The sequence below is a fragment of the Triticum aestivum genome, chromosome 5A (assembly GCF_018294505.1).
Source record: "Triticum aestivum cultivar Chinese Spring chromosome 5A, IWGSC CS RefSeq v2.1, whole genome shotgun sequence".
Classification (NCBI taxonomy): Eukaryota; Viridiplantae; Streptophyta; class Magnoliopsida; order Poales; family Poaceae; genus Triticum; species Triticum aestivum.
The window spans coordinates 571,521,948-571,594,036 of record NC_057806.1 but is presented as its reverse complement, the minus strand read 5'-3'; the positions used below and the strand labels follow the sequence as shown (position 1 = coordinate 571,594,036).

Here is a 72,089-nt window from a genome sequence, read left to right as displayed (position 1 = left end):
GGTGTCATTGCCGATGTCCAGTACGCCGACATCCCGGACGGGCGATCCTTCACTGGCATCCCGCGCTACTACCGTCACAGCATCGACGTCCTCCAGAGGGCTGTCAGTGCGTGGAACAAGCAAGGTGGTGTCAAGTTCTCCATCAACTTTGGTGACATCGTCGACGGGAAATGCCCAAAGGACAAGTCGTTGTGGGCGGTGCAGAAGGTCCTCGGCGAGTTTGAGAAGTCCGACGGCCCGACCTACCACATGTTTGGCAACCATTGCCTCTACAACCTTCCTCGGACCGAGCTAGTGGCTTTGCTGAAGATGCCAACGGGTTCTGACCGCGCCTACTATGACTTCTCGCCGTGTCCTGAGTACAGATTTGTTGTTCTGGATGCTTATGACTTCAGCACGCTTGGCTGGCCTCGTGATCATCCAGTGACTGCAGCAGCAATGAGCCTCCTTGAAGAAAAGAACCCAAACGCCGACAAGAACAGCCCTGAGGGTCTGGTGGGCGTCGACCAGCGGTACGTGATGTTCAATGGTGCTGTTGGAAAGGAGCAGCTGTCCTGGCTCAGTGATGTCCTACGGGATGCATCGGAGCGTCGGCAGAATGTCGTCTTGTGCAGTCACCTCCCATTGGATCCTGTAGCAGCGTCCCAGGTAGGCCTCATGTGGAACTATGATGAGGTGATGGCTGTTGTTCGACGGTACAACTGTGTTAAGGCCTGCTTCGCCGGGCACGACCACAAGGGTGGCTACTGTGTGGACTCCCACGGCGTGCACCATCGCACCCTCGAGGCTGCGCTGGAGTGTCCTCCCGGCACCACTGCGTTTGGGCACATCGAAGCGTATCCTGACAAGCTATTGCTTGTAGGCTCTGATGGAATGGCGGACACTGAAATGTGTTTTGAGTCCTCGCAGTGAGCTGTTTTGCGAAGTAAAATCCACATGACTTCATTATTTTGACTTTTGGTGTTGTCATTGAGAGAAAATTCATATGGCTTTTGTTGTCTGGCAGTACTGTTAAATGTAAATAACATTGATACTGGTGGATAAAGAAAAATGTAACTGTTGTAACGCTTACTTCCCCATGTGAACTGCTGAATGGAGCATACTGTTGGACTCTAATATATGTATTATCTAAACTATTTATGAGTCTTTGTTGTAAATCTAGCAAATGCAACACTGTTTTGGATTGAAAACACGCCAATGGTTTCAGTGTTTGTACTCCATTCATGACTTCTTCGGTTGTTTGGTGTCTTATAATTATAATGTGACATGTGATTAGCTTGATCTTTTTTGTTTTAACTATATTTACTTCATCTACAAATACAAGTTGTTTCCAATATTTTCTGCACTGTTCAATATACTTCTGACTATGGTCTCATTTAGACTATGCTATAAATCCTAACAAAAAAGATATGTAATGAAAATAATAAGGCACAAAAAAAGCCAATGTGGCGAATCTTCAAACAGTAAAGTCACGTATTTTCACATAGATGAAAAAAGAATATCAGATTTGCTACCGACATAGGCGATGTCATTTGCTACTCCCTGATCTACGGTAAGCAGGGTTCTGATTATCTGCAACAGTTTTTTTTTTGGTGGCAAATATAATCCATATGAGAGGCCCACTCTTCCAACTACATCAGTCTTAATTTTGGTTGTTTTTCCAGATTGTCTTGCTCCTTGGTTGAGGCTTGTGATAAATAGTGCCTCCCTTCGGGTTTAAAAGGCCCATGTGTATCCCTACATAGCTAATTTCATCAATATAATTAAATTGTATACATAAAAGTTATACCATTAGAAAATATAACATTTGAAGTTTCCAATGATATAAAACTCATATTACGTTGGTTTAATCGTGGACCTATTATGTATGTGTCTTCTAAACCGGAAAGGAGGTAGTAGATGGTGGAGATCATAAAATGAACATGACAATGGTTGCCATCGTGTCAGACAAATCATTGCAAGGACGTATACTACCACACCTTACGTGCTTACTTACACTACATCATGGTAGGAAATAGGAGGCATTGAAAAATGCCTTTAAAAGCTCAAATAATGCCTTCAATCGTCTAATGAGGCGCTTTTGAAAAACACTATGGATGGTCACGAAGGGAAAGACATACGCATGCATTTTTGAAAAATGCCTTCGATGGTCAGCCTTTTCAGGCGATCTTTAGGAACGCCCGCGATGTTTTATGGCGATTTTCGGGAATGCCTCAAGCTCCGTCCGGCAAATTGTAAAAAGAGAAACGATGCGGACGTCCACCAAGCCAGCCCAGCCCAACCAACTTCGACTCTGCTAGGCCCGCCCATCCACCACGGTGTTGTAGTTAGGCACGCCTTACTTTCTCAAGTACTTATATATACTAGCACAAATGACCGTGCGTTGCAACGGGACAAATTTTACGGTATATTTTAATTTTAAGCAAATATGCATTTCAGAATCCAATCAATTGCACCATTCAAATAAAAAGTATATATTTGGATTCCATTGCAAATTTATTAATTATTTTAACTAGTGTTGCCTTATTTTCGTGATAGTTGGGTCGGCTAAGTTTGAGCACGGGTTGTGAAAAGGCCCGGGTCGAGGGACACGCGCCACGCGCGGATCTCTTCCTTGGGACAAATTTCCCTACAATACCAACACTCTTATGGTTTGCGGGTTTATCCTCTAAAAAATATGCCTTTATGCTCTATGGATTTAATTTAAAAAACATAAGGATTTTAATAGAGCAAACATTTTTGTGAATGGATGAACTTTATTTGAAATTGCAGAATTATGGCACAGAGAGCTGCGGGAGAGATGGTAAAACAGACCTCCCAGCTGGCGTGTGGGGGAGAAATAGGACGCGAGCAAAATGCCCTCTCTTCATCCCTCCCTCTCCCCTTCATATCTCACCAATGACATCGGTGACATCCAGAGTTGAGGAATATCTTAATTGTCAGCAAATCTTAGTGAGCTCCAATTATCTTCTTCACTAAAAAATTACAATATAGAAAAAAGTAAATAATGAATATAACAGCATATCCAAATTTTTTTCAATCGGTAATACACACAGCAACATCCAGCAACTTCTGGTAGGTGTAACTATTTAACCATTATTAAAAAAGCAAATAGACCAAAAATCCCCATCTAGAGAGCTCCCTTGTCCACACAACGCTGCTCATTCAGAATTTTGATTGCGATCAGTAGCACATAGCAGATCCAGCAGCGGTGCAACCATTAAAAAAGCGAATAGACCAAAAATCACCGAGAGAGCTCCCTTATCCACACATCGCTGCTCGTCATCAACCCACCACCGCCAGCAGAGCTTCTCCGCTCCGCCCCCAGTTCCCTTCGTGCTCTCTCCAGCCACACACGCGCCCGTGCTCCAGGCACACACCCCACGGCGCCGCGTACTCCCCTCTTTATTCCCTCCTTCACTTCACATACAAGCCCCAGGGACCATGGCGCCAGATCGAGCGAGCAAGGATGTGCGCGGCAAGGATCCCCCTCCCGCCCCTGATTCCCCCCTTGGCGACCTCACACCTCTCCGCGCCGATGATACACTACGCCTCCTGGAGTGCGCCGGGTCCGGCGAGGGGCGGGGTCGGGCGGGTGTGGGGAACGGGGGCCACGCGGAGATCTAGCCGCTAGCCGGTGGTGGTATGTCCGTCGAGTGCACGCCGTGCGCTCCCGGCTCTGCTTTGCTCCGACGCCCGGCCTTGTGTCGTCGCTTTGCTTTGGTCCTTACACCTGCAACGACCGTTTGCCGCCACTGACTTGGACGCGCCACGCCGGTGGTGACGGCCTCGTGGCTCTTGGGACGCCAAGGCACGCATGGCCCTCTCCTCCAGCCTTCTCTCGAGCCTGCTAAGCCAGACCTGACCCTCTCGTCCAGCCTCCTCTCGCGCCCGAGTGGATCTCTTGAGCCAATCCCGTCCGCCTCCGGCAAGCAGAGCCGTCTTCCGTGCGCTCCGGCCAACTCAGACCGCCGCCTCCTCAACTTCCACGTCGGTCTTCGCCTCATGCACAAGCCCCCGTCGTCTGTGCGCTCTAGCCAGCTCCCCGTTACGCCCGAGACCGCCTCAAGTCTTCCTGCCGAGGCCTCCCCTGCGACCAGCCTTTAACATGGTCTCCTGCACGCCTTGGCGCGGACGCCCGCGGCAAGCGGCGGCGCGTGCCCGGCGGAGACACGCGGTGGTGAGCCAGTCCAATAAGAGATAAGGGTCGCGGGCATAATTTCTAACAAATGCAGTGGCTTTGACGCAAAAATGAAACGTTTTTCCAGAGTGCCACTTAAACAGGGACTGCGGGTTGAATTCAAAAAAATAGAGGGTTGTTTTCGGAAAAAACCAACAACGTACCACCAGAAACAGTAAATGCTTTATTATTTACTAGCAAAAAAACTCGTGCGTTGCAACGTGAAAGAAAATAACACACGTTCTTAACCCAATAACCATGACTCAAGACCTTAATAGGCCCGCGTCTTTTAGTTTCATATGGCATCACATTTGTATTTCCTCTATACTCACACACACTCGCTCGAAAAAAAAGCCCGTGCATTGCAACGGGAAAGAAAATAACACACACTTAACCCAATAACCATGACTCAAGACATTAATAGGCCCACGTCTTTTAGTTTCACATGGCATCACATTTATGTTGCCGACAGTGACCTTTGTGCTCACACAATGGAAACACATTTGAATGTGGTTAGTCTTAATGTCTCTTTCTTTTGCGTGCGCGCACGTGCGCACACTTGCTTGGAATAAGATAAAAAGTATGTTGTTTTTTTCCTGCAAGGTTTTTCATAGTTGTGTATGCATGGTTCTCGATGTTTTTTTTTCTCTCACTCTGGTTTTAATAGATGTTTATTTGCAATTTAAATCACCGACGGTACAAAAAAAACAGACCGTACACTATATATTAAGTTTGCACCAAAAATTATATTTTAGCAATATTTAACAGCTAAAAATAACTTCATATTTAGATTCTACATATTTTTCTAATCAAGTTTCATATATAACATGTTAAAATTTAAGTTACAGTTTAAAAGATATGATTTTTCTAATCAAGTTTCATATATAACATGTTAAAATTTAAGTTACGGTTTAAAAGATATGAATAATCTTATTTTACATAAACTGTAGATTGATTAACCAAAACGTCAAGGGGTTTTCTGTTAAAACTAAAAAACGTTTCGGCTGACTTAAATATGAACGGCGGGTTGATTGTCTAAAACGTCAGGGGGTTTTCTGAGAAAATAAGAAAAAACGGTCCGGTTATAACTTAAACGTGTACTATGGGTTGATTTACAGAAAACTGAGGGGTTTATTTGTAAAATGGCATGACGGACGACCAGAAACAATCCGTGCTTTATTAGTAGGTAAGATATATATATATATATATATATATATATATATATATATATATATATATTATATACTAGTAAAATAATGCCCGTGCGTTGCCATGGGAAACAACAATGAAACATTGGTTTCTAAAATTCTTGCTCATCCATTATTGCGAAAAAAAGAGTCTTTTCTTGTAAAGCTAATATTTGAGCTTAACAAGACTTCATTAGGATTTTCACTTCCGAACTGGCCCTAATTTTTACCAGTAGAAGCTTTGGTGTTAACTTCATCCAAAAATATAATATATGATCCGATATGAGCTTATTTTCACCGGCAATTGTTATGAAGCTACGCTGCTCGCTGAAGTTGGTCTTTTGCAATTGATGGACGGTCTTCGTCGCTCTGGTGACTCTTCAGGCTGAAGTGCAACCTTCTAAGGCGATGGGTCTGTCTGCGCGCCTCTTTCTTCCTTCTAGGGCTATGCTAACAAGGAGGCAGTGTTTCTTCTATGTGGGGGCTATGTATGGCCTCGAGCCATACTGCCATAGCAACCTCGTTGCCCCAAGTGGCTCGTCCCCGACGGCGGCGAGATGCAACCTACACTGACGCAAGGGCCTGATCATGTTTTTGTCTCTCAGTTTGAGGTCCTTTTTTTAAAAGTCCATCGACTTGTTATGTATTTTCTTGTTTCTTTAGGGCCTGGATGTCATATGTGTTGTATCATGTTATTACGATGATAATAAAGCTTCGGGATCCCTCCCTGTTAAAAAAACTCTGGTAATAACGCCTGTAAATAAATAATGTTTTTCACTTGTATACTCTGCATGTATTCTTACGTCAAGCTCCCACATAGATATAAAATTACAGCCATGTGATATTCAATCACCAATTCTTTTATTTGTCTAATGAAATTTTTTATTCTATTTTTCTTCTGGCTCTACGGACAATAGGAAGATCACAACAACCAGATTGTTATACTCCGTACAAATATCATCCTTACTAAAAGAAAAATGTGGTACATTACCACTACATCTACAATCCATATGACAAACAATAGTGGCCCGTAGCTCATACAAGTGCAGTGTCCATGTTAGAAGGTTTAGCACACTTTCCTGCCCCATCCATGTTACAGTTCAGTACTGCAATATGAGTGGCAAAGTACAACCCTACAACCGTATTTCAAATAGGCATAAGAGGGAGAATATATTGCATTACTTCTGACCCTCCAGGAGTGTCTCTTCCTTGATGGTTCCAATAAATTGATATCCTTGTTTGACTACTTCTATAAGAAATATAATGTTCCAATAAATTGGTATCCAGGTTTGACTACTTCTATAAGAAACTTAATTACTTCATGTAGTGTGTAGACACTTGAAGAAACATGTGTTATCTCATTCCAAGAAATACTGGAGGACTAATAGACATAGCCCTAGGCTAGTTGAAGTGGTTTCTGAAAAAGAAAATCGTGATATTACAAATTGAAGTTGTCCACAAGAGAAATATCAGTTTAATTTGACACAGAGTTACAATACTGGAGAAACTGGGATTTACAAAGTAACTTCAAACTAAATAATATAGCAAAATCAGGTTAAAAGGATTCACTTATTTCTGTTCTGAAAAATCTACGCATCATGTAAAATGCTAAATAAGTGCAGAATTTGTATACTTAGAAATAGCAGACTTGCGACACACTAATCAGATTATCGTGATGGAGCTCAGACTTGTAAGGCATTATAGATGGCAACACTGTCCATGTGAGTGACACAACTTAATGTACCTTTGTTCAAACTTATAGTTTTGCGGGACATTATAAATGGCTTTAAAATCCAATTATGCTCTACCCTGCAAGCAGCCCACACTTGTGTTTGAACACAAATATCTCCAGGATGAACCAAGTCACAGGATACACAAGCATCCAGATTATGGACGGATAATATAAAACATCTAGCTTGACAATGCACTTGTTCTTGGAGTAACCTGCAACAAAAACAACCATTCCTTTCCATCTACTATTAAATTTGAGAAAGCGGTTTGCTCTGCTTCAGGTACTGCTACAGTGTAAGGATCGAGATTCTTTATGATTCTTCCTTGTCTACAAATAGAAAGGAATGAGAAAAAAGATATCCTGATCAATGCTATTGACAAAATTATGTGAAGCCCTTCTATCTCAGGCAAACTAACGGCGATGTTTCCCTACCACCATGATAGAGGAAGATAAATTAGGAACGTAAATAATCATCTTGCGTAAGCTGTGACTATAATCAAATATATTACCACAGAACACGAAAAGCCCTGGAGATGTCGTGTAAATTAAAGTGATCAAGAAATAAGCTATAAACTAATTAGGACCATCAACTTTTTATACTGGAAGAGTTCATCTCTTATTACCTCTTTGTCATCGAGCCCACCTGATTTGGTTTCATATATAGATTGGAGTAGCATCTCGATCTCAACTGCTAAAGTAGACCCTTTCTTACATTCTGTCTTTTATGGCAGATTACTGCAAGGGTAAGTTGACCAAGTCAGAAAAAACGCTGATAATTCCTTGACCATGGTAATGAATAAACTATAATGGAAATACGAAAATCAGTTAGTAGAAAATTAGTTTTATGAGGAGCAAAACATTTGTGGGCAAAACTGAGTTGCAGTTTATAAAATTGCAGAATTAGAGAAAGAAAATGCTTTGAAACCGACAGTTGTAATGAAGAAGTACTGAATATAAGCTGCAACTGTGAGATTGTTCACTTTGCATAGGTTTTACTTGTGCGTGCGGAGAATAATTTCAATTCCAGTTTATGGTTCATGTATATGGAACACCTTTAGCCCAGCACCCCACAGGACTTGAGCGACCCACACATCAATCACCTAGTGTACTATCTTTAGAATCACAAGCATATCTGCATGTAAGTGCAGTATCCTAATACAATAGCCAGGAATGACAACACCAAGTTCCCGACTGTCTTAATTGACAGACAACAATAGTTCCACTTCCACATCGTAGTTGAAGTTGATTGACCTAGTAATAGAATCAAACGATGTGCTCATAAGAATGATTTCTGTCAAGTCATGAACAATTCTCTAAACTGGATTTCAAAGTTCACCAGAGCTTTGCTGAAAGACTGCAGTGCAGCGATGAGGATAGAGGAAGCTTCTTCTGTGTCCATGGGATCATCATCTTCAGTTTCTGATTCATCCTGTGACAAAGAGGGATTTCAGTGCGAGAAAGAAATTGAAGTGTATGTACAGACAAAAAAACTGTGCAAGGCTACAGATTCTGATGATACAACATCAATTTACTTAAGCTCTTACACGAGCAGTGAAGGTCAAGGTGAACCTAAGGAAATATCATACTCAGCAAAAAAAAGTTGAAAGAAGACGATCAAATTAAAATCATGTAACTAAATACATAGAAGAATCTTCTTATAAATAAATCAGGCAACCAATATTTTTTCCGATATTCAAAGAGCTGTGTTTGAATGAATCTTCTATATTATACGATGCTCTATGCCAACAGATAAATGAGAGCAAAAAGAGTGTTATTAAAATTGTATGCATGCCTTATATATACCAAGGGTCGTTGTTGAGAAAAATCGTGGCTCATGCCTCATGACATTTAGAATTTTTTTGGATAATATGTAGGTGCTAGCACTTTCCAGAAGGTACAAACCTTACAGGTTCACTCAAGCAAATACCACAAATCATATAATCGCACAACAATGGTTCACAGAATTACAACAAAATTGAGAGAGAGAGAGAAGCAGCAGCAGGTTGGAGTTCAGAGAAGAACTGCATCAACGGATTTGAGAAGAGCTTCAGAAGAGGTGCAGCAGCAGCAGCGCTAGGAGAGACGGGACAGCCACAGGCAGCAAGGAGCAGAGAGGAGAGGTAGCACCGGACAGAGAATCGACAGCAGAGAGATGGAGTTAGAGGAGCAGCAGTAGGGACGTGGGGGAAGAGAGATGCAGCGGCAGAGCGGCACCACCGCCGGCGAGTGCCTCCCTCGCCCTGCGCCCCTTCTCCTTCTCATTTCTTCCTCTCTTTCCTCTCCCCCTCACGCCATGTCTCTCTCTTTCTCTGGGTGAGCAGGACACCGCCGCCATCGGAGCAAGCTGCCGCACCAGCCGCCTGAACCCTCGACGTCGCGCCCGGATCCGCCATCTTCCTCGCGCCGCCCGCCGCCCGCCGCCAGCCTACCCGTTCCGGTGAACTCCAGCGCCGCCTGCCCATTTCGACGGAGTCTGCCGGATGATGAAGAGCGGTGACGGCGAAGGAGGAGGAGAGAGAGGAGTTGGGGGAAGGTGCGGCGTCGGCGTCGAGTGTCGCCGGTGGTGGAAAGCCGCTGGGGCGGTGGCGACGTGCGGCGGAGGGGCGGTGGCGGCGTGCGGCGGAGGTGCGAGGGCCGACTGCGGCGGCGCGCTGGAGGTGGAGACGGGGGAGGTAAGCTTTTTTTTTCTTTTCCATCGCCCGTACTGGTTCGGTTTGACATGTTAGGAGGACTGCGGGTTAATTTCTAAAAGACGAAGGGACTTTTATGCAAAAGCGCCGACGACGTACGACCTGCGTGGTTTATTATTAAAATTAATTAGGATATATAGACTAAAAATTATGCCTAACCAAATAAGTATGACCCAATATCCTGGTATATGAGTGTACTCTATTTTAACACAGTGGCTCATCATGTTGCCATCTTTTTCTCACCCTAGCCGATGATGACCGCGATGTCCACGTGATCACAATATATTCGATGCGGTAAATCCCAAGGCTATGAGTTTGTCAGTGTATGCCATATTTGTCATTATGTTGCGCAAGGAAACATTTAAAACTTTAAAAACAAATCTCATTGACTACGAACTATTCCCAACGCCAAGACATATAAAGACTTTCGAAAAACTAATCAAATCCTAGACATAAAATACTTTTGAATCAGTAAACAGTTTTTCGAACCGACAATTTTTTTTTGAAATTTATGATTTTCTCAAAATAATCATGAACATTACTTTTGTTTACAAAACTATTTAAATGTATGAACCGGTTTCAAATTCATTAAATTTTTTCTTACTCACCAAACATTTTTTGAATCGATGAACATTTCTTTAAAATTGGGAAACAAATTAAAAAAACAAAATATTTATTTTTATTTTTGTGAACATTTTCTAAAATGTATTGTACATTTTTTTCATATTCCAGAATATGTTTTGAATACACGATCATTTTTTCAAAATCATGAATGTTATTTTATTTCCCGACCATTTTTTCAAAATTGTGATTCTTTTAAATTTTGCGAACAGTTTTGCAAAACCACCAACATTTTTTGAATCTGCAATTTTTTATGATTTTCTAAACATTTTTGAATTCACATATATTTTATGATTTCTCAAACATTTTATTTTTGAAAACTCGCAACTTTTAGAATATTAAAATCACGAATTAATTTAAAGAATAAAGAAGAAAGAAAACATAATGAGAAAAGAAAAGACAAAAAAGCAAAACCACCAACATTTTTTGAATCTGTAATTTTTTTATGATTTTCTAAACATTTTTGAATTCTCATATATTTTATGATTTCTCAAACATTTTATTTTTGAAAACTCACAACTTTTAGAATATTAAAATCACAAATTAATTTAAAAAAGAAAGAAGAAAGAAAACATAATGAGAAAAGAAAAGACAAAAAAGCAAAACCACCAACATTTTTTGAATTTGCAATTTTTTTATGATTTTCTAAACATTTTTCAATTCACATATATTTTATGATTTCTCAAACATTTTATTTTTAAAAACTCGCAACTTTTAGAATATTAAAATCACGAATTAATTTAAAGAAGAAAGAAGAAAGAAAACATAATGAGAAAAGAAAAGACAAAAAAGTAAAATAAAAAAACAAGCAAGTAAAGCCCCACAAATGGGCTGGCCCATGAACGCATACATGGGTAGGACATGCGTGAGAAAAGTAAGATAAAAAGTGTGAGAGCTGGGGATCAAACCCTAGTCTCATCGCCAGAAGATCGATCAGCCAACCACTCTGCCACTCGTTTTTCTGTCTATTCTACTCGTCGCTCCCCTATAAAGCAATGAAGAAGGCGGCGATTTTTGGTCCAAAAAATTGAATCGTTTTCTACTTACGGGTGGCATTGGTGGGTAATTTTTATCAACTTGAAGGGTACTTTTAACGACGGATGATCAGAAGCGATAGCCGCTTTATTAGTAGGTAAAGATAAAGATATACACATAAAATGGCCATGCATGTCCAGAACCACAAACAACACAGAGCGCGATTGAAGGCGATATTTTAGGAACGCCGCGATCGATTATCAGGCGTTCTTCAGAATCGCCTCAAAATGTCTACCCATTACAGGCTAATCTAGAAAATGCCTTCAAAGCTACCTAGAATCTGAGGCAATTTGTACAAACGCCTCCGAAGCTGCTTACATTCTAAGGCATTCTATAAAAATGCCTCCAAAGGTGCATACAACCGAAGCACTTTGTAAAAACGCCTCCTTAAGCATGATTTTGAGGCATTTAGAAAAACGCCTTGGCCAAAATGCCTTCTTTTCACACCCGTGTTGTAGTGTTAGCAAATGGCTTGCCTTTTCACTCACTTCCCGGCCTTGTGATCACGTTTTTTTTACAAATATGCAAAACCTTTGTGTATATTACCATTGATATGAAGAGTTCAAGTACATTATAATTGCAAAGTGAAGCCCCCCCGAAGTGAGTTTGCTGGAAGGAACAAGATCCTTACTTGGAGTGGAAAGTCCATTAATCAAAACTAATGACCGCATGCCACCCGCAAAAAAAAAAATGACCGCATGCAATGCTTCCTCGTCCACCCAACCCGATCAAAAAATCCCTGAGACGAATAAATAGATTAACCTTGAAACAACAACGATTAATTATGAAAAAAGAACTGCAAAATCCGATCCAATTTTTTGTAATCGCACTGGGAGCTTATAGACAAAAACTAATCAGTTTTCGAAGGATAGGTTGCACAATAGATCGGAGACCCTTTGAGGAAGACTGTTTCCGAGGGCGAATCCACTTTGAATTTGATAAATGTATAAGCTTCAAACTGTTTTGTGTCATACATGTTTGCAACATCACTATCCATTGTCCACGATAGGATTGTGATGCCGCGACCGTGGAGGTAGCACATGGCACATCACTCGTTGACGGACCATGCTTTGGTGCCTTAAGGCACCTACCTTTGTGTCTTTGACATGTGGACTCAATAGATGGTTGGCCCACATGTCAGTGATCCAAAGATAGGTGCCTTTAAAGCACCGAAGCTGCGTTCCTCGTTGACATACATATGGTTGACCTATCGATGTGTTTTATCGTTCAAATTTGGTGTCGCAATAAGTGCATAAGCAATGATTTTTGTACTCACATAGACGACCGGCATGCGTGATCATAAAATTAAACCAGGTACACTTTAGCTATATGTAAGTCGTCTGATTCGATGCAAGGTGGTTTTTTCTCGAATATGCACGAGTGTGCATATCATATATTAAAGAATGAAAGGCATAGAAAGCCTTCACCGGTCATTTACAAGTGCGGTGATTTCTCACACCCATATGTACAACTCCACTCCACCTAATACAAATTAGACTACTCCTTGCCACTGGTCCACCTTACTAAGTCTGCAAACACAAAATCACCGTTTCCTTTCATAAGTCCAGGCATCGACCAAATCTGTCTTCCACTTTGATTCTCTGCATGAGATGACCAGTCGATGGCAAGGCACCATCAAACACAACTGCATTCCTATAATTCCACAACTCCCACATCGTCAGTAGCAGGAAAGTGTGTAGATCTTTCCTCGTCATGGTACCTACTCCTTGTTTTCCACAGAGCCATGGTTGTAGGGCATCCTACGGAGTTGGCGTCCACTCGGGCTTCCCCAATTCCTTACAGACCTCTGCCCAGATCGTCCTGGAAAAGTCGCATGTTAGTAACACATGATCTATTGTTTCTTCCTCTTGATCACAAAGATGGCACTTGTATTGATGCGGCAACCCCTTCTAGCAAGCCGGTCGGACGCCCAACACCTATTTCGTAGTGCAAGCCACGTAAAGAATTTGCATTGTGATGGAGCTCATGATTTCCAAGTTAACTCTGCTGTGGGTATAACCTCCCTGCCCCAAAACTTTGCTGCGTACGCTGATCTCACTGTGAACTGGCCAGTCGTCTCCCATGACCATGATAACCTTTCCGGGACATTCTCTACTGGTTCCCAAGTCTGGACCCTCTGCCAAATCTGTAAGAACTCCTGTAGTGCGTCGACACTCAAATTGGGGCTGAGGCACGCTGCCCACAATCCGTTGCCCGTCACCTGGCCAAGCAAACTCGTCTGTCTAACACGACGCGGTATCATGTCACAAATGGCCGGGGCAATCTCTTGTATCCGCCTCTCGTCCAGCCACCGATATTCCCAAAAAAGCATGTTCAGTCCATTGTGTGCCGTGCACCTAGTTGCCGCTTGGAAGATTCTCATCGATTCATCTGGCACTTTGATTGTGAATTCACTCCATGGTCTGATGTTGTCTGTCCTTTGTAACCACGGCCATTTGGCCTGCATTGCCACATTCATCCATCTCAGGTTAGGCAGTCCTAGACCTCTGATAACCCACAAGTATAGGGGATCGCAACAGTTTTCGAGGGTAAAGTATTCAACCCAAATTTATTGATTCGACACAAGGGAAGCCAAAGAATATTCTCAAGTATTAGCAGCCGAGTCGTCAATTCAACCAAACCTGGAAACTTAGTATCTGCAGCAAAGTATTTAGTAGCAAAGTAATATGATAGTAGTGGTAACGGTAGCAAAAGGTAACAGTAGTAGAAGTAATGTTTTTGGTATTTTGTAGTGATGATAGCAATATCAACGAGAAAGTAAATAAGCGAAGAACAATATATGGAAAGCTCGTAGGCAATGGATCGGTGATGGAGAATTATGCCGGATGCGGTTCATCATGTAATAGTCATAACCTAGGGTGACACAAAACTAGCTCCAGTTCATCAATGTAATGTAGGCATGTATTCCGAATATAGTCATACGTGCTTATGGAAAAGAACTTGCATGACATCTTTTGTCCTACCCTCCCGTGACAGCGGGGTCCTTACGGAAACTAAGGGATATTAAGGCCTCCTTTTAATAGAGTACCGAAACAAAGCATTAACACATAGTGAATACATGAACTCCTCAAACTACGGTCATCACCGGTAAGTATCCCGATTATTATCACTTCGGGGTTAACGGATCATAACACATAATAGGTGACTATAGACTTGCAAGATAGGATCAAGAACTCTCATATATTGATGAAAACATAATAGGTTCAGATCTGAAATCATGGCACTCGGGCCCTAGTGACAAGCATTAAGCATAGCAAAGTCATAGCAACATCAATCTCAGAACATAGTGGACACTAGGGATCAAACCCTAACAAAACTAACTCGATTACATGATACATCCCATCCAACCCATCACCGTCCAGCAAGCCTATGATGGAATTACTCACGCATGGCGGTGAGCATCATGAAATTGGTGATGGAGGATGGTTGATGATGACGATGGCGACGGATTCCCCTCTCCGGAGCCCCGAACGGACTCCGGATCAGCCCTCCCGAGAGGTTTTAGGGCTTGGCGGCGGCTCCGTATCGTAAAACGCGATGAATTCTTCTCTTTGATTTTTCTCTCCCCGAAACACAATATATAGAGTTGGAGTTGGAGTCGGAGGAGCTCCAGGGGGCCCACTAGGTAGGGGGCGCGCCCTAGGGGGGCAGGCGCGCCCCCACCCTCGTGGATAGGTGGTGGGGCCACTGGCCTTCATAGTTTGTAGGTATTTTTTATACTTTTCCAAAAAGTTGCTCCGTGAAGTTTCAGGTCATTCCAAGAACGTTTGTTTCTGCACATAAATAATACCATGGTAATTCTGCTGAAAACAGTGTCAGTCCGGGTTAGTTCCATTCAAATCATGCAAGTTAGAGTCCAAAACAAAGGCAAAAGTGTTTGGAAAAGTAGATACGACGGAGACGTATCAACTCCCCAAGCTTAAACCTTTGCTTGTCCTCAAGCAATTCAGTTGACAAACTAAAAGTGATAAAGAAAAGCTTTTACAAACTCTGTTTGCTCTTGTTGTTGTAAATATGTAAAGCCAGCATTCAAGTTTTCAGCAAAGATTATAACTAACCACATTCGCAATAACGCTTATGTCTCAAGTTTACTCATATCAATAGCATAATCAACTAGCGAGCAATAATAATAAATCTCGGATGACAACACTTTCTCAAAACAATCATAATATGATATAACAAGATGGTATCTCGCTAGCTCTTTCTGAGACCGCAAAACATAAATGCAGAGCACCTTTAAAGACCAAGGACTGACTAGACATTGTAATTAATGGTAAAAGAGATCCAGTCAAGTCATACTCAATGTAAACTAACAATAATGAATGCAAATGACAGCGGTGCTCTCCAACTGGTGCTTTTTAATAAGAGGATAATGACTCAGCATAAAAGTAAATAGATAGGCCCTTCATAGAGGGAAGCGGGGATTTGTAGAGGTGCCAGAGCTCGGTTTTGAAATAGAGGTGAATAATATTTTGAGCGGTATACTTTCATTGTCAACATAACAACCAAGAGATGGCGGTATCTTCCATGCTACACACATTATAGGCGGTTCCCAAACAGAATGGTAAAGTTTATACTCCCCCTTCCACCAACAAGCATCAATCCATGGCTTGCTCGAAACAACGAGTGCCTCCAACTAACAAGAGTCCTAGGGGGAGTTTTGTTTGCAATTATTTTGATTTAGTTTGCATAAAGCATGGGACTGGGCATCCCGGTGACCAGCCACTTTCTCGTGAGTGAGGAGTGGAGTCCACTCCTCTTGAGAATAACCCGCCTAACATGGAAAATACAGACAACCCTAGTTGAGACATGAGCTATTCGAGCATACAAAACATGATATTTATTTGAAGGTTTAGAGTTTGGCACATACAAATTTACTTGGAATGGCAGGTAGATACCGTATATAGGTAGGTACGGTGGACTCATGTGGAATAACTTTGGGGTTTAAGGGATTGGATGCACAAGCAGTATTCCCCCTTAGTACAGGTGAAGGCTAGCAAAAGACTGGGAAGCGACCAGCTAGAAAGCGACAACAGTTATGAACATGCATTAAAAATTAATTAACACCGAATGCAAGCATTAGTAGGATATAATCCACCATGAACATAAATATCGTGAAGGCTATGTTGATTTTGTTTCAACTACATGCGTGAACATGTGCCAAGTCAAGTCACTTAAATCATTCAGAGGAGGATACCACCCTATCATACCACATCACAACCATTTTAATAGCATGTTGGCACGCAAGGTAAACCATTATAACTCATAGCTAATCAAGCATGGCACAAGAAACTATGATCTCTAGTTTTCATTGCAAACATGTTTATTCATAATAGGCTGAATCAGGAACGATGAACTAATCATATTTACAAAAACAAAAGAGGTCGAGTTCATACCAGCTTTTCTCATCTGAGTCAGTCCATCATATATCATTATAATTTCCTTTCACTTGCACGACCGTACGATGTGAATAATAATAATAGTGCACGTGCATTGGACTAAGCTGGAATCTGCAAGCATTCAATAAACAGGAGAAGACAAGGCAATATGGGCTCTTTTGTCAGATCAACAATAATGCATATAAGAGCCACTTCAACAATTTAATTATGGTCTTCTCCTATCGACCCCCAACGAAAAGAAAAGAAATAAAACTATTTACATGGGAGAGCTCCCAACAAGTAAAAGAAGAACAGGAAATCTTTTTGGGTTTTCCTTTTAATTACTACTACCAGCATTGGAAGTAAACTAATTAGAAGCTACAACTAACTTTTTGGTTTTTTCTTAAGGTTTATTAAACACACAAAAAAGCATAAAAAGAAAATAAACTAGCATGGATGGTACAATGAAAAGGTATGAGCACCGACATCTAGCAACGAGTGTGTGAGCATAAATGTAATGTCGGTGGGAAATACGTACTCCCCCAAGCTTAGGCTTTTGACCTAAGTTGGTCTATGACCACGGCTGGCCTGGCTGATATCCATAATAATAGTTGGGGTCGTACTGCGAAGAAGAAGAAGACTCCGATTGCCACTGGTTGGCAATCATCTCCGGATCCCACTGGTAATTAGACTGTCGTGAAGGATCAACTGGTGGTTCCGGCTCTGGCTCCATAGCTGGTGCAGGGTTCCGGTAGGCGTGAATAGCCTTTAACGAAACAAGGTACTGGCCTGCAGATAAATCAAACAAAGAAGGAGCGGGCAGGGTAATAGTCCCAGGATGATGTTTATCAAAGAACAATTTGTATTTAAGCTCTCCTTCCCTATTCTTAACAATAAAATCATGTGTCACCATACTTTTATAATCTAAATAAACACGAGGCAACACTTTCTTCCTTCTCATAATGCCTAATAGTATGTTAAAATGTGCAGCTAGGCGTGAAGCATAGATGCCTCCAAAGATGGGACCCTTGGTACGGTTCAGACTTAACCGTTTAGCAATAATGTCGCCCATACTAAAAGAGTTATCATCGTATAAACCGTGGAGCAAAATAATAATATCAGGGACATTAAGGTTTCCACAGTTTCCGCGATCAATTAAACAATGACTAGCAAATAATGCAAAATAGCGTAAAACAGGAAAATATATGTTAGTGATTCGTGCATCGAAAACATTCCTTGTTTCCCCTACAGTGATAGTGTCAATAAACCCATCCACATCCTCACGAGGTGGTCCTTTGTCTTGCCCTCGAAAGGGACTAAACAAACCCGACAAAAATCATAAAGTGACATCTCCTTATGCTTATCATATAAATGAAACTCTGCCGTAGGTGGTGAGCTCCTAGAACGGAAATGAAAGTTTTGCACAAAGATATTTGTGAGTAAGAGATACTGATCGCGTTGGTCATGAAGAAAAGTGGTGAGGCCTGCATTCTTAGCCAATTCATAAAAATCTTCATAAATCCCGGCTGCTCTTAAGAAATCATCGGAAGGCCATTCACACGACCGAACCTCCGCGGTGCGAGGCAGATTATACTTAGGCTTCGGTGCCTTTTCCTTCGAGCTTCGGCTCGATGAGCCCCTCAAAAGTCTCTTCATCATTTTCTGAAAAATTCTGAAATTTTTAGTAACTTCAAAATAAAAGTAACCAAACTCAATAATATTGATAGCAACTACTCCTACAAGTGCCTAGGGCCTATATCATGCATCAAAACTACTTTTGACCATAAAAATTTGACATGCAAGCTCAAGAACAGGGTCACCTAAACAGCAAACATTTGCAATGAATAAAGCACTAGAACAAAAACTAATTGGACCAATGGAGGAGTCACATACTAAGGAACAATCTCCCCAAGCAGTTTTGTGAGAGGTGCTTTGACCAAGGAGATCGAAAATGGCAGCAAAATGAGCTTGGACTAGGGTTTGAGCTGGATATTCGTGTTTGTGGGAGGAAGAAGGAGTATGTGGGTGAAAGGATAAGTGGAGGAGGGCCACCGTGGGCCCACGAGGCAGGGGGCGCGCCTAGGGGGGTGATACGTCTCCGTCGTATCTATAATTTTTGATTGTTTCATGCCAATATTATTCAACTTTCATATACTTTTGGCAACTTTTTATACTATTTTTGGGACTAAAATATTGATCTAGTGCCCAGTGCCAGTTCCTGTTTGTTGCATGTCTTTTGTTTCGCAGAATATCCATATCAAACGGAGTCCAAACGGGATAAAAACTGACGAAGATTTTTTTGGAATATATATGATTTTTGGGAAGAAAATCCGAGCGAGACGGTGCCCGAGGTGGCCACGAGGGAGGGGGGCGCGCCCCTGATGTTGGGGAACGTAGCAGAAATTTAAAATTTTCCTACGTGTCACCAAGATCTATCTATGGAGAAACCAGCAACGAGGGGAAGGAGAGTGCATCTACATACCCTTGTAGATCGCTACGCGGAAGCGTTCAAGAGAACGGGGTTGATGGAGTCGTACTCGTTGTGATCCAAATCACCGATGATCCTAGTGCCGAACGGACGACACCTCCGTGTTCAACACATGTACAGCCCGGTGACGTCTCCTACGCCTTGATCCAGCAAGGGGAGAAGGAGAGGTTGGGGAAGACTCCATCCAGCAGCAGCACAACGGCATGGTGGTGGTGGAGGAGCGTGGTACTCCAGCAGGGCTTCGCCAAGCATTGCAAGAGACGAGGAGGGAGAGGGGTAGGGCTACGCCAAGAAGGAGAGGAACTCGTGTGTCTTGGGCAGCCCAAACCTCAAGTATATATAGGGGGAGGGGAGGGGCTGCACCCCCACCTAGGGTTCCCTACCTAGGGGTGGCGGCAGCCCCCCAGATCCCATCTGGGTGGCGGCCACAAGGGGGAGAGGGGGAGGCGCACCTGGGGTGGGCCTTAGGTCCCATCTGCCCTAGGGTTTGCCCCCCTTCCCTCTTGGAGGCGCCTTGGGCCTTGGTGGGGGGGGGGGGCGCACCAGCCCACCTGGGGCTGGTCCCCTCCCACACTTGGCCCATGCAGCCCTCCGGGGCTGGTGGCCCCACTTGGTGGACCCCCGGACCCCTCCGGTGGTCCCGGTACACTACCGGTAAAACCCGAAACTTTTCCGGTGACCAAAACATGACTTCCCATATATAAATCTTTACCTCCGGACTATTCCGGAACTCCTCGTGACGTCCGGGATCTCATCCGGGACTCCGAACAACATTCGGTAACCACGTATATCTATTCCTTATAACCCTAGCGTCATCGAACCTTAAGTGTGTAGACCCTACGGGTTCGGGAACCATGCAGACATGACCGAGACGTTCTCCGGTCAATAACCAACAGCGGGATCTGGATACCCATGTTGGTTCCTACATGTTCCACGATGATCTCATCGGATGAACCACGATGTCGAGGATTCGATCAATCCCGTATACAATTCCCTTTGTCTAGCGGTACGATACTTGCCCGAGATTCGATCGTCGGTATCCCGATACCTTGTTCAATCTCGTTACTGGCAAGTCTCTTTACTCGTTCCGTAACACATCATCTCGTGATCAACTCCTTTGGTTACATTGTGCACATTATGATGATGTCCTACCGAGTGGGCCCAGAGATACCTCTCCGTTTACACGGAGTGACAAATCCCAGTCTTGATTCGTGCCAACCCAACAGACACTTTCGGAGATACCCGTAGTGCACCTTTATAGCCACCCAGTTACGTTGTGACGTTTGGCACACCCAAAGTATTCCTACGGTATCCGGGAGTTGCACAATCTCATGGTCTGAGGAAATGATACTTGACATTAGAAAAGCTTTAGCATGCGAACTACACGATCTTGTGCTATGCTTAGGATTGGGTCTTGTCCATCACATCATTCTCCTAATGATGTGATCCCGTCATCAACGACATCCAATGTCCATGGTCAGGAAACCGTAACCATCTATTGATCAACGAGCTAGTCAACTAGAGGCTTACTAGGGACATGGTGTTGTCTATGTATCCACACATGTATCTGAGTTTCCTATCAATACAATTCTAGCATGGATAATAAACGATTATCATGAACAAGGAAATATAATAATAATCAATTTATTATTGCCTCTAGGGCATATTTCCAACAGTCTCCCACTTGCACTAGAGTCAATAATCTAGTTCAAATCGCCATGTGATTAACACTCACAGGTCACATCGCCATGTGACCAACATCCAAAGAGTTTACTAGTGTCACTAAACTAGTTCACATCATCATGTTATTAAGACTCAATGAGTTCTGGGTTTGATCATGTTTTGCCTGTGAGAGAGGTTTTAGTCAACGGGTCTGCAACATTCAGATCCGTATGTACTTCGCAAATCTCTAGGTCATATTATAAATGCTGCTTCCACGCTCCACTTGGAGCTATTCCAAATGTTTGCTCCACTATACGTATCCGGTTTGCTACTCAGAGTCATTCGGATAGGTGTTAAAGCTTGCATCGATGTAACCCTTTACGCCGAACTCTTTATCACCTCCATAATCGAGAAACATGTCCTTATTACTCCAAGGACAATTTTGACCGCTATCTAGTGATCCACTCCTGGATCACCTTTGTACCCTCTTGCCAGACATGTGGCAAGGCACACATCAGGTGCAGTACTCAGCATGGCATACCATATAGAGCCTATGACAAAAGCATAGGGGACGACATTCGTCCTTTCTCTTTCTTCTGTCGTGGTCGAGCTTTAAGTCTTAACTTCATACCTTACAACTCAGGCAAGAACTCCTTCTTTGACTGATCCATCTTGAACACCTTCAAGATCATGTCAAGGTATGTGCTCATTTGAAAGTACCATTAAGCGTTTTGATCTATCCTTATAGATCTTGATGCTCAACGTTCAAGTAGCTTAATCCAGGCTTTCCATTGAAAAACACTTTTCAAATAACTCTGCATGCTTTCTAGAAATTCTACATCATTTCCGATCAACAACATGTTAACAACACATACTCATCGGAAATTCTATAGTGCTCCCACTCACTTCTTTCGAAATACAAGTTTCTCATAAACTTTGTATACACCCAAAATCTTTGATCATCTCATCAAAGCATACATTCCAACTCCGAGATGCTTACTCCAGTCCTTAGAAGGATTGCTGGAGCTTTGCATACTTATTAGCATCTTTCAGGATTGACAAAACCTTCCGGTTGTATCACATATAACCTTTCCTCAAGAAAATCGTCGAGGAAACAATGTTTTGACATCCTATCTGCAAGATTTCATAAATAATGCAGTAATCGCTAATATAATTCCAACAGACTCTTAGCATCGCTACGAGTGAGAAAGTCTCATCATAGTCAACTCCTTGTACTTGTCGAAAAAAAATCTTGACGACAAGTCGAGCTTTCTTAATGGTGATGCATACCATCATTGTCCGTCTTCCTTTTAAAATCCATCTGTACTCAATAGCCTTACGACCATCGAGCCGTTCTGCCAAAGTCTACACTTTGTTTTCATACATGGACCCTCTCTCGGATTTTATGGCCTCGAGCCATTTATCGGAATCTGGGCCCACCATCGCTTCTCCATAGCTCATAGGTTCATTGTTGTCTAGCAACATGACTTCCAAGACAGGATTACGTACCACTCTGAAGTAGTACGCATCCTTGTCATCCTACGAGGTTTGGGAGTGACTTGATCCGAAGTCTCATGATCAATATCATAAGCTTCCACTTCAATTGGTGTAGGTGCCACAAGAACAACTTCATGTGCCCTGCCACACACTAGTTGAAAAGACGGTTCAATAACCTCATCAAGTCTCCACCATCCTCCCACTCAATTCTTTCGAGAGAAAATTTTCCTCGAGAAAGGACCCGATTCTAGAAACAATCCTTTATTGCTTTCGGATCTGAGACAGGAGGTATACCCAACTATTTTGGGTGTCCTATGAAGATGCATTTATCCGCTTTGGGTTCGAGCTTATCAGCTTGAAACTTTTTCACATAAGCGTCGCAGCCCCAAACTTTTAAGAAATGACAGCTTAGGTTTCTCTAAACCATAGTTCATACGGTGTCATCTCATCGGAATTACATGGTGCCCTATTTAAAGTAAATGTGGTTGTCTCTAATGCCTAACCCATAAACTATCGTGGTAATTCGATAAGAGACATCATGGTATGCATCATATCCAATAGGGTGCAGTTATGATGTTCGGACACACCATCACACTATGGTGTTCCAGACTGTATTAGTTGTGAAACAATTTCCACAATGTCTTAATTCTGTGCCAAACTCGTAATTTAGATATTCATCTCTATGATCATATCATAGATCTTTTATCCTCTTGTCACGACGATCTTTCAACTTCACCCTGAAATTACTTGAACCTTTCAATAATTCAGACTCATGATTCATCAAGTAAATATACTCAACATCTACTCAAATCATCTATGAAGTAAGAACATAACAATATCCACTACATGCCTCAGCACTCATTGGACTGCACACATCAAAATGTATTACTTTCAACAAGTTGCTTTCTAGTTCCATTTTACTGAAAACGAGGCTTTCAGTCATCTTGCCCATGTGGTATGATTTGCATGTCTCAAGTGATTCAAAATCAAGTGAGTCCAAACGGTCCATTTGCATGGAGTTTCTTCATGCATATATACCAATAGACATGGTTCGCATGTCTCAAACTTTTCAAAACGAGTGAGCCCAAAGATCCATCAACATGGAGCTTCTTCATGCGTTTTATACCGATATGACTTACGTGGTAGTGCCACAAGTAGGTGGTACTATCATTACTATCTTATATCTTTTGGCATGAACATGTGTATCACTACGATCGAGATTCAATAAACCATTCATTTGAGGTGCAAGACCATTGAAGATATTATTCAAATAAACAGAGTAACCATTATTCTCCTTAAATGAATAACCGTATTGCGATAGACATAATCCAATCATGTCTATGCTCAACGCAAGCACCAATCTCGATGGTAGAGGGAGCGTACGATATTTGATCAACCTTGGAAATACTTCCAACACATATCGTCATCTCACCTTTTAGCTAGTCTCCGTTTATTCCGCAGCCTTTTGTTTCGAGTTACTAACACTTAGCAACCAAACCGGTATCTAATACCCTGGTGCTACTAGGAGTACTAGTAAAGTACACATTATAATGCATATCCAATATACTTCTGTTGACCTTGCCAGCCTTCTCATCTACCAAGTATCTAGGGTGGTTCTGCTTCAGTGGCTGTTCCCCTTATTACAGAAGCACTTAGTCTCGGGTTTGGGTTAAACCTTGGGTTTCTTCACTAGAGCAGCAGCTCAATTGCCGTTTCATGAAGTATCCCTTTTTGCCCTTGCCCTTCTTGAAACTAGTGGTTTCACCAACCATCAACAATTGATGCTCCTTCTTGATTTCTACTTTTGTGGTGTCAAACATCGCAAATATCTCAAGGATCATCATATATGTCCCTGGTATATTATAGTTCATCACGAAGCTCTAGCAGCTTGGTGGTAATGACTTCAGAGAAACATCACTATCTCATCTGGAAGATCAACTCCCACTCGATTCAAATGATTGTTGTACTCAGACAATCTGAGTACAAGCTCAACAATTGAGCTTTTCTCCCTTAGTTTGTAGGCTAAGAAAATCGTCAGAGGTCTTATACCTCTTGACGTGGGCACGAGCCTGAAATCCCAATTTCAGCCCTCGAAAACATCTCATATGTTTCAAAACGTCTTCGGTGCCTGAACTCTAAACCATTTAACTGAACTATCACGTAGTTATCTAAATGTGTATGTCAGATGTTCGCAACATCCACAGACGACATTCGAGGCTCAGCACACTGAGCGGTGCATTAAGGACATAAGCCTTCTATGAAGCAATGAGGACAATCCTTAGTTTACGGACCTAGTCCGCATAATTGCTACTACCATCTTTCAACTAAATTTTCTCTAGGAACATATCTAAATAGTAGAACTAAAGTGCGAGCCACGACATAATTTGCGAAGACCTTTTGACTATGTTCAGGATAATTAAGTTCATCTTATGAACTCCCACTCAGATAGACATCCCTCTAGTCATCTAAGTGATTACATGATCCGAGTCAACTAGGCCGTGTGCGATCATCACGTGAGACGGGCTAGTCAACATCGGTGAACATCTTCATGTTGATCGTATCTACCATACGACTCATGCTTGACCTTTCGGTCTCTTGTGTTCCGAGGCCATGTCTGTACATGCTAGGCTCGTCAAGTCAACCTAAGTGTTTTGCATGTGTTCCGAGGCCATGTTTGTACATGCTAGGCTCGTCAACACCCGTTGTATTCGAACGTTGGAATCTATCACACCCGATCATCACGTGGTGCTTCGAAACAACGAACTGTCGCAACGGTGCATAGTTAGGGGGAACACTTTCTTGAAATTATTTTGACGGATCATCTTATTTACTACCGTCGTTCTAAGTAAACAAGATGCAAAAACATGATAAACATCACATGCAATCAAATAATAGTGACATGATATGGCCAATATCATATAGCTCCTTTGATCTCCATCTTGGGGCTCCATGATCATCTTGTCACCGGCATGACACCATGATCTCCATCATCATGATCTCCATCATCATGTCTCCATGAAGTTGCTCGCCAACTATTACTTCTACTACTATGGCTACCGGTTAGCAATAAAGTAAAGTAATTACACGGCGTTGTTCAATGACACGCAGGTCATACAATAAATAAAGACAACTCCTATGGCTCCTGCCGGTTGTCATACTCATCGACATGCAAGTCGTGATTCCTATTACAAGAACATGATCAATCTCATACATCACATATCATTCATCACATTCTTCTTGGCCATATCACATCACATAGCATACCCTGCAAAACAAGTTAGACGTCCTCTAATTGTTGTTTGCTTGTTTTACGTGGCTGCTATGGGTTTCTAGCAAGAACGTTTCTTACCTACGCAAAACCACAACGTGATATGCCAATTGCTATTTACCCTTCATAAGGACCCTTTTCATCGAATCCGATCCGACTAAAGTGGGAGAGACAGACACCCGCTAGCCACCTTATGCAACTATGTCAGTCGGTGGAACCAGTCTCATGTAAGCGTATGTGTAAGGTCGGTCCGGGCCGCTTCATCCCACGATGCCGTCGAAACAAGATTGGACTAGTAACGGTAAGCATATTGAACAAAATCAACGCCCATAACTACTTTGTGTTCTACTCGTGCATAGAATCTATGCAATAGACCTAGCTCATGATGCCACTGTTGGTGAACGTAGCAGAAATTCAAAATTTTCCTACGTGTCACCAAGATCTATCTATGGAGAAACCAGCAACGAGGGGAAGGAGAGTGCATCTACATACCCTTGTAGATCGCTACGCGGAAGCGTTCAAGAGAATGGGGTTGATGGAGTCGTACTCGTCGTGATCCAAATCACCGATGATCCTAGTGCCAAACGGACGGCACGTCCGTGTTCAACACACGTACATCCCGGTGACGCCTCCTACGCCTTGATCCAGCAAGGGGAGAAGGAGAGGTTGGGGAAGAATCCATCCAGCAGCAGCACAACGGTGTGGTGGTGGTGGAGGAGCGTGGTACTCCAGCAGGGCTTCGCCAAGCATTGCAAGAGACGAGGAGGGAGAGGGGTAGGGCTGCGCCAAGAAGGAGAGGAACTCGTGTGTCTTGGGCAGCCCAAACCTCAAGTATATATAGGGGGAGGGGAGGGGCTGCACTCCCACCTAGGGTTCCCTCCCTAGGGGTGGCGGCAGCCCCCCAGATCCCATCTGGGTGGTGGCCACAAGGGGGAGAGGGAGAGACGCACCTGGGGTGGGCCTTAGGGCCCATCTGCCCTAGGGTTTGCCCCCCTTCCCTCTTGGAGGCGCCTTGGGCCTTGGTGGTGTGGGGGGGCACCAGCCCACCTGGGGCTGGTCCCCTCCCACACTTGGCCCATGCAGCCCTCCGGGGCTGGTGGCCCCACTTGGTGGACCCCCGGACCCCTCCGGTGGTCCCGGTACACTACCGGTAAAACCCGAAACTTTTCCGGTGACCAAAACAGGACTTCCCATATATAAATCTTTACCTCCGGACTATTCCGGAACTCCTCGTGACGTCCGGGATCTCATCCGGGACTCCGAACAACATTCAGTAACCACGTATATCTATTCCTTATAACCCTAGCGTCATCGAACCTTAAGTGTGTAGACCCTACGGGTTCGGGAACCATGCAGACATGACCGAGACGTTCTCCGGTCAATAACCAACAGCGGGATCTGGATACCCATGTTGGTTCCTACATGTTCCACGATGATCTCATCGGATGAACCACGATGTCGAGGATTCGATCAATCCCGTATACAATTCCCTTTGTCTAGTGGTACGATACTTGCCCGAGGTTCGATCGTCGGTATCCCGATACCTTGTTCAATCTCGTTACTGGCAAGTCTCTTTACTCGTTCCATAACACATCATCTCGTGATCAACTCCTTTGGTCACATTGTGCACATTATGATGATGTCCTACCGAGTGGGCCCAGAGATACCTCTCCGTTTACACGGAGTGACAAATCCCAGTCTTGATTCGTGCCAACCCAACAGACACTTTCGGAGATACCCGTAGTGCACCTTTATAGCCACCCAGTTACGTTGTGACGTTTGGCACACCCAAAGTATTCCTACGGTATCCGGGAGTTGCACAATCTCATGGTCTGAGGAAATGATACTTGACATTAGAAAAGCTTTAGCATGCGAACTACACGATCTTGTGCTATGCTTAGGATTGGGTCTTGTCCATCACATCATTCTCCTAATGATGTGATCCCATCATCAACGACATCCAATGTCCATTGTCAGGAAACCGTAACCATCTATTGATCAACGAGCTAGTCAACTAGAGGCTTACTAGGGACATGGTGTTGTCTATGTATCCACACATGTATCTGAGTTTCCTATCAATACAATTCTAGCATGGATAATAAACGATTATCATGAACAAGGAAATATAATAATAATCAATTTATTATTGCCTCTAGGGCATATTTCCAACACCTGACCCTCGTGGGCCACCCGTAAGGCGGTTGATGCCCTTCTTTCGCCGCGAGAAAGCTAATTTCCGGATAGAGATCGTGTCAAAATTTCAGCCCAATCGGAGTTACGGATCTCCGGGAATATAAGAAACGGTGAAAGGGAAGAATCTGGGAACACAGAAACAGAGAGAGACAGAGAGACAGATCCAATCTCGGAGGGGCTCTCGCCCCTCCCGTGCCATGGAGGCCATGGACCAGAGGGGAAACCCTTCTCCCATCTAGGGAGGAGGTCAAGGAAGAAGAAGAAGGAGGGGGGCTCTCTCCCCCTCGCTTCCGGTGGCACCGGAGTGCCACCAGGGCCCATCATCATCACCGCGATCTACACCAACATCTCCGCCATCTTCACCAACATCTCCATCACCTTCCCCCCTCTATCTATAGCGGTCCACTCTCCCGCAACCCGTTGAACCCTCTACTTGAACATGGTACTTTATGCTTCATATTATTATCCAATGATGTGTTGCCATCCTATGATGTCTGAGTAGATTTTTGTTGTCCTATCGGTGGTTGATGAGTTGCTATGATTGATTTAATTTGCTTGTGGTTATGTGATACGTCTCCAACGTATCTATAATTTTTGATTGCTCCATGCTATATTATCTACTGTTTTGGACTATATTGGGCTTTATTTTCCACTTTTATATTATTTTTGGGACTAACCTATTAACCGGAGGCCCAGCCCAGAATTGCTGTTTTTTTTGCCTATTTTAGTGTTTTAGATAAATGGAATATCAAACAAAGTCCAAACGGAATAAAATCTTCGGGAACGTGATTTTCTCACCGAACGTGATCCAGGAGACTTGGACCCTACTGCAAGGAAGCAAAGAGGTGCTCACGAGGGTGGGGGGCGCCTCCCCTAGGGCGCGCCCCCTACCTCGTGGGCCCCTCGGTGCTCCACCGACGTACTCCTTCCTCCTATATATACACACGTACCCCCAAACGATCAGAACAGGAGCCAAAAACCTAATTCCACCGCCGCAACTTTCTGTATCCACGAGATCCCATCTTGGGGCCTGTTTCGGAGCTTCGCCGGAAGAGGGCCGTCATCACGGAGGGCTTCTACATCATCATAGCCTCTCCGATGAAGTGTGAGTAGTTTACCTCAGACCTTCGGGTCCATAGTTAGTAGCTAGATGGCTTCTTCTCTCTCTTTGAATCTCAATACAAAGTTCTCCCCCTCTCTTGTGGAGATCTATTCGATGTAATCTTCTTTTTGTGGTGTGTTTGTTGAGACCGATGAATTGTGGGTTTATGATCAAGTCTATCTATGAATAATATTTGAATCTTCTCTGGATTCTTTTATGTATGATTGGTTATCTTTGCAAGTCTCTTCCAATTATCCATTTGGTTTGGCCAACTAGATTGGTAGTTCTTGCCATGGGAGAAGTGCTTAGCTTTGGGTTCGATCTTGCGGTGTCCTTACCCAGTGACAGAAGGGGCAGCAAGGCACGTATTGTATCGTTGCCATCGAGGATAACAAGATGGGGTTTATTTCATATTGCATGAATTTATCTCTCTACATCATGTCATCTTGCTTAAGGCGTTACTCTGTTTTTAACTTAATACTCTAGATGCATGCTGGATAGCGGTCGATGAGTGGAGTAATAGTAGTAGATGCAGAATCGTTTCGATCTACTTGTCACGGATGTGATGCCTATATACATGATCATGCCTAGATATTCTCATAATTATGCACAATTCTATCAATTGCTCAACAGTAATTTGTTCACCCACTATAGAATACTTATGCTCTTGAGAGAAGCCAGTAGTGAAACCTATGGCCCCCGGGTCTATTCTCATCATATCAATCTCCATCACTTTTATATTGTTTTGATATTTACTTTGCCTTTACTTTTTACTTTGCATCTTTATATCAAAAATACCAAAAATATTCTATCTATCAGATCTCACTCTCGTAAGTGACCGTGAAGGGCTTGACAACCCCTAATCGCGTTGGTTGCGAGTAGCTATCGTTTTGTGCAGGTACGAGGGACTTGAGAGTGGCCTCCTACTGGATTGATACCTTGGTTCTCAAAAACTGAGGGAAATACTTACGCTACTCTGCTGCATCATCCCTTCCTCTTCGGGGAAAACCAACGCAAGCTCAAGACGTAGCAAGAAGGATTTCTAGCGCCGTTGCCGGGGAGTCTACGCAAAAAAGTCAATATACCAAGTACCCATCACAATCCCTATCTCTCGCATTACATTATTTGCCATTTGCCTCTCGTTTTCCTCTCTCGCCAATTCACCCTTGCCGTTTTATTCGCCCTCTCTCTCCCTATCCTCCCTCTCTATTTGCCTCTTTTTGCCCGTTTGCTTTTTGTTTGCTCGTGTGTTAGATTGCTTGCTTGTTGCGATGGCTCAAGATACTACCAAATTGTGTGACTTCACCAATACCAATAATAATGATTTCCTTAGCACTCCGATTGCTCCTCTTACCGATGCTGAATCTTGTGAAATTAATACTGCTTTGTTGAATCTTGTTATGAAAGATCAATTCGCCGGCCTTCCTAGTGAAGATGCCGCTACTCATCTGAATAGCTTCGTTGATTTATGTGATATGCAAAAGAAAAAAGATGTCAATAATGATGTCGTTAAATTGAAGCTATTTCCTTTTTTGCTTAGAGATCGTGCTAAAGCTTGGTTTTCGTCTTTGCCTAAGAATAGTATTGATTCATGGAACAAGTGCAAAGATGCTTTTATCTCTAAGTATTTTCCTCCCGCTAAGATCATCTCTCTTAGAAACGATATAATGAACTTTAAACAACTTGATCATGAACATGTTGCACAAGCTTGGGAGAGAATGAAATTAATGACATGTAATTGCCCTACTCATGGTTTGAATTTGTGGATGATTATACAAAATTTTTATGCCGGATTGAATTTTGCTTCTAGAAATCTTTTAGATTCGGCCGCGGGAGGCACTTTTATGGAAATCACTTTAGGAGATGCTACTAAACTCCTAGATAATATTATGGTTAATTATTCTCAATGGCACACTGAAAGAACTTCTAATAAAAAAGTGCATGCGATAGAAGAAATTAATGTGTTGAGTGGGAAGATGGATGAACTTATGAAATTATTTGCTACTAAGAGTGTTTCTTCTGATCCTAATGATATGCCTTTGTCTACTTTGATTGAGAATAATAATGAATCCATGGATGTGAATTTTGTCAGTAGGAATAATTTTGGTAACAACGCTTATAGAGGGAATTTTAATCCTAGGCCATATCCTAGTAATCCTTCTAATAATTATGGGAATTCCTACAACAACTCTTATGGAAATTATAATAAGATGCCCTCTGATTTTGAATCTAATATTAAAGAATTTATTTCTTTGCAAAAGAATTTTAATGCTATGATTGAAGAAAAATTGCTCAAGATTGATGATTTGGCTAGGAACATTGATAGAATTGCTCTTGATGTTGATGCTTTGAAACTTAGATCTATTCCACCTAAGCATGATATTAATGAGTCTCTAAAAGCCATAAGAATTTCAATTGATGAGTGTAAAGAAAGAACCGCTAGGATGCGTGCTTCCAAAGATGCCTTTATTAAAGCGTGTTCTTCCAATTCCTATGAAAATCAAGATGAAGATCTAAAAGTTATTGATGTGTCTCCAATTAAATCTTTATTTTGCAATATGAATCTTGATGAAACTGAATATGATCTTCCTTTACCTAGAAGGCGTTTTACAAATTCGGAGTGTTTAGATCTTAATGATGAAATTGATGAAAGTGGGATAGAAAGAAATAAAAATCTAGATGTTGCTAAACCCACTATATTGGATTTCAAGGAATTTAATTATGAAAATTGCTCTTTGATTGATTGTATTTCCTTGTTGCAATCCGTGCTAAATTCTCCACATGCTTATAGTCGAAATAAAGCCTTTACCAAACATATTGTTGATGCCTTGATGCAATCTTATGAAGAAAAACTTGAGTTGAAAGTTTCTATCCCTAGAAAACTCTATGATGAGTGGGAACCAACTATTAAAATTAAAATTAAAGATCATGAGTTTTATGCTTTGTGTGATTTGGGTGCTAGTGTCTCCACTATTCCCAAGACTTTGTGTGATTTACTAGATTTTCGTAATTTTGATGATTGCTCTCTAAACTTGCATCTTGCGGATTCCACTATTAAGAAACCTATGGGAAGAATTAATGATGTTCTTATTGTTGCAAATAGGAATTAAGTGCCCGTAGATTTCATTGTTCTTGATATAGATTGCAATCCTTCTTGCCCTATTATTCTTGGTAGACCTTTCCTTAGAACGGTTGGTGCGATTATTGATATGAAGGAAGGGAATATTAGATTTCAATTTCCATTAAAAAAGGGCATGGAACACTTTCCAAGAAAGAAAATAAAATTACCATATGAAACTATCATGAGAGCCACTTATGGATTGCCTACCAAAGATGGCAATACCTGGATCTATTCTTGCTTGTTATGCCTAGCTAGGGGCGTTAAACGATAGCGCTTGTTGGGAGGCAACCCAATTTTATTTTTATTCCTTGATTTTTGCTTCTGGTTAGTAATAAATAAATTATTTAGCCTCTGTTTTGGTTGTGTTTTTTGTGTTAAATTAGTGTTTGTGCCAAGTAGAACCGTTGGGAAGACTTGGGGAAAGTCGTGTTGAACTTGCTGTAAAAAACAGAAACTTTAGCGCTCACGAGAACTGCTGCCATTTTTATTTGAAGAGTGCTATTTAGTTAATTCTTTTTGAAGATGATTAATAGATAAATTCCTCACGTCAAGCAGTTTATTTTAGAATTTTTGGGGTTCCATATCTTGCTCTAGCTACAGATTATTACAGACTGTTCTGTTTTTGACAGATTCTGTTTTTCGTGTGTTGTTTGCTTATTTTGATGAATCTATGGCTAGTAAAATAGTTTATAATCCATAGAGAAGTTGGAATACAGTAGGTTTAACACCAATATAAATAAATAATGAGTTCATTACAGTACCTTGAAGTGGTCTTTTGTTTTCTTTCGCTAACTGTTGGGGATATTACTACTGGGCGTAAACCGGCCAGGACAAGCCGGGTTAACTTCATCAGTAGTTGAGTATGATAAAAGCCCATGAGGGCAGATGAGGGCTAAAGGCCCATAATCGGTTTAAGGCCTATAGCTATAAACTGGCGTCGGTATGTAACTTGTGTTATAGGTTAGGAATAGTGGAGACCGAACCGGACGCATCTATGAGCCGGTATTGGGACTCTGTAAACCGACGGGCGTCCCCATGTATATAAGGGGACGACCCGGCAGTGGTTCAAGGACAAACAACAACTCGAGACATAGGCGAAGCTTATTTGCTCCCTAGTCATCGAAACACCCATCAATTCCATCACAACTAGACGTAGGCTTTTACCTTCATTGAAGGGGCCGAACTAGTATAAACTCTCTTGCGTCCTTGTGTCCGCTTTAACCCCTTCAAGCTAACCCGTAGCAATGGCTCCACGACTAAGTCCTTTCTCTAGGACATCTGCCGTGACAAAACCACGACAGTTGGCGCCCACCATGGGGCTATCGTACGATGGTTTCCGGTTCTTGGAGGGCCGCTTTGAAGGACTCGAGGGCTACGCTGTAGGCCGGATGACTAAGAGTCGTCGCGGCAAACTCTACATCGAGGATGCAGGCTGGGGCCCCGAGGCCGGCTCAATTGAGTATGGGTACCGGGTCCCCTTTGGTAGCATTCACATTTTCATTGGCAAGATCGGTGAACCAGGCCCTGAGCCGGACATCTGCACCGACCTCGTCGAGACGGCTCAGCGTACGCGATCCGCCCGGGTTAAACCGGCCATGAAGCGTGCCTTCGTGGGAATGATCCATGGAGGGAGTTATGAGGATGGATCGGAGCTTTGCGGGGCGACTGCCGTTCGTTCCGATGACGAATCTTCGACCGAAGAAACCGAATCTCTTTATCAGCTACAAGATGGTCAGATTGAGAGCTGTTCCAATGGCAACAGTATTCCGGACCCCTCTGATCTGCCTAACCGGGTTGGAATATTCATGACTGGAACACAAGCAGCGCTTCACTCTTCGACAGCCGCGGCAACAATCTCCGGTTCAGCAGCGGCAACGGTTGCCGGGGCGGGAGGCCCTGTGCGCCCACCGGCTCAGGTTCTATCAGAACTATTTGATGCGTTGGCCGTGCTTATGGCAGAAGTTAATCCGCCAGATCAGGACGCTCACAACACGGAGATTGCAAAGGTAAAGGAACAAATCACCCAAGCCAAAACGGATCTGGCGGCTGAGGACACTAGGATGGCCGCAGAGCGGGCCGCTTTAGACGCACAGGCCTACAGGCTTATGTTGGATCAGAGCGCGTCGCATGAAGTCATGAGGAGGAAGCACCAGTCCCGCTTACCTCCGGTTTTCGAGGCCAGAGACCATTTCAACACTCCGGGACCAAGAGCCAGTAATCCGCTGGAGGGGAACCGGGCAGAAGCCCCTGGGACCGGTGCACCGGTTCAGCCCCGTCAGATGGACCCGCCTCGTCAAAACACCATTATACCTCGGATGCTTTAACACCTCCGGGTCACTACTCCAACCCAATGGACAATCTTGTTGCCGCTTCTGCACGACTGGAGGCCATTCCAGTTGAAGGTGACTCGCCACAAGCAGTAGAGACGCGATGGGTTAAGGAACTTTTGAGGACAGCTTTGGCCCAACAGGAGGCGTACTCGTACAGCCGCAACCGAATCCACTCGACCCCCCGTCCAAGGCGGAGCAATAGCAGACATATGGATGAACCAGCAGTGTCGAGTAATGAATGACGTGGAGCACCCCGTGGTAACAACCCGACGGGTGGTGCTGATGACGCTCAGGAAGTGGTGAACCGGGCCCGAGCGCGTAGGGAGGCCGAGTTAGCCGCACATCATCAGGCTCGGCAGCTCACGCCGGTTCATCCAACCATTTCGATCGAACCTGGTGTTACTTCTAGTTCTTTGGGGGTGCCTTGCCTCGTCCCCGCTTTACGCAACGTGCGTTTTCCCAAGGATTTCAAAGGCCCATGCAAGGTACCAAATTATACGGCGGATCAACCACCAGAGACATGGGTAGAGAGCTATGAGATGGCCATGGAGATGCTTGATGTGTATGACACAGCGTGTGCGAAATACTTCACCATGATGCTTGAAGGAACAGCCCGTACTTGGTTAAAAAGCTTGCCCGTTAATTCTATGAGTTCATGGGCCCAATTACGAGCCCGGTTTATCAACAATTTCAAGGATACCTGTAAACAGCCTATGTCGATAGTGGACTTAGCTGCATGCGTCCAGGAGGAAGGAGAGTCAACGACTCATTGGGTACGCCGGGTTTCACAAGTGTTGCACTCCTCAGACCGCATCAACGCTGACACTGCAGTATTAACCCTGGAAGGCAACTGCCGGTTTGGGCCCCTGAAGTTGAAATTGGGACGGATGAAGCGTCATTGCACCGACATGGGGACCCTCATGGCCGCTTTGGTAAAATATGCTGATTCTGATAGTACCAAGGATCCCGAATCTAATGATGACAAGCCAGGGAAGGAGAAGAAGAACAGCAGCTCCAAAGGTCAGCAACATCACTGGGTAGGCAATGGCGGAGGAGGCAAGCGTAAAGCGGATGGCAACATGGATTTTGTGGCTAATACCAACGTACAGGACAATGGCCAACGACGCAAGGGTAGGCCGAAAAATCATAGTGGAGCGCCCAACCCCAACCCAAACCGCCTGAACTATCTGCTAAGCCAGCCCTGTCCAAGACATGGGACGAAGGAGGAGCCAGCAAACCACCTTTGGAAGGATTGCTTTATTATGCAGGAGTTCAAGAATTCTAATAATTTCCGGTATGATCACGGATCTGGCGGTGGCTCAGGGTCCGGGCCGGGTTACGGTGGAGGAAGTTCCGGTTCAGGATTTAATGGTAATCCGGGCGGACATAATGGTTAAAATAGTCAGAACAACCAGGGTGGTTACAACCAACAGCAGCAACAGTCAGGTTACCAAAGCAACCCAAAGCAGTTGAGTAATGGGCAGTACCATGTCTTTACCACTAGCTTGGACAAGTGAGACCAGAAGGTTCAGAGGCGGGCAGTCAACTCTGTTGAACCGGCCACACCCCGTTATCTACGTTGGTCTGAACATCCAATCATATGGAGCAGAGAGGATCACCCACTCCAAGTCGATAATCCAGGTCAGTTGGCTCTGGTGGTGGCGCCTCAGGTGGGAGGTTATAAGTTCACCAAGGTGCTCATGGATGGAGGGAGCAGCATTAACATCCTCTACTATGAGACCTTCCGTCGTATGGGACTTACAGATAAGAATCTCAAACCGTCCAATACAGTATTCCACGGTGTAGTGCCTGGCAGATCAGCACATCCCGTTGGTAAGATAGCTCTTGAAGTAGCCTTTGGGGATGATCATGATTCCAGGTCAGAGACATTAACGTTTGAAGTGGTGAAAATCCAAAGTCCATATCATGCCCTGTTTGGGCGTCCGGCATACGCCAAGTTTATGGCTCGGCCCTGTTATGTGTATTTGCAGCTCAAGATGCCGGGTCACAAGGGGACAATAACGGTTCACGGAAGCCGCAAAATCGCTTTGGAATGTGAGGAAGGAGATGCGGCTTATGCAGAGTCGGTTTGTGCCACTGAGGAGTTGAAGTACTATAAAGACAATGTTGATCTGGCGGACATGACTCCGTTGAAGAAGCCAACTACGGAGCATGATCCAGCCCTGAAGTTCAAATTGGCCGCAGAAACTAAGCTTGTTGACTTCGTACCTGGCGATTCGTCCAAGCAGTTCAGCATTAGTGCCAACTTGGATCCGAAATAGGAAAGCACGCTCATCGAGTTCATCCATGAGAATCGGGACATTTTTGCATGGAAGCCCTCTGACATGCCAGGTGTATCGAGGCAACTCACTGAGCACACACTTAATGTGGATCCTAAATACAAACCGGTGAAACAGTTCCTCCACCGGTTTAACGAAGAAAGACGCAAGGCGATTGGAGAAGAGGTAGCCAGGCTCTTAGCAGCTGGTTTTATTGTTGAAGTTTTTCACCCTTAGTGGCTTGCCAATCCGGTGCTAGTCCTTAAGAAAAACGGCACCTGGCGTATGTGTGTGGATTACACAGATCTTAATAAAGCTTGTCCAGCAGATCCTTTTGCCCTCCCCCGTATTGATAAAATCATTGATGCTATGGCGGGTTGTGAGCGTTTAAGTTTTTTGGATGCATATTCTGGCTATCATCAGATCAAAATGGCAGTTAAGGACCAGGAGAAGACGGCATTCGTAACTCCCTTTGGAGCCTTCTGCTATGTGTCTATGCCCTTTGGGCTCAAAAGTGCCCAGGCAACTTACCAACGACGCGGTCACGAGTCAGTTAGCGCTGACCTAATGGATCTACGGAGGTAAAAGACTGACCGTGTACGTCTACACTGTTCTGACAATCGTACAGCATCAAGTTATGCGGTGTGTACAAAATTGTCTTCACAAGCAGATTGGCCGTAATGTACATGCTTACGTGGATGATATCGTGGTTAAATCCAGGGAGAAGGAGACTCTGGTTGATGATTTGAAGGAAACCTTTGATAACCTAAGGACGTACAAGATGATGCTTAATCCGGACAAGTGTGTCTTTGATGTACCGGCGGGCAAGTTATTGGGTTTTCTGGTGTCCAACAGGGGAATTGAGGCTAATCCGGAGAAGATCACAGCCATCACCTCCCTGGCTAAACCGAAATGTATCAATGATGTTCAACGCCTGGCAGGCTGGATTGCCGCGTTAAGCCGGTTTATCAGCCGCCTTGGTGAGAAGGCGATCTCTTTGTATCAGATGTTGAAGAAGACGGATCAGTTCGTCTGGAGTTCTGCTGCTGATGAAGCATTTGAGGACTTAAAGCGGCAATTGGCCAATCCGCCTGTGCTCGCCGCTCCCATTGACAAGGAGCCGTTACTACTATATGTTGCTGCTAATGCTCGTGCGGTCAGCGTGGCTATTGTGGTGGAACGAAAGGAGGCAGGTAAGGAGCATCCGGTTCAACGTCCGGTCTATTATATCAGCGAGGTACTCATTGAGTCCAAGCAAAGGTATCTGCATTGGCAGAAGCTGGTGTACGGAGTTTTTATGGCAAGCCGAAAGCTTAAGCAATACTTCCAAGGGCACCCAATTACGGTGGTCAGTTCTGCTCCTTTGGGAGATATCATCCAGAACCGGGAAGCAACTGGCCGGATTACAAAGTGGGCTATAGAGCTGGGGCCGTACGGTTTGAAATATGTGCCTCGGACAGCGATTAAGTCTCAAACACTTGTTGATTTCATCAATGATTGGACGGAAATGCAAGCACCTGAAGAAAAGCTGGATCGTACGTATTGGACCATCCATTTTGACGGATCCAGGCAGTTGGAAGGCTCGGGGGATGGAGTCGTATTAACTTCCCCACGAGGTGATAAGTTTTGTTATGTTCTCCATTTAATGTTCCCTTGTACTAACAATGCAGCTGAGTATGAAGCCTTGCTCCATGGTCTTCGGATGGCTAAGGAGATGAATCTAAGTCGAGTTAAGTGCTTCGGTGATTCGGACCTTGTGGCTCAGCAAGTGTCTGGCACTTGGGACTCCAAGGACCCACTCATGGCAGCATATCGTCGTGAGGTGGATATTGTTGCAGGTTATTTCAGAGGCTATCAGGTGGACCACGTGGACTGGCGGAAAAATGAAGCGGCGGACACTTTAAGCCGGCTGGGCTCTCAGCGCAAACCGGTCCCACAATGTTTTTCTGGATGTGCTGCACAACCCGTCGGTGAAGATCCCTGGTGAAGAGGATTTGGCCATTCCTGATCCGGAGGCTCAATTGGTGGCAGTTCTTCATGTTATTCCGGATTGGATGCTTCCTTATTTGGCGTACAAGAACCAGGGCGAGTTTCCAGAAGATGAGACTCTGGCCCGGCAGATAATCCGGCGATCCAAGTCCATGGCTGTCATCAACGGTGAGTTGCATCATTGCAGTGTATCAGGAGCTTTTCAACGTTGAGTGTCTCCTGAAGAAGGCCGTGAAATTTTGCGGGAGATCCACGAAGGAGATTGTGGTCACCACGCCGGTTCAAAGTCTTTGGTGGCTAAAGCGTTTCACCATGGTTTCTATTGGTTAACTGCTCATGCTGATGCAAAGGATCTGGTCAGACGATGTGATGGTTGCCAAAGGTTTTCAAGACGTGCTCATGTACTGGCTCAGGAATTGAGGATGATTCCAATTACTTGGCCGTTTGCGACTTGGGGGCTGGATATGGTTGGGCCTTTCAAAAGGTCCAAAGATAAGAAGACCCACCTCCTGGTGGCGGTGGACAAGTTTACAAAGTGGGTGGAGGCAGAACCTATTAGCAAGTGTGATGCGGCCACAACGGTTCAGTTCATCAAAAAGGTGATTTTCCGGTTTGGCTTTCCGCACAGTATTATCACAGATAATGGTACCAATTTCTCCAAAGGTGCTATGAAGGAGTTCTGCGAACGGGACCACATCCGGCTCGACGTTTCATCAGTGGCACATCCACAGTCCAATGGTCAAGCAGAAAGAGCTAATCAAGAGATCTTGAGAGGCATCAAGCCCCGGCTCATGGTTCCTTTGCAGAGAACGCCGGGTTGTTGGGTAGAAGAATTACCATCTGTGTTATGGAGCATCAATACAACACCCAACAGATCAACAGGATACACATCGTTCTTCATGGTTTATGGAGTGGAGGCGGTTCTCCCCAGCGATATCCGTCATGACTCACCTCATGTCACGACTTATGTTGAAGCGGACAACAAGACATCACGGCAAGATGCTTTGGACCGGTTGGATGAAGAGCGTGACATCGCAGCCGCCCGGTCGGCGATTTACCAGCAGGATCTTCATCGTTATCACAGTCGCCGAGTCAGAACCAGAGCCTTCCAGGAAGGAGATTTGGTGCTTCGGCTCATCCAAGATCAGACTGATATGCATAAGCTATCCCCACCTTGGGAGGGGCCTTTCGTGGTCAGCAAGAATCTGCACAACGGGTCGTACTATCTGATCGATATTCGAAAGCATAAGGACTCACATACATTAGAGGAAGAGGCTAACAGGCCGTGGAATATAGCTCATCTTCGGCCTTACTATACCTGAGCCATTGGCTATACTTATGTACATACAATGTATATATTATGCTTAAGTATAATAAACCGGAACCTCAGCTAAAGCGAGGTATCTGTTCTTTTACATCATGTGAGGTTACACGGAGTTGCTCTAAAGCGGCCTCCGGTTTACCCCTTGAGTTCGCTTTGCTAAAAGCATCGTGTTATATCACTTGGAGGATTGGTCGTGTCCGAACCAATACCATGCCTCTTGATAGGCGAAAGCCACCAGATCACTTGGGGACTTGGTCATGTCTGAACCAGTCATGCCTCTTGATCGGCCTAAGGCCACAGAATCACTTGGGGGCTTGGTCGAACCCGAACCATGACCACGCCATTTGGTCGGCATAAATGCCACAAGAATCACTTGGGGACCTGGCTAACTAGAACCATAGTTACACCTAACGGGAGCTTGGTCGTGTTTGGCCATGGTTACGCCATTTGATCAGCTTAAATAAATCTTTTTTGGCAAACGTTTTTGTCGTTGCTTTTGCTTCATACTTTTCTTTGAAGGGGGGCTTTTGCTTTTTATTGTGTTCTTTAAACCGACAAAGTTTTTTAACCAATCAATTGATGGAACATAGTTCACGTCAATCCGGAGACTATTTGTCCGGTTTGATCCTTGTTTTTAACATCCTCTTATGGAGTAACACGGTGTTCATTATAACCCGGCACGTTTACATGGTAACCAGTGTTATATACATATACAGGAGTTGTTATTTCCTCCAACAGCGTGGATTTGCAAAAGCTCCTCTTCAAGGTTGGCCAAGCCAACTTCACACTCAATGGTGGCAGGTATTATGTACCTCAATTTTTTGATCATATACTTAAAATTTTATTTTGGATGTTTTGACTTTATATATACAAACATCATATTCCGCCTGACGGTACAACCACGGTGGCACTTAACGAATTTCTTATTTCAGAAAGTATTTTGGAAAGTTCATTACCACAGGAAGAACAAGTTATGCGCGAAGGCATATCAACATCAAAGGTATCAGCTAGCCTATTACAAGGCAACATGGTGCCCATAATAACATAATTTTTTTTCACAAAGGAGAGACAGTTTTAAAACCGGCTTCCGGTTTAAGCTTGGCCACCAGCCTGGCCTGATGGTTGTGGGTCATCCTGCGCCGCTTCAACTTCCGTTTCTCTACCCAGTGGCTGGAAATCCACAGTTGTCCAGTCAATTCCCATCAATGCTTGAAAAACAGCTTCGTCATGGATTAGCGAAGACGGGTCAATATTGGGAGCTTAAGTATGCTTACGGATTGGAGGGATCAGGTTTTCCGATTCATGGATTGGTGCAGCTATTCGCTTGTTCTGGCTGTCATATTCGGCTTGATAATGAGACAAATCTGCTTTCGCAGCCAATTGACAAGCTAGCGGACGTACCTCCCGGTTTATGGCTCGCAGATCCGCTTCACCAAATTCTGACCTGTCTTCCTTCAAACTGGGATAACCCTGAGCCGCTTCAATAGGATCAAAATCCGGCACCCAGGCTTTTGCCCGGATTAAAGCATTGATTGCACCGGTTCGAGAAGCAGATTTCTTCAGCTCTTCAACCCGGGCAGGAAGCACTAACAGTTTCATCAAAGTATCTTGAATCAAAGTGGGCGCCGATTTGTTATGAGACGCGGTACAGATGATCCGCTGGGCACCAGTATACAATTGTTCAACCAAGGTATAGGCGGCTTTCAATTTCTTCCGCACATCTGACCCCAAGTGACCAATGCGTGTCCCTGAAATACCATAAAAGGTTAATAAACTGGCGACTCTGTAAGAAGGCAGAACCAATTCAGAAGGCAAGCTGGCTTACCAAAGATAGCAGTGGTCATGGCATGAACGTGCCGCTTTATGCTGGTCAGTTCATCCGTCACTGGTTTCAGTGCAGCCTCGGCATCCTCTGCTCGTTTGATCAAAGCGGACTTTTTAGTGGCCCAATCCGCCCGTTTCTTCTTGAAGTTCTCCTTAAGTTGTTCCATGGCGCTTAAGGCACTGGCCAATTCCTCTTTTGCCTTGGAGGTTTCAGCCTGTTGGGTTTTCAGGTTTTCCCGTAGATCGATGACTTGGCTTTCTTTCACCTTCAGCTCCGCCTGCAGGCATACAGATATATGTTTCAACAAATCGGTAGAAGGATTCAAGTACCAACCACATAACAAGTTATGCGCTTAGCACTTGGGGGCTAATGCATATTCAATCTTCATCTTTCAATTGTTTACAAAGTCCCAAGCTCAATACAAGTATTCAACTTGGCACTTGGGGGCTAATGCATATTTGATCTTCATCTTTCAATTGTTTACAAAAGTCCCAAGCTCAATACAAGTATTCAACTTGGCACTTGGGGGCTAATGGCTATTTGATCATATGTATTCTGATGCGGCAGTTTCAATTACTTAAAGTACCGGTTTAACTACGCTAAGTTGAACCGGCCCTTGGGGACTACATCAACAAATTTCAAAGCATCAAGATTCATATTATTAAATCCCGGTTTGAAAGAATATTTCAAATCGGCCCTTAGGGGCTAGGAGAGTCAGCAAGAATGAAAGCATACAAGCAGGAAGGAGCATATGGAAGTTACCTCATATTTATCCTTCATCATGTTAACCAGACCGGCTTCATAGTCACGGCTGGTATACAGCCGGTTCAGATAGCCGGAATGGATATCTTGGGCGTTCAGAGCAGCGTAAGCCGCCAGATCAGCATTCCACTTGCCTTTGCCAAAAGCAGCTAATTCTTCCTTGGCAGAATGTTTGGATAAAGCGACAGGATTGCTTGGCTCAGTATGGCCAATGCCAGTAATGACAACTTCATCATCATTGGTACCGTTGGTTTGCACTGGAGCTGTTGGCTTGTCAGTAGGTTTTGCGGGACCGGTGGAGCTTTCAACCCGGAGGGAACCTATGGGCTGATGGATAGGACCTGAGGCATCAGTAGGTATTTCCTCAGCAGTAAGATCATCATCTGGCTGCGGTGGATCATTGGGAATATCCTCAGGAATAGCCGCTTCAAGGTTGGGTGTGGTGCCTGGTTCAAGAATGACATCTTCTTCGGCCGTTTTATCCAGGCGGGCCTTCTTGCTCGGCCTAGGTTTGGCCCTGAGAAGAATAACAAAATTAAATACAACATATGTTCTAAGGCAATATACTACAAACATCACAATAAATATAGCTTACCCAAGCACCGTTTTGAGCGGTGGGAGCTAAGTAGCTGACGACTCGCCAGAAGATGAGTGGGAAATAACATGATAATCGGAGTCAGACGGATTAAGAGGTTGACGAAAGCAGCCCGCTTTAGGACAAGCACTAACAAGCGAATTAGAGACCTCGGAATGACGTTTCCGAACCGGACTGTTCGGTAAACCAGCGGAGGTAACTACCTGGCCGTTGTGCCGGGTGGTGCGGCGAGCTTCGTGTTGTTGAGTCTTCATAAGAAGTTTAGGATCCAAATAAGCAAGAGGATGAGAAAATTTAACTTTCCGGTTTGCCTGACGGATTTTTTGTGAAAAGGCAAAGTTTCTGAATCGGAAGAGAGAATAATTACCTCTGCAACATCCGCATGGCTGGCTTCGGCATCATCCTGACAAATATCATCATCAATAAGATGCATGAAAAATAAACCAAGTGAGTCAAGCTCTACCTCAAAGTCCGGATTATCCACCTCGTCATCATGGGCCGGATTAGAAGATGCAGTGGTTCTTTTCCGGTGGGCAGTCTTCTTCATAGCTTTAGTTTTTTGCCGGGTTGCTCTTTCCGGTTTATCTGTTTTCTCTGGTTTCTCCTGCAGCAGATTTTTGCTCCAAAATGGATCATCGCCCTGGTTATGCAGACACTGATATTAAAAACAATGACCAGACATATCAATAACAGATTCAGCAAAGAGAAAAATCAAAGTCTTACAGCTGGCGGTTTGTTGGTGGCACAGAAGGGAAGCAGGCCGGTTCTAGCGCAGATGTGCTCCGGTTCATTCAGTATCTTACGCACAACCTCTGTGATTTCTTCACCGGAGAGATGGAGTCTTGAATGCCGCAGTGGGTCATCCACACTATCAGTATATTCGCACATCAAACCGGAGCGCTGACTAAGGGGCAGTATGCTCCATGATATCCAACAGCGAGCAAGGTCAACCCCTGTTAAACCATTGGCCATAAAGGCCCTGAGCTTTGACAGTCGAGGAGCATATTTGCTTCTCTCCTGGGCAGTCAATCATTGAGGAAAAGGATGGGTATTGCTGAGCCGCTCCGGATGAAAGCCAGGCAAGGGATTCTCACCAGCAGGGGAGGTGTCTTTGCAGTAGAACCATGTCCGATTCCACTCCTTGGGGTGACTGTGCAGCTTGGCGTGAGGGTATGTGACCTCTTTCCTTTTTTGAATCGCCATGCCACCCAACTCCGTATTAGAGCCATCAGTAAACTCAGTACGGCGGTTTAGATGGAAAAGATCTCTGAATAATTCCACTGTGGGCTCCTCTTGAAAGAACACCTCATAGAGCACTTGGAAGTGGCACATATTTGTAACAGAGTTGGGGCCAGTGTCTTGCGGATGGAGTTGGAAATCAGCTAGAACATCCCGGTAGAATTTAGAACCGGGCAGTTTAAAACCCCGGGCTAAGTGGTCTACGAAAACAACAACCTCTCCTTCTCGAGGTGTGGGGGGGCATTCTTTGCCAGGAGCCCTCCAATGGACGGTGTCTTTGCTGCCCAAGGCGCCAATCAGGACTAAATCGTCCAGTTGATCCTCTGTGACGTGAGAAGGGACCCAATTGCACTCATACACTTGCTTGGCCATGAGGAAATCTACAAAGTACATTGATATGTGCAATGTTAAACCGGAAGCAGATCTATCTAAACCGGAGTTTATGAAGCAAACAGCATCCCGGCGGTTCAACAAGGGGACTAATGATATATGATAGATTGCTTTTTCAAAGGTGAACCGCCTATGTGGTAAAGAGGATACAGATCTAAGGCAAGAATGACTAAGGAAGGTAAAAACAGATTTCATAAGGTCGCAGTGAAATTTTGGATCTACCGTAAGACAGGAAAATAAAAGGATTTAGACCTAAAAGGTTGATCTCAAAGCAATTCAAAAGGGACCAGATCAGTGTTTCATGCGCATAAAGGTTTGCTTTGGTAACAGAAGATAAGCCATTACGGAGAATACATCAGGTTTGAAGTTTTATTCATGGGCTAAAGAAGAAACAAAGGAAGAACAGCGCCAACGTCTCGATGAACTTCGACGAATGAGGAAACCCTAGAACAGATCTGCGGGGGAAAGGAAAGAAGATTTACCGGAGCTGAGGAAGAAGCGGAAGGTCGCCGCGATGCTCTGGTGTGCTCAGGTTGATGGAGCGGCCAAGGTTGATGCAGAGGTCGACGGTGGCGGCGGAACTCCGAAGCTGGGCGACGCGAGGAAGATGAAGCAGAAGGGGTCGGAGGGAAAGAGAAAGGAAATGACCCTTCGGTCCTATTTATAAAGAAAGGGATATGTCAGGCGCGAGAATCAAGGAGCCGCGAGTTTGGAAACAAAGCTGCGACCTTAATTGTCGCAGGCTTGTTAACAGGATAAGGTTCTTTATAACCAGTGACGTCACACCAGTCTACCGCGAGCAGAGAAGATGACATCACGGCGGTTCAACAAAATACAAGAAGATGTTGAAGATGAAGATTTTTGCTAAGGATTGACATGAACCTGTTCAAATCAATTTGGGGCCTAATGTTGGGGATATTACTACTGGGCATAAACCGGCCAGGACAAGCCGGGTTAACTTCATCAGTAGTTGAGTGTGATAAAAGCCCATGAGGGCAGATGAGGGCTAAAGGCCCATAATCGGTTTAAGGCCTATAGCTATAAACCAGCGTCGGTATGTAACTTGTGTTATAGGTTAGGAATAGTGGAGACCGAACCGGACGCATCTATGAGCCGGTATCGGGACTCTGTAAACCGACGGGCGTCCCCATGTATATAAGGGGACGACCCGGCGGCGGTTCAAGGACAGACAACAACTCGAGACATAGGCGAAGCTTATTTGCTCCCTAATCATTGAAACACCCATATATTCCATCACAACTAGACGTAGGCTTTTACCTTCATTGAAGGGGCCGAACTAGTATAAACTCTCTTGCGTCCTTGTGTCTGCTTTAACCCCTTCAAGCTAACCCGTAGCGATGGCTCCACGACTAAGTCCTTTCTCTAGGACATCTGTCGTGACAAAACCACGGCACTAATGGAGCTCACGAGTTTTCTATTTTGAGTTTTGTGTTGTGAAGTTTTCAAGTTTTGGGTGAATTCTTTTGATGGATCATGGAACAAGGAGTGGTAAGAGCCTAAGCTTGGGGATGCCCATGGCACCCCCAAGATAATCCAAGGACACCAAAAAGTCAAAGCTTGGGGATGCCCCCGGAAGGCATCCCCTCTTTCGTCCACTTCCATCGGTAATTTACTTGGAGCTATATTTTTATTCACCAACATGATATGTGTTTTGCTTGGAGCGTCTTGTATTATTTGTGTCTTTGTTTGCTAGTATACCACAATCATCCTTGCTGTACACACCTTTTGAGACAGCCATACATGAACTAAAATTTGATAGAATACTCTATGTGCTTCACTTATATCTTTTGAGCGTCATAGTTTTGCTCTATGTGCTTCACTTATATCTTTTGAGCTAGATAATTTTGCTCTATGTGCTTCACTTATATCTTTTGAGCGTCATAGTTTTTCTCTATGTGCTTCACTTATATCTTTTGAGTGTTATAATTTTGCTCTATGTGCTTCACTTAGACCTTTTAGAGCACGGTGGTGGATACATTTTAAAGAAACTATTGATCTCTCATGCTTCACTTAAATTAATTTGAGAGTCTCTTAATAGCATGGTAATTTGCCTAATAATAATATGCTTGGTATTCAAGATTTGTGAAACTTTCTTTTGAGTGTGTTGAATACTAAGAAAAGATTGAAGCATGATAATTGTTTTGAGATATGGAGGTGATAATATTAAAGTCATGCTAGTTGAGTAGTTGTGAATTTAAAGAATACTTGTGTTAAAGTTTGTGATTCCCGTAGCATGCACGTATGGTGAACCGTTATGTGATGAAGTCGGAGCATGATTTATTTATTGATTGTCTTCCTTATGAGTGGCGGTCGGGGACGAGCAATGGTCTTTTCCTACCAATCTATCCCCCTAGGAGCATGCGCGTAATACTTTGCTTTGATAACTTCTAAATTTTTGCAATAAGTATATGAGTTCTTTATGACTAATGTTGAGTCCATGGATTATACGCACTCTCACCCTTCCACCCTTGCTAGCCTCTCTAATACCGCGCAACTTTCGCCTGTATCATACACCTACCATATACCTTCCTCAAAACAGCCACCATACCTAGCTATTATGGCATATCCATAGCCATTTCGAGATATATTGCCATGCAACTTTCCATCATTCCGTTCATGACACATTCATCATTGCCATATTGCATATCCCGGTACACCGCCGGATGCATTCACATAGAGTCATATTTTGTTCTAAGTATCGAGTTGTAATTGTTGAGTTATAAGAAAAATAAAAGTGTGATGATCATCATTATTAGAGCATTGTCCCAGTGAGGCAAGAATGATGGAGACTATGATTCCCCCATAAGTCGGGATGAGACCCCGGACGAAAAAAAGGGTCAAAGAAGCCCAAATAAAAAAAGAGAATGGCCATAAAAAAAGAGAAAGGCCATATAAAAATAAAAAAATGAGAGAAAAAGAGAGAAGGGACAATGTTACTATCCTTTTACCACACTTGTGCTTCAAAGTAGCACCATGATCTTCATAGTAGAGAGTCTCTCATGTTATCACTTTCATATACTAGTGGGAATCTTTCATTATAAGAACTTGGCTTGTATATTCCAATGATGGGCTTCCTCAAATTGCCCTAGGTCTTCATGAACAAGCAAGTTGGATGCACACCCACTAGTTTCCTTTGTTGAGCCTTCATATATTTATAGCTCTAGTGCATCCGTTGCATGGCAATCCCTACTCACTCACATTGATATCTATTAATGGGCATCTCCATAGCCCGTTGATATGCCTTGTTGATGTGAGACTATCTTCTCCCTTTTTGTCTTCTCCACAACCACCATTCTATTCCACCTATAGTGCTATATCCATGGCTCACGCTCATGTATTGCGTGAAGATTGAAAAAGTTTTGAAAAAGTTAGAGTATGAAACAATTGCTTGGCTTGTCATCGGGGTTGTGCATGATTTAAATACTTTGTGTGGGGAAGATGGAGCATAGCCAGACTATATGATTTTGTAGGGATAACTTTCTTTGGACATGTTATTTTGAGAAGACATAATTGCTTTGTTAGTATGCTTGAAGTATTATTATTTTCTATGTCAATATAAACTTTTGTCTTGAATCTTTCTAATCTGAATATTCATACCACAATTAAGAAGATTTACATTGAAATTATGCCAAGTAGCACTCCGCATCAAAAATTCTCTTTTTATCATTTACCTACTCGAGGACGAGCAGGAATTAAGCTTGGGGATGCCTGATACGTCTCCAACGTATCTATAATTTTTGATTGCTCCATGCTATATTATCTACTGTTTTGGACTATATTGGGCTTCATTTTCCACTTTTATATTATTTTTGGGACTAACCTATTAACCGGAGGCCCAACCTAGAATTGCTGTTTTTTTGCCTATTTCAGTGTTTCAGATAAATGGAATATCAAACGGAGTCCAAACAGAATAAAATCTTCGGGAACGTGATTTTCTCACCGAACGTGATCCAGGAGAGTTGGACCCTACTGCAAGGAAGCAAAGAGGTGCTCACGAGGGTGGGGGGCGCCCCCCTAGGGCGCGCCCCCTACCTCGTGGGCCCCTTGGTGCTCCACCGACGTACTCCTTCCTCCTATATATACACACACGTACCCCCAAATGATCATAATAGGAGCCAAAAACCTAATTCCACCGCCGCAACTTTCTGTATCCACGAGGTCCCATCTTGGGGCCTGTTCCGAAGCTCCGCCGGAAGAGGGTCGTCATCACGGAGGGCTTCTACATCATCATAGCCTCTCCGATGAAGTGTGAGTAGTTTACCTCAGACATTCGGGTCCATAGTTAGTAGCTAGATGGCTTCTTCTCTCTCTTTGAATCTCAATACAAAGTTCTCCCCCTCTCTTGTGCAGATCTATTCGATGTAATCTTCTTTTTGCGGTGTGTTTGTTGAGACCGATGAATTGTGGGTTTATGATCAAGTCTATCTATGAATAATATTTGAATCTTCTCTGAATTCTTTTATGTATGATTGGTTATCTTTGCAAGTCTCTTCGAATTATCCGTTTGGTTTGGCTAACTAGATTGGTAGTTCTTGCCATGGGAGAAGTGCTTAGCTTTGGGTTCGATCTTGCGGTGTCCTTACCCAATGACAGAAGGGGCAGCAAGGCACATATTGTATCGTTGCCATCGAGGATAACAAGATGGGGTTTATTTCATATTGCATGAATTTATCTCTCTACATCATGTCATCTTGCTTAAGGAGTTACTCTGTTTTTAACTTAATACTCTAGATGCATGCTGGATAGCGGTCGATGAGTGGAGTAATAGTAGTAGATGCAGAATCGTTTTGATCTACTTGTCACAGATGTGATGCCTATATACATGATCATGCCTAGATATTCTTATGATTATGCACAATTCTATCAATTGCTCAATAGTAATTTGTTCACCCACTGTAGAATACTTATGCTCTTGAGAGAAGCCAGTAGTGAAACCTATGGCCCCCGGGTCTATTCTCATCATATCAATCTCCATCACTTTTATATTGTTTTGCTATTTACTTTGCCTTTACTTTTTTACTTTGCATCTTTATATCAAAAATACCAAAAATATTCTATCTATCAGATCTCACTCTCGTAAGTGACCGTGAAGGGCTTGACAACCCCTAATCGCGTTGGTTGCGAGTAGATATCGTTTTGTGCAGGTACGAGGGACTTGAGCGTGGCCTCCTACTGGATTGATACCTTGGTTCTCAAAAACAGAGGGAAATACTTACGCTACTCTGTTGCATCATCCCTTCCTCTTCGGGGAAAACCAACGCAAGCTCAAGACGTAGCATTATGTTGCTGTCCTTTGGTGCCCATCATATGATTGTGCGCGTGGATCACACCCTAGGGTTAGTTGTATATTGATAGGACTATGTATTGGAGGGCAAGAGTGACAGAAGCTTCAACCTAGCATAGAAATTGATGCATACGGGATTGAAGGGGGACTAATATATCTTAATGCTATGGTTGGGTTTTACCTTAATGAACATTAGTAGTTGCGGATGCTTGCTAATAGTTCCAATCATAAGTGCATAGAATTCCAAGTCAGGTATGACATGCTAGCAGTGGCCTCTCCCACATAATACTTGCTACCGGTCTAGTAAACTAGTCAATTGCTTAGGGGCAATTTCGCAACTCCTACCACCACTTTTCCACACTCGCTATATTTACTTTATTGTTTCTTTATCTAAACAGCCCCTACTTTTTATTTACGTACTCTTTTGTTATCTTGCAAACATATCCAACAACACCTACAAAGTACTTCTAGTTTCATACTTGTTCTAGGTAAAGCGAACGTCAAGCGTGCGTAGAGTTGTATCGGTGGTCGATAGAACTTGAGGGAATATTTGTTCTATCTTTAGCTCCTCGTTGGGTTCGACACTCTTACTTATCGAAAACTGTTGCGATCCCCTATACTTGTGGGTTATCAAGACCTTTTTCTGGCGCCGTTGCCTGGGAGCAATAGCGTGGGGTGAATATTCTCGTGTGTGCTTGTTTGCTTTATCACTAAGTAATTTTTATTTGCTGTTCTTAGTTGTTTTCTATCTTTAGTTATGGGTAGGAAACGCAAAATACCAAAAAAAATAGTTGTACCTACTGAACCAATGGTTGAAGAACCACTCAAAATCTATCACACTGCTGAAGCCTATTACTTGGATCATCTTCGATCCCTATGTGCTTGTGCTGAAATCCCAACTAGCTTAGTTGAGGGCAAACCTTTAGATGAGCATGCTTGTTATGTGCGACACCGAATATCTGAAAAAGGGAAACTTTTACTGGATCAAATTCATCGTTTGCAATGCTATGCTTGGAATCTATGTGAAATATATGATTTTACTTGTTGTTCTGAAAACCCTAAGAAACACCTTCCCTATCAATGTGAGTTTAGTGATAATGGAATCATATCTTCGTATGCTAAGGGTGTTTATAATTACTATGATGTTCAACAAATTGAAGAATTTGTTGCTTTTAAGGGTGCTTACGAAATTGCTTCTTTGATTGAAAAGTATGATGCTACTCTTTACAAATCTGAAATTTTTTCCATACTTAAATATTGCTATGATAATTATGCTTCTAATGCCTATGTTGAACCATATATTGAGTACTACTCCGCTGTCCAAGAAGAGACTAATATTTTGCAGGAGTCTATGGAAGAAGAAATTGATGAAACTATGAGCTCATTGGATGAAAAAGATGAGGAGGAGAGCGAAGAACAAAAGGAGGAAGAGCGGATTAGCTACCCGTGCCCACCTTCTAATGAGAGTAACTCTTCAACTCATACATTGTTTAATTTCCCTTCGTGCTTACCGAAGGATGATTGCTATGATGATTGTTATGATCCTGTTGATCCTCTTGAAATATCCCTTTTTGATGATGCTTGTTGCCAAGATGCCAATATGAATTATGCTTATGGAGATGAACTTGCTATAGTTCCTTATGTTAAACATGAAATTGTTGCTATTGCACCCACGCATGATAGTCCTATTATCTTTTTGAATTCTCCCGGCTACACTATATCAGAGAAGTTTGCACTTATTAAGGATTATATTGATGGGTTGCCTTTTACCGTTGCACATGATGATTTTGATAGATATAATATGCATGTGCTTGCTGCTCCTACTTTCAATTATTATGAGAGAGGAACTATATCTCCACCTCTCTATGTTTCCAATATGATAAAATTGCAAGAAACTGTTTATACTATGCATTGGCCTTTACTTTGTGTGCATGAATTGTTCTTTTATGACATGCCGATGCATAGGAAGAGAGTTAGACTTATTCATTACATGATATATGTTACCATGTGCTCACCACTAAATTACAAATTATTGTTAATTAAAATTGGCTTTGATATACCTTGGGATCCGGGTGGATCCATTACTTGAGCACTATATGCCTAGCTTAATGGCTTTAAAGAAAGCGCTGCCAGGGAGACAACCCGGAAGTTTTAGAGAGTCATTTATTTCTGTTGTGTGCTTTTATAAAGTTTAAATATAAAAATAATGTGCCAAGGTTTGCCTTTAGGATGTTTACATTTGCTTGATGGTTTCTACGGTGCAGGACAGAAACTTTGGCTGTAGTGCGCGATTTTAGATTTTTAACTGGAACGTCAAATGGTTCTGATTATTTTTGAACTGTCTTCCTATACAAATTTTTTATTTTTCCTAATTTTGGTAGAATTTTTCAAGTATCAAAAGTATGGTGAATCTTCAGATTATTACAGACTGTTCTGTTTTAGACAGATTCTGTTTTTGATGCATAGTTTGCTTGTTTTGATGAAACTATCGATTCATATCAGTGGATTAAGCCATGAAAAAGTTATATTACAGTATACACAATGCAAAAACAAAATATGAATTGGTTTGCAACAGTACTTAGGGTAGTGATTTGCTTTATTATACTAACGGATCTTACCGAGTTTTATGTTGAAGTTTTGTGTGGATGAAGTGTTCGATGATCGAGAAGGTCTCGATGTGAGAAGAAGGAAGAGAGGCAAGAGCTCAAGCTTGGGGATGCCCGAGGCACCCCAAGTAAATATTCAAGGAGACTCAAGTGTCTAAGCTTGGGAATGCCCCGGAAGGCATCTCCTCTTTCTTCAACAAGTATCAGTATGTTTTTGGATTCGTTTTGTTCATACGATATGTGCAATCTTGGAGCGTCTTTTGCATTTAGTTTTCATTTTTCTTTTATGCACCATGCTGGTATGAGATAGTCCTTGGTTGATTTATAGAATGCTCTTTGCACTTCACTTATATCTTTTGAGTATGGCTTTATAGAATGCTTCATGTGCTTCACTTATATCATTTGAAGTTTGGATTGCCTGTTTCTCTTTACATAGAAAACCGCCATTTGTAGAATGCTCTTTTTCTTCACTTATATTTGTTAGAGCGTGGGCATATCTTTTGTAGAAAGAATTAAACTCTCTTGCTTCACTTATATCTGTTTAGAGAGATGACAGGAATTGGTCATTCACATGGTTAGTCATAAAATCCTATATAAAACTTGTAGATCACTGAATATGATGTGTTTGATTCCTTGCAATAGTTTTGCGATATAAAGATGGTGATATTAGAGTCATGCTAGTGGGTAGTTGTGAATTGTAGAAATACTTGTGTTGAGGTTTGTGATTCCCGTAGCATGCACATATGGTGAACCGTTATGTAACGAAGCTGGAGCATGAGGTATTTATTGATTGTCTTCCTTATGAGTGGCGGTCGGGGACGAGCGATGGTCTTTTCCTACCAATCTATCCCCCTAGGAGCATGCGCGTAGTACTTTTTTTGATGACTAATAGATTTTTGCAATAAGTATGTGAGTTCTTTATGACTAATGTTGAGTCCATGAATTATACACACTCTCACCCTTCCATCATTGCTAGCCTCTCTAGTACCGCGCAACTTTCGCCGGTACCATAAACCCACCATATACCTTCCTCAAAACAGTCACCATAACTACCTATCATGGCATTTCCATAGCCATTTCGAGATATATTGCCATGCAACTTCCATCATCATCATATACATGACTTGAGCATTCATTGTCATATTGCTTTGCATGATCGTAAGATAGCTAGCATGATGTTTTCATGGCTTGTCCGTTTTTTTGATGTCATTGCTACTCTAGATCATTGCACATCCCGGTACACCGCCGGAGGCATTCATATAGAGTCATATCTTTGTTCTAGATATCGAGTTGTAATATTGAGTTGTAAGTAAATAAAAGTGTGACGATCATCATTATTAGAACATTGTCCCATGTGAGGTTATCAAAATAAAAGTGGCCAAAGAAGCCCCCCCCCCCAAAAAAAAAGAGAGAGAGGCCAAAGAAGCCTACAAAAAAATGAGAGAAAAAGAGAGAAGGGGCAATATTACTGGGCAATGTTACTATCCTTTTACCACACTTGTGCTTCAAAGTAGCACCATGTTTTGGAAATATGCCCTAGAGGCAATAATAAAATGGTTATTATTATATTTCTTTGTTCATGATAATTGTCTATTGTTCATGCTATAATTGTGTTATCCAGAAATCATAATACATGTGTGAATACATAGACCACAACACGTCCCTAGTGAGCCTCTAGTTGACTAGCTCGTTGATCAAAAGATAGTCATGGTTTCCTGACTATGGACATTGGATGTTATTGATAACGGGATCACATCATTAGGAGAATGATGTGATGGACAAGACCCAATCCTAAGCATAGCTCAAAGATCGTGTAGTTCGTTTGCTATAGCTTTTCTGAATGTCAAGTATCATTTCCTTAGACCATGAGATTGTGCAACTCACGGATACCGTATGAGTGCTTTGGGTGTGCCAAACATCACAACGTAACTGGGTGACTATAAAGGTACACTACATGTATCTCTGAAAGTGTCTGTTGGGTTGGCACGAATCGAGACTGGGATTTGTCACTCCATATGACGGAGATGTATCTCCGGGCCCACTCGGTAATGCATCATCATAATGAGCTCAATGTGACCAAGTGGTTGATCACGGGATCATGCATTACGGTACGAGTAAAGTGACTTGCCGGTAACGATATTGAACGAGGTATTGGGATACGGACGATCGAGTCTCGGGCAAGTAACATACCGATTGACAAAGGGAATTGTATACGGGATTGATTGTATCCTCGACATCGTGGTTCATCCGATGAGATCATCGAGGAGCATGTGGGAGCCAACATGGGTATCCAAATCCCGCTGTTGGTTATTGACCGGAGAGTCGTCTCGGTCATGTCTGCGTGTCTCCCGAACCCGTAGGGTCTACACACTTAAGGTTCGATGATGCTAGGGTTGTTGAGATATTAGCATACGGTAACCCGAAAGTTGTTCGGAGTCCCGGATGAGATCCCGTACGTCACGAGGAGTTTCGGAATGGTCCGGAGGTGAAGATTTATATATAGGAAGTCAAGTTTCGGCCATCGGGAAGGTTTCGGAGGTAAGCGGTATTGTACCGGGACCACCGGAAGGGTCCCGGGGGTCCACCGGGTGGGGCCACCTATCCCGGAGGGCCCCATGGGCTGGAGTGGGAGGGGAACGAGCCCCTAGTGGGCTGGTGCGCCCCCCATGGGCCTCCCCTGCGCCTAGGGTTGGAAGCCCTAGGGGTGGGGGCGCTCCACTTGGCTTGGGGGGCACTCCACCCCCCTTAGCCGCCGCCCCCCCTTGGAGATTCAATATCCTAGGCCCCCCTAGGGGTCCTATATATAGTGGGGGGGAGGGAGGGCAGCCGCACCCTAGCCCCTGGCGCCTCCCTCTCCCTCCCGTGACACTCCTCCCTCTCCCTGAGCTTGGCGAAGCCCTGCCGAGATCACCGTTGCTTCCACCACCACGCCGTCGTGCTGCTGGATCTTCATCAACCTCTCATTCCCCCTTGCTGGATCAAGTTGGAGGAGAGATCTTCCCAACCGTATGTGTGTTGAACGCGGAGGTGCCGTCCGTTCGGCACTAGGTCATCAGTGATTTGGATCACGACGAGTACGACTCCATCAACCCCGTTCACTTGAACGCTTCCGCACGCAATCTACAAGGGTGTGTAGATGCACTCCTCTCTCCCTCGTTGCTAGATGACTCCATAGATTGATCTTGGTGATGCGTATAAAATTTTAAAATTATGCTACATTCCCCAACAATGGCATCATGATCTAGGTCTATGTGTAGTTTCTATGCACGAGTAGAACACAAAGCAGTTGTGGGCGTCGATATTGTCTATTTACTTGCCGTTACTAGTCTTATCTTGATTCGGCGGCATCATGGGATGAAGCGGCCCGGACCGACCTTACACGTACGCTTACGTGAGACTGGTTCCACCGATTGACATGCACTAGTTGCATAAGGTGGTTAGCGGGTGTCTGTCTCTCCCACTTTAGTCGGATCAGATTCGATGAAAAGGGTCCTTATGAAGGGTAAATAGAAATTGGCATATCACGTTGTGGTTTTGGCGTAGGTAAGAAACGTTCTTGCTAGAAACCTATAGCAGCCACGTAAAAACTTGCAACAACAATTAGAGGACGTCTAGCTTGTTTTCGCAACATGTGCCGTGTGATGTGATATGGCCAAAAGGATGTGATGAATGATATATGTGATGTATGAGATTGATCATGTTCTTGTAATAGGAATCATGACTTGCATGTCAATGAGTATGACAACCGGCAGGAGCCATAGGAGTTGTCTTAATTTATTTATGACCTGCGTGTCAACATAAACGTCATGTAATTACTTTACTTTATTGCTAAAGCATTAGCCATAGTAGTAGAAGTAATAGATGACGAGACAACTTCAAGAAGACACGATGATGGAGATCATGGTGTCATGCCGGTGACAACGATGATCATGGAGCCCCGAAGATGCAGATCAGAAGGAGCAAATGATAATGGCCATATCATGTCACTATTTGATTGCATGTGATGTTTATCATGTTTTGCATCTTATTTGCTTAGAACGACGGTAGCTTAAATAAGATGATCCCTCGTAATAATTTCAAGAAAGTGTTCCCCCTAACTGTGCACCATTGCGAAGGTCCGTTGTTTCGAAGCACCACGTGATGATCGGGTGTGATAGATTCTAACGTTCGAATACAACGGGTGTAAGCCAGATTAACACACGCAATACACTTAGGTTGACTTGACGAGCCTAGCATGTACAGACATGGCCTCGGAACACGGAAGACCGAAAGGTCGAGCATGAGTCGTATAGAAGATACGATCAACATGAAGATGTTCACCGATGTTGACTAGTCCGTCTCACGTGATGATCGGACACAGCCTAGTTGACTCGGATCATGTTTCACTTAGATGACTAGAGGGATGTCTATCTAAGTGGGAGTTCATTGAATAATTTGATTAGATGAACTTAATTATCATGAACTTAGTCTAAAATCTTTACACTATGTCTTGTAGATCAAATGGCCCACGCTAATGTTGCCCTCAACGCGTTCCTAGAGAAAACCAAGCTGAAAGATGATGGCAGCAACTATACGGACTGGGTCCGGAACCTGAGGATCATCCTCATAGCTGCCAAGAAAGATTATGTCCTAGAAGCACCGCTAGGTGACGCACCCATCCCAGAGAACCAAGACGTTATGAACGCTTGGCAGTCACGTGCTGATGATACTCCCTCGTTCAGTGTGGCATGCTTTACAGCTTAGAACCGGGGCTCCAAAAGCGTTTTGAGAGACACGGAGCATATGAGATGTTCGAAGAGCTGAAAATGGTTTTCCAAGCTCATGCCCGGGTCGAGAGATATGAAGTCTCTAATAAGTTCTTCAGTTGTAAGATGGAGGAAAATAGTTCTGTCAGTGAGCACATACTCAAAATGTCTTGGTTGCATAACCGCTTGACTCAGCTGGGAGTTAATCTCCCGGATGATGCGGTCATTGACAGAATCCTTCAGTCGCTTCCACCGAGCTACAAGAGCTTTGTGATGAACTTCAATATGCAGGGGATGGAAAAGACCATTCCTGAGGTATATTCAATGCTGAAATCAGCGGAGGTGGAAATCAAAAAGGAACATCAAGTGTTGATGGTGAATAAAACCACTAAGTTCAAGAAAGGCAAGGGTAAAAAGAACTTCAAGAAGGACGGCAAGGGAGTTGCCGCGCCCGGTAAGCAAGCTGCCAGGAAGAAGTCAAAGAATGGACCCAAGCCTGAGACTGAGTGTTTTTATTGCAAGGGAAGTGCTCACTGGAAGCGGAACTGCCCCAAATACTTAGCGGACAAGAAGGCCGACAACACTAAAGGTATATGTGATATACATATAATTGATGTGTACCTTACCAGTACTCGTAGTAGCTCCTGGGTATTTGATACCGGTGCGGTTGCTCACATTTGTAACTCAAAGCAGGAGCTGCGGAATAAGCGGAGACTGGCGAAGGACGAGGTGACGATGCACGTCGGGGGAATGGTTCCAAGGTCGATGTGATCGCCGTCGGCACGCTACCTCTGCATTTACCTACAGGATTAGTTTTAAACCTCAATAATTGTTATTTAGTACCAGCTTTGAGCATGAACATTGTATCAGGATCTTGTTTAATTCGAGATGGCTACTCATTTAAATCCAAGAATAATGGTTGTTCTATTTATATGAGAGATATGTTTTATGGTCATTCTCTGCTGGTGAATGGTTTATTCTTAATGAATCTCGAGCGTAATGTTACACATATTCACAGTGTGAATACCAAAAGATGTAAGGTTGATAATGATAGTCCCACATACTTGTGGCACTGCCGCCTTGGTCACATAGGTGTCAAACACATGAAGAAGCTCCATGCAGATGGACTTTTGGAGTCTCTTGATTACGAATAATTTGACACGTGCGAACCATGCCTCATGGGTAAAATGACCAAGACTCCATTCTCAGGAACAATGGAGCGAGCAACCAACTTATTGGAAATCATACATACTGATGTGTGCGGTCCAATGAGTGTTGAGGCTCGCGGTGGCTATTGTTATGTTCTCACCCTCACTGATGACTTGAGTAGATATGGGCATGTCTACTTAATGAAACACAAGTCTGAGACCTTTGAAAAGTTCAAGGAATTTCAGAGTGAGGTTGAGAATCAACGTGACAAGAAAATCAAGTTCTTGCAATCAGATCGTGGGGGAGAATACTTGAGTCACGAATTTGGCACACACTTAAGGAAATGTGGAATAGTTTCACAACTCACGCCGCCTGGAACACCTCAGTGTAATGGTGTGTCCGGACGTCGTAATCGCACTCTATTGGATATGGTGCGATCTATGATGTCTCTTACCGATTTACCGCTGTCATTTTGGGGCTATGCTTTAGAGACTGTCGCATTCACTTTAAATAGGGCTCCATCGAAATCCGTTGAGACGACACCGTATGAATTATGGTTTGGGAAGAAACCTAAGCTGTTGTTTCTAAAAGTTTGGGGATGCGATGCTTATGTCAAGAAACTTCAACCTGAAAAGCTCGAACCCAAGTCGGAAAAATGCGTCTTCATAGGATACCATAAAGAAACTATTGGGTATACCTTCTACCTCAGATCTGAAGGCAAGATCTTTGTTGCCAAGAATGGATCCTTTCTAGAGAAAGAGTTTCTCTCAAAAGAAATAAGTGGGAGGAAAGTAGAACTCGATGATGTATTACCTCTTGAACCGGTAAGTGGCGCAGCTCAAGAAAATGTTCCTGAGGTGCCTGTGTTGGGGATTGTAGCAGAAATTTAAAATTTTCTACGCATCACCAAGATCAATCTATGGAGTAATCTAGCAACGAGGGGAAGGAGAGTGCATATACATACCCTTGTAGATCGCTAAGCGGAAGCGTTCAAGTGAACGGGGTTGATGGAGTCGTACTCGTCATGATCCAAATCACCGATGATCCTAGCACCGAACGGACGGCACCACCGCGTTCAACACACGTACGGAACAGAGACATCTCCCACGACTTGATCCAGCAAGGAGGAGGGAGAGGTTGAGGAAGAGAGTCCAACAGCAGCACGACGGCGTGGTGGTGATGGAGTGGCAGTTCTCCGGCAGGGCTTCGCCAAGCTCACGCGGAGGAGGAGAGGTATTGGAGAGGAGGGGCTGCGCCAGGTTCAAGGGTGTGGCCGCCCTCCCACCCCTCCACTATTTATAGGTGGGGAGAGAGGGGGCCGGCCCCCTTTAGATCCCATCTAGGGTTGGGGCAGCGGCCAAGGGGGGGAGGAGTGCCTCCCAAGTCAAGTGGAGGCCCTCCCCCTGAGGGTTTCCCCTCTCCCATGTGCATGGGCCTTGGGGGGGCTGGTGCCCTTAGCCCATTAAGGTTAGGGCGCCCCCCTACAGCCCATGCTGCTGTATTGGACGTGGTGGAACATTTTCCGGACCTCCGGAACCTTCCGGAAGCTTCCCGGTACAATACCAGAAAAAACCGAACTTTTCCCGGAACCCGAACAACAACTTTCCATATATAAATATTTACCTCCGGACCATTCCGGAACGCCTCGTGACGTCCGGGATCTCATCCGGGAATCCGAACAATATTCGGTAATCACATACAAGTCTTCCTAATAACCCTAGCGTCATCGAACCTTAAGTGTGTAGACCCTACGGGTTCGGGAACCATGCAGACATGACCGAGACAACTCTCCGGCCAATAACCAACAGCGGGATCTGGATACCCATGTTGGCTCCCACATGTTCCACGATGATCTCATCGGATGAACCACGATGTCGAGGATTCAATCAATCCCGTATTCAATTCCCTTTGTCCAGCGGTATTGTACTTGCCCGAGATTCGATCATTGGTATCCCGATACCTTGTTCAATCTCGTTACCGGCAAGTCTCTTTACTCATTCCGTAACACATCATCCCGTGATCAACTCCTTGGTCACATTGTGCACATTATGATGATGTCCTACCGAGTGGGCCCAGAGATACCTCTCCGTTACACGGAGTGACAAATCCCAGTCTCGATTCGTGCCAACCCAACAGACACTTTCGGAGATACCTGTAGTGAACCTTTATAGCCACCCAGTTACGTTGTGACGTTTGGCACACCCAAAGCACTCCTACGGTATCCGGGAGTTGCACAATCTCATGGTCTAAGGAAATGATACTTGACATTAGAAAAGCTTTAGCATACGAACTACACGATCTTTGTGCTAGGCTTAGGATTGGGTCTTGTCCATCACATCATTCTCCTAATGATGTGATCCCGTTATCAACGACATCCAATGTCCATGGTCAGGAAACCGTAACCATCTATTGATCAACGAGCTAGTCAACTAGAGGCTTACTAGGGACATGGTGTTGTCTATGTATCCACACATGTATCTGAGTTTCCTATCAATACAATTCTAGCATGGATAATAAACGATTATCATGAACAAGGAAATATAATAATAACCAATTTATTATTGCCTCTAGGGCATATTTCCAACAGTCTCCCACTTGCACTAGAGTCAATAATCTAGTTCACATCGCCATGTGATTAACACTCACAGGTCACATCGCCATGTGACCAACATCCAAGAGTCTACTAGACTCAATAATCTAGTTCACATCACTATGTGATTAACACTCAAAGAGTTCTGGGTTTGATCATGTTATGCTTGTGAGAGAGGTTGTAGTCAACGGGTCTTGCCATATTCAGATCCCTATGTATTTCGCAAAACTTTATATCGTAGATGCTGCTACCACGTTCCACTTGGAGCTATTCCAAATTATTGCTCCATTATACGTATCCGGTATCTCTACTCAGAGCTATCCGGATAGGTGTTAAGCTTGCATCGACGTAACTCTTTATGTCGAACTCTTTATCACCTCCATAACCGAGAAACATTTCCTTATTCCTCCAAGGACAATTTTGACTACTATATGGTGATCCACTCCTAGATCACCTTTGTACCCTCTTGTCAGACATGTGGCAAGGCACACATTAGGTGCGGTACTCAGCATGGCATACCGTATAGAGCCTATGACAAGAGCATAGGGGACGACCTTCGTCCTTCTTCTTTCTTCTGCCGTGGTCAAGCTTTGAGTCTTACTCAACTTCACACCTTACAACTCAGGTAAGAACCCCTTCTTTGACTGATCTATTTTGAACTCCTTCAAAAACATGTCAAGGTGTGCATTTTGAAAGTATCATCAGACGTCTTGATCTATTTCTATAGATCTTGATGCCCAATATGTAAGCAGCTTTATCCAGGTCTTCCTTTGAAAATCACTCTTCAAACAACCGTTTATGCTTTCCAGAAATTCTACATCATTTCAAATCAACAATATGTCATCCACATATACTTATCAGAAATGTTGTAGTGCTCCCACTCACTTTCTTGTAAATACAAGTTTCTAGCAAACATTGTATAAACCTAAAAGCTTTGATCACTCCATCAAAACATATACTCCGATTCCGAGATGCTTGCTCTAGTCCATAGAAGGATTGTTGGAGCCAGCATACCTTTTAGCATCCTTAGGATCGACAAAACCTTTTATTGTATCACATACAACTTTTCTTACGAAAACTGGTAAGAAAACTTGTTTTGACATCCATGTGTAAGATTTCATAATCGAAAAATACAGCTAACGCTAACATGATTCCGACGGACTTAAGCATCGCTACGGGTGAGAAATTCTCATCGTAGTCAACTCCTTGAACTTGTGAAAAGACTCTTTCCCACAAGTCGAGCTTCATAGACGGTAACATTACCGCCCACGTCCGTCTTCTTCTTAAAGATCCATTTATCTCAATGGCTTGCCGATCATCGGGCAAGTCCACCAAAGTCCATACTTTGTTCTGATACATGGATCCTATCTCGGATTTCATGGCTTCTAACCATTTGTCAGAATACGGGCCCACCATCGCTTCTCCATAGCTCGTAGGTTCATTGTTGGCTAATAACATGATATCTAAGACAGGATTACCGTACCACTCAGGAGTAGTACATATCCTTGTCGACCTACGAGGTTCGATAGCAACTTGATCCGAAGCTTCATGATCACTATCATTAACTTCCTATTCAACAGACGTAGGCGCCACAGAAAACATCTTTCTGTGTTGCATCACTCTCTGGTTGAAGTAAAGGTTCGACAACCTCATCAAGTTCTATCTTCCTCCCACTCAATTCTTTCGAGAGAAACTCCTTCTCGAGAAAGGACCCGTTCTTAGCGACAAACAATTTGCCCTCGGATCTGAGATAGAAGGTATACCCAACTGTCACCCTTGGGTATCCTATGAAGATGTGTTTGTCCGCTTTGGGTTCGAGCTTCTCCGGCTGAAGCCCTAAGCATCGCATCCCCAAACATTAAGAAACGACAACTTTGGTTTCTTGCCAAACCAATGTTCATATGACGTCGTCTCAACGGACTTAGATGGTGTCCTATCTAAAGTGAATGCAGCTGTCTCTAACGCATAACCTCAAAATGAAAACGGTAGATTGGTAAGAGACATCATAGATCGCACCATATCTCATAGGGTTCGATTACGACGTCCGGACACACCATTACCTTGTGGTGTTCCAGGTGGCTTCAACTGTGAAACAATTCCACAATGTCTTAAGTGATTGCCAAACTCATAACTCAGAAAATCCCCTTTTGATCAGATCGTAGGAACATGATCTTATTGTTATGATGATTCTTAACTTCACTCTGAAATCGCTTGAACTTTTCAAACGTTTCAGACTTGTGCTTCATTAAGTAGATATACCTATATCTACCCAAATCGTCAGTGAAGATGAGAAAATAGCGATATCCACCGCACGCTTCAATTCTCATTGGATCACACGCATCAGCATGCATGATTTCCAACAAGTCACTTGCCCGTTTCATTGTACCTGAAAACGGGGTCTTAGTCATCCTGCCCATGAGGCATGGCTCGCATGTGTCAAGTGATTCAAAATCAAGTGACTCCAAACATCCATCGACATGGAGTTTCTTCATGCATCTTACGCCAATATGACCTAAGCGGCAGTGCCACGAGAAAGTGGTACTATCATTATTAACTCTACATCTTTTGGCGTGAACATGTGTATTACCACGACCGAGATTCAATGAACCATTCACATAGGGTGCATGACCATGAAAGGTATCATTCATGTAAACAGAATAACCATTATTCTCTAACTTAAATGAATGACCGTATTGCAATGAACATGATCTAATCATATTCATGCTCAACGTAGACACCTGATAACATTTATCTAGGTTCAATACTAATCCCGAAGGCAGATGGAGCGTGCGATGGTGATCTCATCAACTTTGGAAACACTTCCAACACACATCGTCACCTCGCCCTTAGCCAGTCTCCGTTTAGTCCGTAGCTTTTGCTTCAAGTCACCAATAATAGTAACTGAACCGGTATCCAATACCCAGGTGCTACCAGGAGTACTAGTGAGGTACACATTAATAACACGTATATACTTTGTTGAAGTTGCCAGCCTTCTTATCTACCATGCATTTGGGGTAATTCCGCTACCAGTGACCGTTCCCCTTACAATAGAAGCACTTAGTCTCGGGTTTGGGTTCAACCTTGGGTTCCTTCACTGGAGCGGCAACTGGTTTGCCATCCATGAAGTTTCCCTTCTAGCCCTTGCCCTTCTTGAAACCAGTGGTCTTGTTAAACCATCAACACTTGATGCTCCTTCTTGATTTCTACCTTTTGCGGTCTTAAGCACCGCGAACAGCTCCGGGATCAACTCCATCCCTTGCATGTCATAGTTCATCACGAAGATCTAGTAGCTTAGTGATAGTGGCTAGAGAACTCTATCAATCACTATCTTATCTGGAAGTTTAACTCCCACTTGATTTAAGTGATTGTAGCACCCAGACATTCTGAGCACATGCTCACTAGCTGAGCTATTCTCCTCCATCTTGTTGGCAAAAGAACTTGTCAGAGGTCTCACACCTCTCAACACGGGCATGAGCCTGAAATCCCAATTTCAGCTCTTGGAACATCTCATATGTTCTATGGCGTTCAAAACGTCATTGGAATCCCGATTCTAAGCCGTAAAGTATGGTGCACTAAACTATCAAGTAGTCATCAGGATGTGTCTGTCAGGTGTTCACAACATCCACAGACGACGTTGTAGGGGTTTGCACATCGAGCGGTGCATCAAAGACGTAAGCCTTCTGTGTAGCAGTGAGGACACTCCTCGGACTACGGACCTAGTCCGCATCATTGCTTACAATATCTTTCAACTTAATCTTTCTCTAGGAACGTATTGAAACAGGGAGCTACAACGTGAGCTATTTATCTACAACATATTTGCAAAGACAATTTAGACTATGTTCATGATAATTGAGTTCATCTAATCAAATTATTTAATGAACTCCCACTCAGATAGACATCCCTCTAGTCATCTAAGTGAAACATGATCCGAATCAACTAGGCCGTGTCCGATCATCACGTGAGACGGACTAGTCATCAACGGTGAACATCTCATGTTGATCGTATCTTCTATACGACTCATGTTCGACCTTTCGGTCTTCCGTGTTCCGAGGCCATGTCTGTACATGCTAGGCTCGTCAAGTCAACCTAAGTGTTTCGCATGTGTCCGAGGCCATGTCTGTACATGCTAGGCTCGTCAACACCCGTTGTATTCGAACGTTAGAATCTATCACACCCGATCATCACGTGGTGCTTCGAAACAACGAACCTTCGCAACGGTGCACAGTTAGGGGGAACACTTTTCTTGAAATTTTAGTGAGGGATCATCTTATTTAAGCTACCGTCGTTCTAAGCAAATAAGATGTAAAACATGATAAACATCACATGCAATCAAATAGTGACATGATATGGCCAATATCATTTTGCTCCTTTTGATCTCCATCTTCGGGGCTCCATGATCATCGTTGTCACCGGCATGACACCATGATCTCCCATCCCATCGTGTCTTCTTGAAGTTGTCTCATCATCTATTACTTCTACTACTATGGCTAACGCTTTAGCAATAAAGTAAAGTAATTACATGACGTTTATGTTGACACGCAGGTCATAAATAAATTAAGACAACTCCTATGGCTCCTGCCGGTTGTCATACTCATCGACATGCAAGTCGTGATTCCTATTACAAGAACATGATCAATCTCATACATCACATATATCATTCATCACATCCTTTTGGCCATATCACATCACAAGGCATATGCTGCAAAAACAAGTTAGACGTCCTCTAATTGTTGTTGCAAGTTTTTACGTGGCTGCTATAGGTTTCTAGCAAGAACGTTTCTTACCTACGCCAAAACCACAACGTGATATGCCAATTTCTATTTACCCTTCATAAGGACCCTTTTCATCGAATCCGATCCGACTAAAGTGGGAGAGACAGACACCCGCTAGCCACCTTATGCAACTAGTGCATGTCAGTCGGTGGAACCAGTCTCACGTAAGAGTACGTGTAAGGTCGGTCCGGGCCGCTTCATCCCACGATGCCGCCGAATCAAGATAAGACTAGTAACGGCAAGTAAATTGACAATATCGACGCCCACAACTGCTTTGTGTTCTACTCGTGCATAGAAACTACGCATAGACCTAGCTCATGATGCCACTGTTGGGGATCGTAGCAGAAATTTAAAATTTTCTACGCATCACCAAGATCAATCTATGGAGTAATCTAGCAACGAGGGGAAGGAGAGTGCATCTACATACCCTTGTAGATCGCTAAGCGGAAGCGTTCAAGTGAACGGGGTTGATGGAGTCGTACTCGTCGTGATCCAAATCACCGATGATCCTAGCGCCGAACGGACGGCACCTCCGCGTTCAACACACGTACGGAACGGAGACGTCTCCCACGCCTTGATCCAGCAAGGAGGAGGGAGAGGTTGAGGAAGAGAGTCCAACAGCAGCACGACGGCGTGGTGGTGATGGAGTGGCAGTTCTCCGGCAGGGCTTCGCCAAGCTCACGTGGAGGAGGAGAGGTATTAGAGGGGAGGGGCTGCGCCAGGTTCAAGGGTGTGGCCGCCCTCCCACCCCTCCACTATTTATAGGTGGGGAGAGAGGGGGCCGGCCCCCCTTAGATCCCATCTAGGGTTGGGGGCGGCGGCCAAGGGGGGAGGAGTGCCTCCCAAGTCAAGTGGAGGCCCTCCCCCTTAGGGTTTCCCCTCTCCCATGCGCATGGGCCTTGGGGGGGCTGGTGCCCTTGGCCCATTAAGGTTAGGGCGCCCCCCTACAGCCCATGCTGCTGTATTGGACGTGGTGGAACATTTTCCGGACCTCCGGACCCCTCCGGAATCCTCCGGAACCTTCCGGAAGCTTCCCGGTACAATACCGAAAAAACCGAACTTTTCCCGGAACCCGAACAACAACTTTCCATATATAAATCTTTACCTCCGGACCATTCCGGAACTCCTCGTGACGTCCGGGATCTCATCCGGGACTCCGAACAACATTCGGTAATCACATACAAGTCTTCCTAATAACCCTAGCGTCATCGAACCTTAAGTGTGTAGACCCTACGGGTTCGGGAACCATGCAGACATGACCGAGACAACTCTCCGGCCAATAACCAACAGCGGGATCTGGATACCCATGTTGGCTCCCACATGTTCCACGATGATCTCATCGGATGAACCACGATGTCGAGGATTCAATCAATCCCGTATTCAATTCCCTTTGTCCAGCGGTATTGTACTTGCCCGAGATTCGATCGTCGGTATCCCGATACCTTGTTCAATCTCGTTACCGGCAAGTCTCTTTACTCGTTCCGTAACACATCATCCCGTGATCAACTCCTTGGTCACATTGTGCACATTATGATGATGTCCTACCGAGTGGGCCCAGAGATACCTCTCCGTTACACGGAGTGACAAATCCCAGTCTCGATTCGTGCCAACCCAACAGACACTTTCGGAGATACCTGTAGTGAACCTTTATAGCCACCCAGTTACGTTGTGACGTTTGGCACACCCAAAGCACTCCTACGGTATCCGGGAGTTGCACAATCTCATGGTCTAAGGAAATGATACTTGACATTAGAAAAGCTTTAGCATACGAACTACACGATCTTTGTGCTAGGCTTAGGATTGGGTCTTGTCCATCACATCATTCTCCTAATGATGTGATCCCGTTATCAACGACATCCAATGTCCATGGTCAGGAAACCGTAACCATCTATTGATCAACGAGCTAGTCAACTAGAGGCTTACTAGGGACATGGTGTTGTCTATGTATCCACACATGTATCTGAGTTTCCTATCAATACAATTCTAGCATGGATAATAAACGATTATCATGAACAATGAAATATAATAATAACTAATTTATTATTGCCTCTAGGGCATATTTCCAACAGTCTCCCACTTGCACTAGAGTCAATAATCTAGTTCACATCGCCATGTGATTAACACTCACAGGTCACATCGCCATGTGACCAACATCCAAGAGTTTACTAGAGTCAATAATCTAGTTCACATCACTATGTGATTAACACTCAATGAGTTCTGGGTTTGATCATGTTATGCTTGTGAGAGAGGTTGTAGTCAACGGGTCTTGCCATATTCAGATCCCTATGTATTTCGCAAAACTTTATATCGTAGATGCTGCTACCACGTTCCACTTGGAGCTATTCCAAATTATTGCTCCATTATACGTATCCGGTATCTCTACTCAGAGCTATCCGGATAGGTGTTAAGCTTGCATCGACGTAACTCTTTACGTCGAACTCTTTATCACCTCCATAACCGAGAAACATTTCCTTATTCCTCTAAGGATAATTTTGACCGCTATCTGGTGATCCACTCCTAGATCACCTTTGTACCCTCTTGCCAGACATGTGGCAAGGCACACATCAGGTGCGGTACTTCAGCATGGCATACCGTATAGAGCCTATGACAAGAGCATAGGGGACGACCTTCGTCCTTCCTCTTTCTTCTGCCGTGGTCAAGCTTTGAGTCTTACTCAACTTCACACCTTACAACTCAGGTAAGAACCCCTTCTTTGACTGATCTATTTTGAACTCCTTCAAAAACATGTCAAGGTGTGCGTTCTTTGAAAGTATCATCAGGCGTCTTGATCTATCTCTATAGATCTTGATGCCCAATATGTAAGCAGCTTTATCCAGGTCTTCCTTTGAAAATCACTCTTCAAACAACCGTTTATGCTTTCCAGAAATTCTACATCATTTCGAATCAACAATATGTCATCCACATATACTTATCAGAAATGTTGTAGTGCTCCCACTCACTTTCTTGTAAATACAAGTTTCTAGCAAACATTGTATAAACCTAAAAGCTTTGATCACTCCATCAAAACATATATTCCGATTCCGAGATGCTTGCTCTAGTCCATAGAAGGATTGCTGGAGCCAGCATACCTTTTAGCATCCTTAGGATCGACAAAACCTTTTATTGTATCACATACAACTTTTCTTACGAAAACTGGTAAGAAAACTTGTTTTGACATCCATCTGTAAGATTTCATAATCGAAAAATACAGCTAATGCTAACATGATTCCGACGGACTTAAGCATCGCTACGGGTGAGAAATTCTCATCGTAGTCAACTCCTTGAACTTGTGAAAAGACTCTTTCCCACAAGTCGAGCTTCATAGACGGTAACATTACCGCCCACGTCCGTCTTCTTCTTAAAGATCCATTTATCTCAATGGCTTGCCGATCATCGGGCAAGTCCACCAAAGTCCATACTTTGTTCTGATACATGGATCCTATCTCGGATTTCATGGCTTCTAACCATTTGTCGGAATACGGGCCCACCATCGCTTCTCCATAGCTCGTAGGTTCATTGTTGTCTAACAACATGATATCTAAGACAGGATTACCGTACCACTCAGGAGTAGTACATATCCTTGTCGACCTACGAGGTTCGATAGCAACTTGATCCGAAGCTTCATGATCACTATCATTAACTTCCTATTCAACAGACGTAGGCGCCACAGAAAACATCTTTCTGTGTTGCATCACTCTCTGGTTGAAGTAAAGGTTCGACAACCTCATCAAGTTCTATCTTCCTCCCACTCAATTCTTTCGAGAGAAACTCCTTCTCGAGAAAGGACCCGTTCTTAGCGACAAACAATTTGCCCTCGGATCTGAGATAGAAGGTATACCCAACTGTCACCCTTGGGTATCCTATGAAGATGTGTTTGTCCGCTTTGGGTTCGAGCTTCTCCGGCTGAAGCCCTAAGCATCGCATCCCCAAACATTAAGAAACGACAACTTTGGTTTCTTGCCAAACCAATGTTCATATGACGTCGTCTCAACGGACTTAGATGGTGTCCTATCTAAAGTGAATGCAGCTGTCTCTAACGCATAACCTCAAAATGAAAACGGTAGATTGGTAAGAGACATCATAGATCGCACCATATCTCATAGGGTTCGATTACGACGTCCGGACACACCATTACCTTGTGGTGTTCCAGGTGGCTTCAACTGTGAAACAATTCCACAATGTCTTAAGTGATTGCCAAACTCATAACTCAGAAAATCCCCTTTTGATCAGATCGTAGGAACATGATCTTATTGTTATGATGATTCTTAACTTCACTCTGAAATCGCTTGAACTTTTCAAACGTTTCAGACTTGTGCTTCATTAAGTAGATATACCTATATCTACCCAAATCGTCAGTGAAGATGAGAAAATAGCGATATCCACCGCACGCTTCAATTCTCATTGGATCACACGCATCAGCATGCATGATTTCCAACAAGTCACTTGCCCGTTTCATTGTACCTGAAAACGGGGTCTTAGTCATCCTGCCCATGAGGCATGGCTCGCATGTGTCAAGTGATTCAAAATCAAGTGACTCCAAACATCCATCGACATGGAGTTTCTTCATGCATCTTACGCCAATATGACCTAAGCGGCAGTGCCACGAGAAAGTGGTACTATCATTATTAACTCTACATCTTTTGGCGTGAACATGTGTATTACCACGACCGAGATTCAATGAACCATTCACATAGGGTGCATGACCATGAAAGGTATCATTCATGTAAACAGAATAACCATTATTCTCTAACTTAAATGAATGAACCGTATTGCAATGAACATGATCTAATCATATTCATGCTCAACGTAGACACCTGATAACATTTATCTAGGTTCAATACTAATCCCGAAGGCAGATGGAGCGTGCGATGGTGATCTCATCAACTTTGGAAACACTTCCAACACACATCGTCACCTCGCCCTTAGCCAGTCTCCGTTTAGTCCGTAGCTTTTGCTTCAAGTCACCAATAATAGCAACTGAACCGGTATCCAATACCCAGGTGCTACCAGGAGTACTAGTGAGGTACACATTAATAACACGTATATACTTTGTTGAAGTTGCCAGCCTTCTTATCTACCATGCATTTGGGGTAATTCCGCTACCAGTGACCGTTCCCCTTACAATAGAAGCACTTAGTCTCGGGTTTGGGTTCAACCTTGGGTTCCTTCACTGGAGCGGCAACTGGTTTGCCATCCATGAAGTTTCCCTTCTAGCCCTTGCCCTTCTTGAAACCAGTGGTCTTGTTAAACCATCAACACTTGATGCTCCTTCTTGATTTCTACCTTTTGCGGTCTTAAGCACCGCGAACAGCTCCGGGATCAACTCCATCCCTTGCATGTCATAGTTCATCACGAAGATCTAGTAGCTTAGTGATAGTGGCTAGAGAACTCTATCAATCACTATCTTATCTGGAAGTTTAACTCCCACTTGATTTAAGTGATTGTAGCACCCAGACATTCTGAGCACATGCTCACTAGCTGAGCTATTCTCCTCCATCTTGTTGGCAAAAGAACTTGTCAGAGGTCTCACACCTCTCAACACGGGCATGAGCCTGAAATCCCAATTTCAGCTCTTGGAACATCTCATATGTTCTATGGCGTTCAAAACGTCATTGGAATCCCGATTCTAAGCCGTAAAGTATGGTGCACTAAACTATCAAGTAGTCATCAGGATGTGTCTGTCAGGTGTTCACAACATCCACAGACGACGTTGTAGGGGTTTGCACATCGAGCGGTGCATCAAAGACGTAAGCCTTCTGTGTAGCAGTGAGGACACTCCTCGGACTACGGACCTAGTCCGCATCATTGCTTACAATATCTTTCAACTTAATCTTTCTCTAGGAACGTATTGAAACAGGGAGCTACAACGTGAGCTATTTATCTACAACATATTTGCAAAGACAATTTAGACTATGTTCATGATAATTGAGTTCATCTAATCAAATTATTTAATGAACTCCCACTCAGATAGACATCCCTCTAGTCATCTAAGTGAAACATGATCCGAATCGACT

General features: G+C 43.7%; 1 protein-coding gene across 1 annotated transcript in view; it reads left to right on the top strand.

The window, feature by feature from the left end:
• LOC123104872 (manganese-dependent ADP-ribose/CDP-alcohol diphosphatase) overlaps nt 1-1,157 on the top strand; it is a 1,941-nt gene extending 784 nt beyond the window's left edge. Inside the window, exon 2 of the mRNA XM_044526798.1 lies at nt 1-1,157. This exon is cut by the window's left edge and continues 158 nt beyond it. Within this exon, the coding sequence (XP_044382733.1) occupies nt 1-912 (912 nt within the window). The 3' untranslated portion in view covers nt 913-1,157.
• The last annotated feature ends 70,932 nt before the right edge of the window (nt 1,158-72,089 follow it).